General features: G+C 34.5%; 2 protein-coding genes, 1 long non-coding RNA gene and 1 other non-coding gene across 8 annotated transcripts; 2 read left to right on the forward strand and 2 right to left on the reverse strand.

The window, feature by feature from the left end:
* Positions 1–8,729: 8,729 nt before the first annotated feature.
* On the reverse strand, positions 8,730–24,472 carry LOC132280089 (octanoyltransferase LIP2p2, chloroplastic-like). 3 transcript variants are annotated; one of them, XM_059782209.1, is made up of 4 exons: positions 23,893–24,471; positions 19,350–20,997; positions 19,003–19,267; positions 8,730–9,165 (listed from the first exon to the last, which is right to left on the reverse strand). In XM_059782209.1, exons 2-4 carry the CDS (start codon positions 19,370–19,372, stop codon positions 9,115–9,117), a joined length of 339 nt encoding a protein of 112 aa, XP_059638192.1. In that variant the 5' UTR covers positions 19,373–20,997; positions 23,893–24,471; the 3' UTR covers positions 8,730–9,114. The 3 variants fall into 3 exon arrangements, with proteins under 3 accessions (XP_059638192.1, XP_059638191.1, XP_059638190.1); XM_059782208.1 differs by lacking the exon at positions 8,730–9,165 and adding an exon at positions 16,732–17,685 and having other exon boundaries at positions 23,893–24,472; XM_059782207.1 differs by lacking the exon at positions 8,730–9,165 and having other exon boundaries at positions 19,764–20,997; positions 23,893–24,470.
* An 8,649-nt stretch (positions 24,473–33,121) lies between these two features.
* On the reverse strand, positions 33,122–36,135 carry LOC132278953 (octanoyltransferase LIP2p, chloroplastic-like). 2 transcript variants are annotated; one of them, XM_059780863.1, is made up of 4 exons: positions 35,891–36,135; positions 35,552–35,816; positions 34,773–34,923; positions 33,122–33,710 (listed from the first exon to the last, which is right to left on the reverse strand). In XM_059780863.1, the coding sequence occupies exons 1-4, from the start codon at positions 36,037–36,039 to the stop codon at positions 33,361–33,363; spliced, it is 915 nt and encodes a 304-aa protein (XP_059636846.1). In that variant the 5' UTR covers positions 36,040–36,135; the 3' UTR covers positions 33,122–33,360. The 2 variants fall into 2 exon arrangements, with proteins under 2 accessions (XP_059636846.1, XP_059636847.1); XM_059780864.1 differs by having other exon boundaries at positions 33,565–33,702.
* Positions 36,136–36,268: 133 nt separating this feature from the next.
* LOC132278954 (uncharacterized) lies at positions 36,269–40,320 on the forward strand. Of its 2 annotated transcripts, none has more exons than XR_009471178.1 (3): positions 36,269–36,369; positions 39,409–39,474; positions 39,766–40,320. It is a non-coding gene; the product is annotated as an uncharacterized LOC132278954 (long non-coding RNA). The 2 variants fall into 2 exon arrangements; XR_009471179.1 differs by lacking the exon at positions 36,269–36,369 and adding an exon at positions 37,570–38,199.
* On the forward strand, positions 36,493–36,580 carry LOC132280677 (small nucleolar RNA SNOR75). Its single transcript, XR_009471677.1, has one exon. It is a non-coding gene; the product is annotated as a small nucleolar RNA SNOR75 (small nucleolar RNA).
* Positions 40,321–72,089: the final 31,769 nt, after the last annotated feature.

The raw sequence follows: 72,089 nt of genomic DNA on the forward strand, positions 1-72,089 counted from the left end.
TTTATTTGAAATGAATAGTGCCAGTACACTAACATTAGTGAAAACGTTTCTGCGTTACAGTACCGAAAACATATGAAATATCATTTTGATATTTTCTCTTTTCTTCACAAAAATTGAAAACGTTTTTTTTTATTGAAAAATAAAAATATTTTATTAAACGTGATTTTTCTTTTCGTTTTGCCTTTTCAGAAGTTAACAAAAACAATAAACGTTTTTCGTTACTAAACGCAACCTAAGTTTCTAACTCACATACCCAACAAAATGATCCTGGATACCAAATTCCAAGGTATTCAATATTTAGTACAGAAGAGAGAGAGAGAGAGAGAGAAAAACAAAAAAAAAAAAAAAAAATTGTTTCTTCTTACCTTTTTCTTCCATAGTAAATTTGTTTAGTTTATTAAAATAGAAAACATAAATGTATAAAAGAATAAAATATAATGTAATATGTATTGAAATAAAGGATATTCATATTTTTATAGTCAATCAATTCAAAATATAATTCGGAATAATGGACACCGCTCCGATTTCCTTCATTTTTAGCTAATGAAGTCCAATTTTTCTATCTTTCAAAACCAAGCAATTGACTCGATCAAGTACTTCAAGTCCGAGCAACAATTTGCAAAGTTCTCCGGCAAATTTTGGAAGTTTTTGTTGAAAATCGATTGATCAACCGTACTTTTTCAGTGCAACTGCATGAGTGGCGCTTCTGTCTCGTTCTTTACTTGGTCTTCGATTCTTTTTTTATTGTTATGTCTCATGGCACAACATTTATCTTTATCTTTTCTCGTTGAGAAAATCTCCATATATCTTCAAATTATTAGAAAAATGATTTGGGATATACGGTGGAAATAATATATATTTTCAAAAATTCCGGACAATACCTTCTTAAAGATAGTTGAAATCTCTCAATAAATACAAGTCTAGACTCGATCCAATTACATTATATTTGTCCGGTACACTATTAGGTGCAACACTTTTCTTTTCAAAATGGCTTCGAGATTAGAGAACTTAAGCATGAGACGAGATTAAACTTGATCTATATTTGATTCGTAATTGAGTTATACTTGAATGAGGAAGTGTGGTCTTTGTATAGATATCTCAACTAAATCTCCACAAATGTGTTCAAACCTCAAGATATATGAATTACAAAGATTCATGTTCCAACAGGACCAACAAAATGAATTTAAATAAATACATTCATGATCCATATTAATTAAAATGTATATCATAAGTTTGATAAATGAACTTTGGAATGGTTCATTGTAAAATTAGATGAATCAAGTAAATTTATTGAGACTATCAAAAGTCTAGTGTAAAAAAATCTCATTTGTTCATACATTCAACCACCAGATTACATGCATATACATGCAAACATCAATAAGACTTGATTATTTAAGAGGATATGAATCAAAATACTTTACTTTAATTATATATAAATATATTTTGAAACATTTTTCTACACTTACGGATCAACTATTAGTGCAAAACAAGTTGACAGTCCGCATGCTCTTGGCTTGTATATCCAATATTAGTGAGAAGTGAAAACTTTTTAAATTAAATCTTCTGGTTTGTTCATTATTGAACAATTTCATGAATCTACATTGATACCGAGTATGCATTGTTAAATTAATCTTTTTAATATTTATATTCTTACTAATGATCACGACCTATATCACATAATTCGTATCAGTTACCAATTTGGCAATTCAATTTTTGCAATTGGTGAGATCGAGCATCCTAACTAATTCAATATAGAATAGGATCACGAGTGCCCTCGATTGAGCGACATCCCACCTATCCAATGTGAGAAACACACTATCTAACGACCACTTGTGTGCGGTGCATCATAATATCCTATCCCGCACCAGAGTTTACCCAAACCTTCGTATGTAAAGTACACCTGACAACTCTTCTTTCTTTTCTTTTTTTATAAACCATACTATTCCACAACTTAATAAATGTTCACTAAGGAAATCCATAAATAAATAAATGTTCACTACATAACATATATTCACAATTATATTATGACACAGCATTTTATATTAACTAAAAAAATGCATCAAAATAAAATTTAATAAATTGATAAAATCATACTTCTTCTGTCCTAATAAAAGCGTCACATGTGAAACATACATTGTCCCCTTGAAAAGTTACTAACTTGTCCTTTTAAATTTGAAATTTGAAACTTTAAGGACATATATGGAAAGTTATTAAATATATTGTTTGAAAAAGGAAAGTGAATAATTATTTTAGGATGAAATATTTTATATTGTACATAATACAAGTGCATAATGGTTGGACCTGGGCCTAGGCGACCGTCTGACGCCCCAGACGGTCGCCTAGGGCTAGGGGTGCAACTTGAGTTAGGTAACCCTAACCCAATCTGAGCCCAGTCGGATTTTTTACGGGCTTGAGTAATCATTTTTATAATTAGGGTTGGCCTTGGGTTGAAAAACCTCAACCCGAATTTAATTAGAGTTAGGCTTGGGTTAAAGTGCTAGTAATCCGAGCCAACCCGAACTCGAATTTTGATATTATTTTCATATACATTTTTACTTTTAAATACATTTTTAAACTATGATTACTTTTTTTCTTTTCAACTTCTTTTGTTAAATCTTAACTTATTGTATGTTAACATTTAAGAGAATTAATTTTCTAAAAATTTGTTTGGAATTTAATAAAAATCTATAAAAAGTCTTTAAATTTTTTTGTTTAAGAGTAATTTAATCTAAAACTAATTCAAGATCATATTAATTTTTGATATAAGGATTAACCATATAAGTAACCCGATTTAACCCGAAATTTTTACCCGAATTACAAGCCCGAATTAAAAAGTAGAAGGATGGGTTGGACTTGAGTTAAGTAGTTAAGATTGAGGATAGGGTTAGGATTAGACTTGGGTTTAGCATTTCATATAATGGGTTGGACTCAAGTTATACCTCAAACCCGCCCAACCCGCCTGACTTACAGCCCCACCTAGGGCCTCTAATTTTGAAGGACCTCCAAATTTGGGGTGAGCTGTTTAAGGATTGAGTAAGAAAATTTTACTGGGCTAAAGTAAAAAATAAAATAAATTGGGCTGGGGCACTAATAGGCTTCAAAATTGGATGTCAACAAAAATAAAAATTTCGGAACAGTGTTGGTTTGAATTTCTTTTGCTACAGTTGCCTTTTGCTGCACTAACTCAAAACTGCGCCAACAGGGAATGGGCTTAGTGGGTTATAAAAGGAAATTGGGAAAAATAAATAAAAGGAAATTGGGCTGGGCCACTAAATTATAGAACTAAAAGTTGGGATTTTTGAAATCCACCTGCAGAAAGAAGAAAACAATATATATATATATATTGACTCTTTAACTTCTTTGTTTTTTTTTAAAAAATAAAAAAAAAATAAAAAGAACATAAAAAAACAAAAAGACTATTCAAATTTGTCTAATATGATTGATCATTTTCCATTCCAATCAATAAAAGATATTTGTTTTGTCAAACAAAACAAAAACACATTTTATCAAACATGGGGACTTCTTAGAGAGTAGTTGCACACCCAACCATCTCATATTTACTACACTGCTACTTGAGTTAAACCTTGGCTACTTAAAATATATGAACTTTCTTCTCGTAACCACTCCTCTCTTGTTTGTCATTTTCATTCCGGAATTGATCTTTTATTACAAATAACAAAAAAATTAAAAAGATTCATTAATTAATTAAAATAAATATAACAAGGTATTATTAAGTATCCCAGTTACACACTACAACAAATGAATGCATTTGTGATGGAAAAAAAAAAACGTCACTAATATTCGATATTTTGCTTAAAAAAAATTAGTTACAAAAATATGTGTCACCTTATACTGCGTCACGGGTTATATATTGTGACAATAAATTAGCAAACGTCACTAATACTTTTAATTGTAACAGAAATTATACCGTAAAAAATATAATAAATAAATAAAATTATTTTAATAACATCTCTTTTTTCCGTCACAATTGAAATGTCCATTTGTGACATTTCTCTTTAGGTATCATAAATACTTTTATTTGTGACAGCAAATTTTCGTTTTCTATAATGTAGGTTCTTTTAAGTGTCATAAATATTTTTATTTGTGACAACAAAATTTTGTTACCTATATTGTACTTGTGACACAATTTTACGATCACAATTACCCTCTTTTGTCTTTTTTTTCTTTCCTTTTCAATTTTTGTCCCCAATTCTCCATTCCATTTGGCGTCAAAGTTATCGTTGAGAGACTCTCAATTTTGCCCATAGTACTAATTTTCTTCTTAAGAACAGTAGGAAATATAGAATGCCATGGAAAGAAGTGACTTAACTGTAGGCAGTGAGTAGAAACTTGTATAACTCGCCACGGCAGATCGTTGAACGTTTCCTTGCGAATATCAAATTAAAACTTTCTCAATGGGAGTCAGTCATATGTCCCAAAATAGGATGTATCGCATCTGAGTTCTGTTGTTCTCTTTTTCTATATTGTGAACCTAAAGAGGATGAAGATCTTCTAACTCCGCCTTCAACAACACTAGTAGCATCATCATTCAACCCATCATTTTTAGATGATTCCTCCAAATTAATGGATGAAGATCTATGGGAAAATACGATTCTTTTCTTGTATAAGGAAACCGTGTACAGGCCGTTAATAGCTAGGGATTTTTTAGTTATGGTAATCCCTAATTTCTAGGGATCAATTTTGATATGTATATCCAGGATTGGTTAGTTTCCTAGAAAAGCATTATTATGTACATATAACAGTATATGCCCAATTCTTTAATCAATTGATTCGATTACCAATTTCAATAATTTTATCATGGTATCATAGCTCTAGGCTCGTTTTCTGGGTAATCGTCTTCTCTTGGCCTTCTTTGCTAGTTCTTTTCTTCGTGTTCTTGTTCAGTGAAAATCTAGTGTTATCAAACATATGGATTCCACCTCTCTCTCCAAACCATATAAAAAATCAGCGACACTTCAAAGATCCCTGTGACTAGAAGCAACAGCTCTGTCCCAATAGGATAATTGCAGAATATCAAGGCAGTGTATAAGTTGAACGGGAAAAATTATCTGAAGTGGTCTCAAATGGTCCGCACGTTCTTGAAAGGAAGAGGGAAACTGACCCACTTGTTTGGTAATGGTCCAAAGAAGGAGGATCCTAAGTTCGATGCTTGGGATAAACAAGACTCTATAGTTATGTCCTGGTTATGGAACTCTATGTTACCAGAAATCCGCGATACTTGTATGTTTTATAGCACGGCCAAGAGATATGGGAAGCAGTCAAGCAGACATATTCCAAAGTATGTGATGCTGCACAAATTTATGAGATCAAGACCAAAATCTCCACTACCAAACAAGGTAATCGGTCAGTCACCGAATATTCCAACCTCTTGAAGGGTCTATGGCAGGAAATGGATCATTATCAGTGCATTTAGATGAAGTGCAGTGAAAATGCAGTTATCCTTAAGAGGTTTGTTGAAAAGGACAGAATTTATGATTTTCTTGCAGGTTTAAACATCGAATTTGATGTTGTAAGAGTGCAAATACTTGGAAAAGAAGACTTGTCAACCTTAAATGAGGCAATTGCAATTATTCTTGCTGAGGAAGGAAGAAGGGATGTCATGATTGAAACTCACAAAGTAGAGAGTTCGGCCTTGGTGTCAAAAAACACGGTTGTGAAGAATTTTGGCTCCGAACAACATTTTAGAGAAGGCAGTGGGCAAGCAGACATGTCAAGACCATTCAACAAGGATTCTCTGTGGTGTACATACTGCAAACAATCCCGCCATACCAAGGAGAAGTGCTGGAAGCTCCATGGTAAGCCTCAAACTATGAACAAAGCCTGGTCAGAAAAGAGTGGACAGCTAAGAGGACAACGACAGGCACATATGGCAACCGCACAGTCAAACAACGAAGACAATCTTTCAATCCCACCTGTCGAATTCAACAAAGAAGAAATAGAGAAATTAAGGAGCCTATTGTTCCATTTACCTTGATTCACATTGACATTTGGGGACCTTCAAATGTTGCTAATGTTTTTGGGGCAAGGTGGTTTGTCTCATTTATTGATGATTGCACTCGGATGTCTTGGATTTTTTTGTTAAAAAATAAATCGGATGTAAGTTTTGTGTTTCCAACTTTTTTCAATATGCTCAAAACTCAATTTGGTGTTGGGATAAAGAGATTCCGATTTGACAATGCTAAGGACTACTTTAATCAAATTCTTTCTCCATATTTCCAAAAATAGGGCATAATACATTAATCCTCTTGTGTTAGCACACCTCAACAAAATGGGGTGGCCGAACGAAAAAATGGCCACCTTCTCGCTATAACAAGAGCTTTCTTGTTCTAAAAAAATGTTCCAAAACAATACTGGGGGGAGACTGTTTTAACCGCTGCTCATCTCATCAATCGGCTTCCTACAAGATTCCTTGGTTTTAAAAGTCCAATGCAGATCCTTACACAATTCTTTCCCAATTTTAATGCATATAATAATCTTGTTCCAAAGATATTTGGTTGTGTTGTCTTTGTTCATGTGCATTCTCAAAACAGGGGAAAACTTGATCTTCGAGCTCTCAAATGTGTCTTTCTTAGCTATTCCTCCACCCAAAAGGGCTACAAATGCTATCATCCTCCGATAAAGAGATTTTATGTGTCTGCTGATGTTACTTTTGTCGAACACGATCAGTACTTTAACAGTCCTTATTTTCAGGGAGAGACATCTTTCATAGAAGATAAGGACAAGGATCTTTTTCTCCTGAGTTTCCAGCCCCTATCTCTCATCAATCCGAGTCAAACATACTCCCAAACATTTAATCCGAGCCAAACACACAGCCAGAAGCCGAGCCTCATACACACAAATCACAAGGAGTGTTACATGGGAAGCAAACTCAAGACTCTCCTCATCCATTGCAAATTTACTCAAGGAAAAAGAGCATTAATCTCTCAACATGTGCAAGTTCAATCACCTAAATCTGCTCCTGATAATGTCGAGGTAATTACTCAACCCAATGATAACACCAATGAAACCTCTTAACAGAATGATTATGATGTCCCTATTGCAATTAGAAAAGGAACTCGAACTTGTACTAAACACCCTCTTCATATGTTCATGTCATATAAGAATCTTTCTCATAACCACAGGCCCTTCTTAATAGCCTAAATACAGTCCCTATTCCCAAAACTTTATCCGATGCCTTAGGAAATGAGAATTGGGAAAATGCTATGAAGGTTGAGATGGAAGCACTTGAGAAAAACAAGACTTGGGACTTGGTGAGACTGCCTAGAGAGAAGAAGCCGATTAGGTGTAAATGGGTGTTCACAACAAAATATAACTCAGATGGTTCTTTGGAAAGGTATAAAGCAAGATTAGTTGCTAAAGGGTATACAAAAACCTACGGCATAGATTATCTTGAGACTTTTGCTCCAATTGCTAAGATGAATACTGTGAGAATCCTGTTATCAGTGGCTGCAAATTTTAGCTGGAGATTACAACAATTTGATGTCAAGAACGCCTTCTTACATAGCGATCTTGAGGATGAGATCTATATGGAGATTCCGCCTGGGTTTAGCTCAAATAAAAAGGAAGGAATGGTATGTAAGCTTAAAAAGGCTTTGTATGGACTGAAACAATCCCCAAGAGCTTGGTTTGGGGGATTTACCAAAGTGATGGTGAGTATAGGATATAAGCAAAGTCAAGGTGATCATACATTGTTTGTAAAGCACTCGGCATCAGGGGGAGTGACTATATTGTTGGTCTATGTGGATGACATCATAGTAACAGGAGATGACTTGGAAGGAATAGAGAGCTTGAAGAATCAGTTAGTGAAGGAATTAGAGATCAAAAAGCTAGGAAAACTGAAGTACTTTCTTGGTATTGAAGTAGCCCACTCTCAGCAAGGGATTTTTATATCACAGCAAAAATATGTGTTACACTTATTGGCTGCTACACGCAAGTTGGGATGTAAGCCAGTTGAAACACCTACGGAGTCAAACCACAAACTTTGTGATGCTCCAGAAGACGTGGCCACGGATAAAGGCACTTATCAAAGACGTGATGAAGTTAATTTATTTGTCACATACCAGGCCGGATATAGCTTATGCTGCTAGTGTTGTGTGTTAATTCATGCACAATCCAAAAGAATCACATCTCAAAGCTGTTTATAGAATTTTGCAGTACTTAAAGGGTACACCAGAAAGAGGAATTATGTTTAAGAAAGGGGAAAGACCGACTCTTGAAGCCTACACAGATGCAAATTATACAGGATCCATGATTGACAGAAGATCAACCTCGGGCTATTGCACCTTCCTAGGTGGTCGTTACTTGGAGAAGCAAAAAGCAGCATGTGGTTGCAAGGTCCAGCACAAAAGCCGAATTTAGAGCAATAGCACTCAGGATATGTGAACTGTTATGGCTAAGGATAATCTTGGGAGATCTGAGAGTCAGATGGGAAGGTCCAATGAAGCTTTACTGTGACAATAAATCAGCCATCAATATTGCACACAATCCTGTGCAATATGACCGCACAAAACACATTGAAGTGGGCAGGCGTTTTATTAAAGAGAAGTTGGATAGTGGCCCTCATTTGTACTCCTTTTGTTCCTACTGGAGAACAGCTAGCAGACGTGCTTACCAAAGAATTGCCTGGTGCCGTTTTTCAGAGGATAACCAGCAAGCTGGGAATAGATGACATCCATTCACTAGCTCGAGGGGGAGTGTGGGAAAATACGATTCTTTTCTTGTATAAGGAAACCGTGTACAGGCTGTTAATAGTTAAGAATTTTTTAGTTATGGTAATCCCAGATTTCTAGGTATCAGTTTTGATATGTATCACCAGGATTAGTTAGTTTCGTAAAATAGCATTATTCTAATGTGCGTATAACAGTATATTCCCAATTTTTTAATCAATTGATTTGATTACCAATTTCAATAATTCTGTCAAGATCTCCCAACTCGGCCTTCAACAACACTAGTAGCATCATCATTCAACCCATCATTTCCAGCTGATTCCTCCAAATTAATGGACTTCATTAGCCATATTGCATGTCGGCTTCCAAAGCGGTTTGAGCACCTTCTCCAATTGCACTCTTGTGTATGGAGAGTACATATGTCATCCTAGTTTTCCAATGAGATTTTCTTCCAGTACGGTGCAACTTCAGGATGTTTCTACAAATGTATAAGATTAGAGTTTCATCAGTGATCTATCAGTACAAAAGAGAAGAATGAAAAATTTCAAATCGATCCAATTCTGGGAGGGGCTAATGATAAAAACTGGTCAGAAAGACACTGCATTATTTTGGTTGAATTCCCATTTAATTCTGCCATGAAATTCCAAAAGAAAATAAAGTAAGAGAATGGCTGCAAGACTAGAAAGAGAGACAAGATACAGTAGTACTTCAACTTTCTAACATATTTTAAATCTTTGTCATGCTTAAACCGGAAGCATTTAAGTAAATATAGCTGCATGATTAGCTATGAAGTGAATACCATGCTTAGATCACCTTATGCAGCCATAAATTTATATCAATTTATACCATAGTATCAAATACATCAGATGCAAAATATAGACAGATATCTATCCTTTGCACATCAACAGAGGTAGGCATTGATATGTGCCATTTTATATGACATACATAACATGAGAAAATATCAGAAAAGGACAAGTTTACAATATGTCATATAAAATGCTGAATTTGACACTTAAAAATAAAATTCCATGCCAAAACCATAAAGCAAGTCCCAATTTAATTGATGGGAACATTAAAAATACTTCATCCCATATCAGCAATTGTTAGGATGGCCCCAATTTCTGACTTAACATAGATTTTTGAGGAACAATTGGATTTCCTAACCACAAAATGCAACGAAAAGAAACCAAACACTAGTATATTGAAGCTAATCGTTCAACAAGAGCAACATATATGCAATCATCAAACACCAAATAAATACATATTAATGTGGATCACAGTCAATACACCAAACTGGTAACTGCTCATTTGCAGAATTCTTCACCAGAATTTCCCAAAGTAAAGGACTAAAGGGCAAGTGAAACTAGAACAAAATACAAACAACATACACAGTATTCAAAGCAACACCACTAAAAACTACAACCACTGTACTCAGTAAGCTACAGCCTACAATGACCATAACCAAAACCTTACAAAAGATATCCACTTTTATTTATACTACTAATAAATGAAACATTAAAAATATCTAATGCATTTGGCAAGTAGTTCTCACCTTTTACCCAAGCATTCCAAACTGATTCTTCACTAAAAGTATTGATCCTCTCTCTAGTGTATTCCCAACAAAAACCTGATTTGGAGAGCATGTTAACCTATGATTGTATAATGTTTGTCCCAAGTTCTTAGACGGGATTAAATGTTTTGCTTCGTGACATCAATACCGAGCTGCTCTTTCAGAGCACTAATAGCAGCAGTCCAAGCAACCTGTTTCCTTGCCAATTTGCCGTCAAGTCAGTTTCCCAAGTTCAGCTGCTCCATTAACTATACGATCCATCTCAACAGTCCATGTAAAGTATTTTGCTGACTTCCCTTTCTTGCTGCCCTCTCCGATTTCCATGCCAAGCAAATTACTTCAATACGTTAACAATGTAGTATTATTGTACAATAAGCATACGCACTCAACTAAGAAAACTGGTTTTTCTCATGAATGCTAAAAGTAATTAATAATAAGTTACACAACAAGCCAAACATTCCTAGCAGTTGAATAGCTGCCAGGATTTACGAATATTAATTACTGCTAACGGGAGCTGTCCTGATAATCACACTGACAAAGATATAAACCTTAATTGAGTATTGAGACATTTTATCCAGTAAATTATTTTCAAATGCCACAAGGACTGTTGTTACAATTACGAAGGATTAGAAGTGAATATTCAGTGAGAAGAACACAAGGTGATGTTTTCAAATGGTGAGTCCCAGCAAATGTTGAAGGTTCAGACTTCAGAAGTCAGAAAAAGTCAATTGGAGGAAGATGGCTACTAAATATACCACTCTGACACAACCCATCCTCCTATAAATGATAGGAGTTCCCAAAACAGCCCAAGGTTCCTTCACTGGCTAAATCTTCCTCTTAGCATACACTTTGTAATCACAACATCCACAAGAGTGGTTCTCAAACTTCAGTCCCCAATCAAAATGAAATTTTGAACATTCTAGTGTTCCACATCAATGCTTCATGCATATTAAGATTGAACTTCAGAAATATTCAGTTATTTTAATTAGGCGCTAACCATCTTAATGAACAGCACCGCACCAGAAGCAAATTAGTTATGGGAAGTTGGAATAAATTCCTTCACAGATAACCACTTGTTAGAAAAGGTGCTCCACATAGCTTCAACTACAAAGCCTTATAAATTCTAATTATCATGTTGTAGAAACAGATCAGATGCACACTCAAACAAAAAATAGAAGCATACGCAAAATAAATTATCATGTAAATACTTTTTGGATAGCGATCATCAAATACTCTTTCTTTTATTTTATTTTTGTTTTGTTTTATTGATAAGTAATGGAAAACATAACATCCTAACTTTATTATCAATAATCAGGCTTCTCGAAACTGAAGAATGAACCGAAATACTACTTGCCACTACAAATAGCTAAAACTATAACAGAAATGACGACTAAGCATAACAGATTCTGAGCATATGCGTGTGTGCGTGTAATTCAGCCCAGAGTAAAAAAATATGCAGACAATAATTTAAGTTTCAAAGTAAAAGATAAGAGGGTTGAAAAAAAAAATTTCCTGAATATAAGAGGGTCGAAATTTTTTTAAAATATTGTGAAAGTAATTTGTCACAATTTAAAAAGTAAATAAAAAAAATTAAATAACCCATCCTAATAAAGATATAGAAACAAGAACCTTATTAAGAAGGTAGGATAAGAAGTTAGGATAAAAAAAAAGAATTAAATTGAAAAATGAATAATGAACAAAGCAGTATCAATTAATTACTCAACTGAGAGTGATAGATAGATAATTGTTACGACAAACACAGAGAATCACAGCAGAAAATAAACACGCCACACACAAAGAACACAAAGATTTAGCGTGGTTTGGCAAAGCCTATATCTATGATGGAGATCTAGCGAAAGTTTTCACTATGCAAAAAATAGGAGATTACAAGTTTCAGCCCCTCACTCTCTTTCTCGGCGATTTTCAGTGTCTCAATCTATCCCACTCCAAACCCTAAGCACCCTTATATATTAGGCTACAAGAGAGTACTAATTAGGGTCCACGACCACAAGCAAAATCAAGTCAAAATTTTTCCCCGGGGACAAGCCCCCGAACCCATCCAACCAAATTCGGGCCACAACATCACAATAATGACAATGATGATATAAGTGTCAATCTATCTCATCAAGGGGTCCAAGATTAATGCCTACTGGGTTTTAATGGAAGTTTAAAATTAATTAAACTTGTATTAATAATTTATCCTCTTTACCCTCGCAACAGTAAGTGCATTAACAATCCCTTTAATACACTTTGCCCGCTTTAATAATTATTAAAGGATGCTAATCAAAGACCAAGGGCTCACTCCTTTGGCAAGCAAATATCATCACAATTCATATATTCATTTCCAGACACTTCAATGAGGGTTGAAAATAACTCTTCCATTTCAAGACACTTCAACAGTAAGTTGTTGATTGGTTAAACAAAAGTTTTGATCAAGCTTTTTACAATGGTGGACTTATTGTCATGTCTTTGAGATGATTTCAAATCCCTTGTGTCATATTACAAACTTTTTTTTGTTAATTTTCATGAATTATTTATGATGTCAGTATCCCCCATTGTTAGTCAAACAATGAACACAATTAGTTGAATGGCTTGTTTCCTAAAGTTAGGTGAACTGTGCCAGTTTACCCTGTGAAGGTGCATTATAGAACACTCTCCTAGTTAAACTGTTTGCCTAACAAGACAATTTTCAATCTAGTTCGATTGGAAAACTCATTTTGTTCAAATATAGGCTGCCAAAGGGAAGTCCTGGGAGATCTGTTTGAGACATAGTTAAGCATGAACCATGGAAATAATATATATATGTATAATACAATAAGAGATATAGCCATAGAGTTAAGGATGTTAAGTCAAGAATGTAGACCTTAAAATTACCATCAAAAGCTAATTTCAAATAACAGATTAAATCTATCTACTCATGGTGCTAAAAAGATGAAATGTAAAAAGGAAACTATATGCTTTTCCCTCTGAAAAAATATCAATCATGATTCATTTTTTACTTTTCCGTTATGTTCCTTTTCACCTTAAACTTGTACTTTTTGTGGAAAATATTAACTAAACAATATGGAAAATATTTGCTTCAGGTGCTTAACTAAAATTTTCCAAGGTGAAATTAATTCAGTCTGTGCTTTAGCATCTCAGTAAATTTGAATAGTCTTGAATACAAAATCCATGACTATGGTATAGAATCATTCTTAGATTTTCTTCAGATGTGATTCTTCCAATTATTCATCACCTATATTTGTTAAGAATGATTTCATTTAAGATGAAGAATTCTTGTATCAAATGTTAAAAGTGACCCAAATTCATCAAAAGAACAAGGATGTTCATATGTGCTGCTAATGATGTTGTCGGTGTGGAGGTGTGAGCTGCTGTCAGTTTTAAGGTAATATTGCCAAGAAGGGGTAACAGAAAAAATGAGGAAGAAGAAAAGGGGAAGACCTTCAAAAGAATTCACTTATAAAACATAAAACCATATTAAAAGCATCATTTTAATACACAATTATAATCCATATGATTAAAGAGAATAATATCAAAGTTATTGTAGCACAGTAAAAAAGTTCTGGCAGGACATTCAAAAGAAAGGGACAAGTTTATTGTAGATTCTTCTCTCTAACAATAATAATAAATAAATAAAATAAAATAAAAAGTCAGAATAGAAATTGCAATATAAAAAAATTTTAAAAAAAATTTAAAAAAAAAAGGAAAAAAGAAGAAGCTGCAGTTCTTTTAAGGGTGTGAAATTGTGAATTGCAACTAACTTCCTACCAGCCAGCAGAACTAAACCAATTATATAAAGGACAATAGTTTATTAACGCAACCCTGAAAGAGAGGTTCTGGTAGTCACTTTAAGGGTCAAATGTTTTTTTAATATAATCTCATGATAGGCCCTCCCATGTCAATTTTTTTCACTTGGTTAAGGAATCTCCATAAGATCCAAATTTTCCCCATATATTTATAGGAAATGACTAACACGGCTTCTATGACAAATTTTAGTCTAAAATATAGATGTAACAAGCAAATCTACAATGACATTAGTGCAGTGAAATACAAGACAGCGCCTATATGCACCCACTCAAGCCTATCAGAGATTTTGTCATGCATAAAATAATTTTCTCACAACCAGAATTTGAGGTAAAACACAATGAAGTATTTTCTGTGTCCAAAATTAAACCATGTTCCATATTAACATGTCTGCAACTATGCAATTATTAGAGGCAAAAGTCTAGGCACTTCGAGGAAAACACAAGTCCAAGTTCAAATGCACTGAACAACAAAGAAGAAGAACCGAATCACTCTCTCTAAAAAGCACCAAAAACCACAGCATAAAAATCATTGCAAGCAATCAAACCAGCAAAAGCATATAAACAGAAAATCAATCATAATTTCATCATGAAAAATGATAGATACGTAAATACTAACCTCAAAGCAACACTAGAACAGTTTTGGATATACAAAAATGATGAAGGAAGATCTTCACAGTTGAAGAGTAACTGAAGAGCAAAGTTGAGATACAGATGATTCTCTGCAAAGCAACAAATGCATAGTTTGGATTTAAAGAAGAAGACCAAAAGAGGGGCAAAAATCAGTAGACAGAGAAATTGATATACACTTTGCTACTAGTAATGATCTTCGTCTTCAACTGCACGATTGAGCTACGGTTCCAAAATAATGATCAATGAGCTAGGGATTGAAGGCTGATCAAGATAGAAAAGCTAGGGTTAGAGATTGACAGTCTAGGGAGCTGGATTGAGATGGAACGATGGAGTGGAGTGAGCCATCAATAGAGATCGAGAGGTTGGGGTCGAGTGAGCGCTTGGGAGAGAGAGAGACAGAGAGGTGTTGTGTTGGGTTGGTTTTGGGATGTAAAATCCGTGGTTCGATCATGGTATTGAAATTGTTGATTTGGTGTGTTTGAGATTTTAATGTAATCCCAAACCCATGTTAGTTTATACTTTTTAGTATCCAAGCGCAGAATTTGGAATTGAAGCATCCAATTCCAATTCCAAAGGTCCAAAACGGCAAGCCAAACATACCCTTAGGTTTTTTGCTTAAATGAAATGCTTCATTGAACTTAACAGTTTGAGTCTTTTGTCTAAATGAAATGCTGCATGGAACTATTCAGGTATTGAGAGTAAAGTTGAAGAAGTTTGGAACTATAATTAGTATCCAGAAATATTTATCACAGATAAAAAAATTGAATAGAAGATACTTACTGTTAAATATTTCAAGAAACACAAGCCTGGTGCAGGGTTGTTTCATTTAAGTAGATGAGGTCCCAATTTATAGATAGACAGGACCATAAATAATTTCAGTAGTATTCTACAACCGATACATTGACTGGTTGAGATGATTCAGACAAGGTCTTTTTAATCTCTCAGTTAAATTAGGTTTCCAGTAAGCTAGTTTGGCCGTTTTCCCTTTCAAAATTCTGATGTGGGATAGATTTTTGGAGGAGTTCAACTTGGAAAACTTCACAAAACGCTCTGACTAATGATTTGTGAGTAATATCAATTAGTTGGCAATCATCATGACATTGTATTTCCATTCTTCCGCATCCATCAAGTGACACAGATTCCATCAATAATCCCTTTATGCTTCCAACAAGACGATTCCTTATTCCACATGGAACTATTCTTTGAAAAGGAGTTAGATCTGAGGTGACATTCAATGCTAAGCCATGATATGCTACCCACTATGATACTAGTCCCCCAATAGCTGCTAATTTCTGATCTCCTGAAGCAATTCAATCTTTTAGGCTGCTATTGTTTTTCTTAGCAAAATAAAAACAGGAAAAGAAAAAATCAATAATATTGAATGCAGTTCAGGAAAAAGAAAACATTGAATACAAAGTAGTATTAGAGTAATAATGATAATATGCTATCATGATCAAAGATATTCATAACAAAGATTAAGTATGCAGCCCATCTGACTTGTCGAAACAACTTGCATGGAAACAAGAAATTAACATATAAGATCATCTTTAGACATCCTGCGGGATCATTGAATTGTCAAATAAGTACGCACTTAAAGTAATAGGTGTTTGCTGGAGTCATTTCTTAGTTGTACACACTTGTGGTACCAGTCTGGTGCTGACCAAATTTGAAGTAGCTGTATAACCATATATGCAAACAGTGTGTGCATTTTGGCACCAAACTGGGACCCTTAGATCATTGATCCACACAGTTCAAATTGATGAGGCATAACCAAAATTAAACCATGTTCCATATTAACATGCCTGCAACTATGCAATTATTAGAGGCAAAAGTCAAGGCACTTAGAGAATAACACAATTCCAAGTTCAAATGCACTGAACAACAAAAAATAAGAACAGATAACAGTAATCACTCTCTCTAAAAAGCACAAAAAAACCACAACATAAAATCATTGCAAGCAACCAAACCAGCAAAATCATATAACCAGAAAATCAATCAAAATTTCATCATGAAATATGATAGATACATAAATACTAACCTCAAAACAACACTAGAATAGTTTTGGATATACAAAAATGATGAAGGAAGACCTTCACAGTTGAAGAGTAACTCAAGAGAAAAGTTGAGATACAAATGATTCTCTACAAAGCAACAAATGCATAGTTAGGGTTTAAAGAAGATGGAGACCAAGAGAGGGAAAAAATCAGTAGAGAGAGAAATTGACATACATTTTGCTCCAAAACGGTGCTGTCAAACATACCCTTAGGTCTTTTGCTTAAATGAAATGCTTCATTGAACTTAACAGTTGAAGTCTTTTGTCTAAATGAAATGATGCATGGAACTACACAGGTATTGAGAGTAATGTTGAACAAATTTGGAACTACAATTAGTATCCTGAAATATCTATCAGACAGAAAATAGAATACAGGGTAAGTATCTAAATAATTCAAGAAACACAAGCCTGCTGCAACGTTGTTTCATTTAAGTAGATGAGGTCCCAATTTATAGATATAGAAGACCATAAAGAATTTCAATAATATTCTACAACAGATAGTTTGACTGGTTGAGATGATTCAGACAAGCTCTTTTTAATCTGAGTGTTAAATTAGGTTCCCAGTACGCTAGGTTGGCCGTTTCCCCTTTCAAAATTCAGATATGAGATAGATTTTTGGAGGAGTTCAACTTGGAAAACTTCAAAAAACGCTCTGACTAATGATTTCTGAGTAATATCAATTAGTTGGCAATCATTATGATATTATATGTCCGTTCTTCTGCATCCATCAAGTGACAAAGATTCCATCAATAACCCCTTTATGCTTCCAACACGGCGATTCCTTATTCCACATGGAACTATTCTTTGAAAAGGAGTTAGATATGAGGTGACATTCAATGCTAAGCCATGATATGCTACCCACTGTGATACTCGTATCCCAATAGCTGCTAATTTCTGATCTCCGGAAGCAATCCAATCTTTTAGGATGCTATTGTTTTTCTTAGAAAAATAAAAACAGGAAAAGAAGAAATAAATAATGTTGAATACAGTTCAGGAAAAAGAAAATGTTGAATACAAAGTACTATTAGAGTAATAATGATAATATGCTATTATTATCAAAGATATTCATAAGAAAGATGAAGTATGCAGCCCATCTGACTTTCAAAAGAACTTGCATGGAATCAAGAAATTAACATAAAAGATCATCTTTAGATGTCCTGCAGGATCATTGAATTGTTAAATAAGTATGCACTTAAAGTAATAGGTGTTTGCTGGAGTCATTTCTTAGTTGTACATGCTTGTGGTACCAGTCTGGATTTTTTTTTTTTTTTTTTTTTTTTTTTTTTTTTTTTTTGATAATTAATCAATTTATTCAAAAAAGAGAAAGATACAAGCTAAGAGGGGCCTCCCCCAATCAAACCAAACAAGCAAACAACAGGGCTAGAAAGAAGCAAACAAGCTTGGAAAACAAAGAAAGCTTCACCAATTCCAGAAGGGCAGTAAGCCAGCAGAATTGCTACTAACCATATATATGCAAACAATGTGTGCATTTTCGCACCAAACTGGGATGCTTAGATCATTGATCCACACAGTTCAAATTGATGAGGCATAAATCAAAATAATCAAATGTCAAGTTGACAATGTAACTTCTACCATGCATTATTTTTGTCCTACAAGTTACGAAAGGAAAAGAATAAACTAAAATTTATAAAATTGATTAATTATCAAAAAAATACAATAAAGTCGGTTGACCTGATAGTCAATTGCTTCACATACTCAACCAGTTTTTTAGTATAATCCAGCATACCCACGAAATGAGACTATAAATCAACACACTGAAAATGTTAACTTGAATGGATTCTAAGTACCGCTTTCACTTAGACTGGATTCTATGAAGATAAGCTCTTCTAAATTTTGATCTTTGTCATACATTCATATCAGCATTTTGTCTTTTGGGCAAGCTTACATACTAATTTCATTAGCATTCATCACCATTCATATTAAGGCTAGGAATTTTACATCTCATGTAGATAGTACTTTAGGGTGTGAAAATTTCCATCTAAGTCTCTACTCCATTACAATTTCATTCCTTCTATTTGCCACCTATTAATGTGGCTTTGAAGAAGATGCTTCAGGGTATACAAGCAAACGCTAATGTTTCTAAATAATCATCCTTTAAAACCCATTAAACTGATTACATAAAACAAAAAATGATGAGATAAATATCCATATCAACTATTAAAATTCTACAAATCAAAAAGATAATTAATGAAAGGTGTTAAAAAAAAAAAAAAAAAAAAAAAGCATAACAATTACCTGCCCTGGTCCATGATATGTCACTTCCCCGCCACGTTCGGTTCGATGCACATCGAAAGGAACGTCCTTTATGTCAAAATTCAAGAACTCTTCTGAACTACCGGTACCCAATGTATAAACAGGTTGGTGTTGTAGAATGATCAAAGTCTCAGACCAATCTTCGTTCCCTTCAATCAATGCCTTCCTCTCTTTGACAATGGACTTTTGCCAAGACCATGCTTCCCCATATGGAGTGAGCTCTTTATACAGATCAAAACACTCACACCTGTAACAAGAGCTGATCAAGCATTACAGTGCACAGAAGATGTTTGTTAAATTGTTAAAAAGCATGACATAGCGATTTTTACCTTCTTTTTCCTTTGTGGGTCATAGAGGTGGCCTCTGGTGTTTTGATATCAGGCCGAGACCAATTTGATCTCTTTCAATGCTTTTGAAATAGAAATGTTGGGATTGACCCCAAATTGGGACTCGCCACAACAATCATGTGTATAATATTATTTATATATAATACTTATAATTCGAGAGACCAATTATTGAAGAATTAGCAGAGAACGTTGGTCATTGTCTCACAGCAAGATTCTTTATTTCTTCTCAATAATTCTTTCAAATTACTTACTCCTCTTCGTTGTACGATCTTACAGTACATATTGCCGATGAGTTAGAAAATTCTTCCACTATAATTCTTCTATTAAATCACAGACCTCACTGATTCATAAAAGTACCCACTAGGAAAACAAAAAGTCTATCAAACATGATCTTACATTTTAATGTAAATTTGTTCGACCAAAAGACACTCCGGAAATTACTTCTGTACTCAATTTCTCCTAAATGGTTGGCACAATTCAAATTGAGGGCGGCATACGGATCAAGAATGTAATGCATCCCAAAACTTTCGTTCTCTACATTGAAGATACCAATGTCGTGGCGCCCATGTAGGGGATGTAATTTAAAATCAATATAATCATCAGTGTAGTATATGGAATTGGGTTGGCACCCAGGCCATTTAGAAGCTGAAACACATATTGAACGGTTATCTCCCAACAGGGTGTCTCCACCCAAGCTCTTCACTTCAACCTGCTCAGGCCAACTCTTTTCATTAATTTTCTGTAAAAGCACCTTGAAAACCAGAAAATCATCAGTTGTATGCTGGAAATCATCGTCTACGTCATAATCTACAAACCTTTGCACAAGAAATAAATCCCCACTAGATGATTCGACAAGATACATCTGATCAGAGACATCACTCTGCGATATCTGCGGTACTATTCCCTTCACTTGGGGAGCCTACTCTCCCCGACCCTTCTATTAAGATCAACCATTATGATTCCACTCCAATCATTAACTGCAAAAATCTGACCTTTATAAAATATTACATCAAAGATGAGTCTAAATCTCTCTCTATCTATGTAAGTCCAAGCTTTGTCTCTTGGTTGAATGAATGCCAGTCTTTTGTTACCACCATCTATTGCACTGATAATATAGTCATTAGGAGACGAAACAGGGTCTGCAAATAATGTAGCCTTCATAATTTCAAACTCAACCTCAAGACGCTGATGAGGTCCGTATTTTGAGCGGTCTATAATCGAAGGAAGCTCAATGGTGGCGCCAGAGAATGAGTTAATTAGGATTAAGCCGAAGGATTCTTTTACCCTAAAAACCAACCATGTGAGGAACCAAAAAACCTCTTTTTGTAAGGTACTTGTAACTGAAAATCATATAATTTATTATGAGTGATACTGTAGAGGCTACATCTTTCCTCACTATTATCTTCGGTAGGAACCATCAAGAATGGAACTTGTCTGCAACATTTATTTTTAAAAAATTCAACTTGCTTCTCCATTGCCACAGAGTACCATGGTTTGCAAACAGCACCAACGCGAACATAGTCAGAAAGCGAAACCAACTTGTACATAATCATATCCAATAGGTGCTTCGGAAGCCATGCCCAATCTGACTGTGTCACCGATAATGAGACCATATCCAGAACCAACACCACTGCCATGTAAATAAATCAAAGAATCGAAAAAATTTAATCTTAAACTAATGATTAAAAAAAAAACAAAAGAAAACACAAATTGAAAGCTATAGCACTTAAATCTGTTGTTATTTATTTATATAATTAAAAATGCATGAATTTATTCGAGCACATGAAAACATGATAGAATAATCGTAATTAATTCAGTTAATATATACTTGTCTATGAATATGAATAACCACGACAACTCACCTGAAGAGTCTACAATAATGTTTGGCGATGTAAACCAAGAGAGAACAGTGATGAGTAATCAAACCAAAATTGAAGTGAACAAAGTGAGATATTATGATATATAGGTGATAATTCTAACAAGGTCGAGTCGAGGGTTTTATTTCCTCGTCTCGACAGTCACTGAACGTTTTATAGGAATAGATATATACTTGATATATATATAGGAACAAAATTACAAATACATGCACTTTTTAAATTTAATTTACAAACACATGAAAGCTTAAGAAAAACTTTCAATTTTTTTTTATTTTAAAAATGACTCTTTATTTTCTAACTCATTTTCCCAATAAAATTTTTAAAACTCAGAAAAGACTCATGTCTTTTTTGAATTCATCATCACGTAGATTTTTTAAGAATCAAAATTCTAAAATGACCTCTCATCTGTTGGTTAAATTTTTTTATAAATACCTCTCATTTGTTATTAATTTATTTTCATATTATTATTAATGGTTATCCCTTATACACTAAATTTATGACTCTCTCACTCGCATGATAGGGTGAAATCACTCCATGTGAAACGAGGTTGACGTTTTTTGCGAGAATCACAACCGACATGAAATGATATGCTATGCGCAAAACATTTTGTGGCACATGATAAAATCATCTTTCAAGAAATAGACATAGATGCTGTATAGTATTATCTGGTCACAAAAATTAAAATAGAATAAGATGTTTTCCCATATAAATGAAGTCCTATATTCCAAATCTCGAAAATCACAGCCGTCCAACAATTGTCTCAACTCTTTTGTTTATTTTTTTTTCCTGTCCAACAAACAAAAAAATACAATTGGATACAATTGTCTCAACTCACTTATCTCCAAATTTGCTTTGGAGTACCTCCCTTAGTTTTTTGAAAGGATGCACCATGTCATTAAAATTCCCAACTATTATCCACTTATCACCCATTTTAGTCAACCGAGCATGTCTCAAATTATTCCACTATGTCCCAGGTAAATGCAATGCATTGAGTGGAGAAGCAGCTTCGGCTCCTCCATTTCGAACATGTTTTCGAATCCTCCATCGTTATTGGTCTTTTGTCATGCTTAAGAGTCAAATGCCATGACGGTGATAGGGAGTAATTGCATACGACGGCTCTCGCAATATATCTCAACCTAACGCGGATCCTGTTCAAGTCTTAATTAATTATGAGTCCATCCATAATTACCGACTATGAACAATTTATAATTACTATTTATATATCATGCATTGATTGCCATCACATACATATATATAAATATTTCTTGTAATTACATGGACACTATCAATTTCATAGTGAATCGAAATATAATACATTAAATTCACCAATTGTATAAAACATAAATATTTCAGAAACGTCAGGAACATATGTCAATTAATCCAAACAGGAATTTGCTATGCCAGGGCATATAAATCCCAACAGTACCTCCCTTAGGTTTTTTGAAAGGATGCACCATGTCATTAAAATTCCCAACTATTATCCACTTATCACCCATTTTAGTCAACCGAGCATGTCTCAAATTATTCCACTATGTCCCAGGTAAATGCAATGCATTGAGTGGAGAAGCAGCTTCGGCTCCTCCATTTCGAACATGTTTTCGAATCCTCCATCGTCTAGATTCACGAGTTTAATTAATGAACATGGTTGCAAAACGTGGCTCAATTAACTTATGATTGATGAATCTCATGGTAACAAGCCCTCAGTAATTACTTAAAAAAAAAAAAAACCAAGCCCTCCATAAGAAATGCCAAGTGCATACATCTCTTAGCACCATCAAAATAATTTGTGACTTCATCCAAACAAGCATTTAGCAAACAACATTTATTGCATAATAAAACAGAGCTTAACCAATCTTGAATTAGCACGGCACAAAGAGGCCTGCATTAGGCGGTTGGTAACCAATTCATAAAATGAGACCCACGTACAACTTAGTAACAGTAAACCGAATACAAACGCCAATTTTTTTTAAAGTTGATTGTGTTTGGGATTTTATTTATATTTTTCATTAGAAAAAAAAAAAATACTTTTATAAAAATGTTTATGAATACTTCAAAATATGTTTATAAAGACATAACGAAATTCATTAATTATTTTGCATGCATTTTATTATGAGAGAAAAAAAAATTACATAGCCATCGCAACAATATGGAAGGATTATTGACACATCAGTTGAAAGCGAATCACTAAATTTGTAAAATAAAATTTGACTGTAGTTCTCATCTAGTCTATCATATCTAAGTCTGTCACACGAATGACACGTATGAACCATATAGATTATTGGGTAAATTATAATAAACCTCCTTCAACTATACTCAAATGAGAACTAAACCCCCCTAAATTTATAAAGTGGCAGAAAACCCCCAAAACTATTCTGTTTTGTTGCAGATTACCCATTCCAGCAAACTTCCGATCACAATTTACTCACGTGACAAATAATAAATCATCTTATGACCATAATGCCCTTATGAAAATGAAAAGACTCTAATGCCCTCTTCTCACGTCCATAATATATATATATATATATATATATAAATCCATCGATCTTCTCCTCTCTCCCTCCGTGTGTGTGTGTGTGTGTTTTGATTGTGCGTTTATGTAGTTCTTCAATTACTGATTAGAGAACGAAGAATTTTTGGAGGAAGCTTACGCCGGAGAAGAAACAATTGCAGAAGACGGCATGAGATTCGTTGGATACAGCAACAATTGCAGTGGACCATCAGTTTTGATTTCACTCTCTTGAATTTTAAGAAGCAACAATCTTCTTATTTTGCCAACCCAAATGTCAGGTGTTCTCAACATTCTTCCTCTAAATCGAAATTAGAATCCAAATCAGAACTCAAATTGGAATCGAATCACATAAATATGTTTGAAAGGAAAAGCGAAAAAAAAAAATTTGTTTGAAGGTCCACAACACCGTCGTGGATTAAAAAAGAGGTAAACTCCATGAGCAGTAAAATCTTCACAAAAAGCCCAACTCCACAATCACAAACTACGAGGTAGAATTTTTGTTAACTTCCAGGAAACCCCCAAGTTGAAAGGAGAGAAGAGAAGGGCTTTTAAGAAGATGAAGATGATGAAGAAGGAAGAGGCACAGAAGGCTCTGTTGCCTGGAGGATGAGAAGGTATGAATTAGAGTATGAAGTTGTCGGGGAAAGGCGTAAAATCGGCATGGTGTTGACGCCGAGGAATTCAAGAGAGTGGTGAAGGTGATAATTGCCATATGTTTATATTTATCTCATTGGTTTATTGTGATAAGATTGCTTATGTGTCAAAATTTTAGTGGCCCTTTGTATTACACCTCATTGACCTAATTTTATAACTAACTCCTCAATGTTAAACGGCGGTGTATTGTAAGGGGTAAAAAAGTGTTTACAAATTTCATTGTGAACCAGAATAACTTTATCTCTCCTAAAACTAAACAAAAAAACATAGTTGGAGGGGTTATTTGTAATTCGAGAGGGTTAGTTGCACTTAGGTAATAATTAAAGGGGATTTATTGCACTTCACCTTAGATTATACTTCATTTTTTATTGTTCTCCTTTTTGTTTCTAGTTCTATATTCTTTTATTTCTTTTATTTGTCTCACAACTCACTCACACCAAAACTTTGTATACAACTACTCACTCACACTTCTCACAGCAAGTTGATTGCTACTCGTCTCCTATTTATACCAACCTAGGCACCCTTCAACATTCTAAATAAATGTAGAGATAAACAAAAATATTAGAGATCTAGAGAATGAAAACATCTAGTATCTCCTATTTATACCAACTTAGGCCGCTTCAACATTCTAAATAAATGTAGAGATAAATAAAAATACCAGAGATCTCAAGAATGAAAACATTTAGTGGAAGATATTTTTTTAAAAAAAGAGGGAAGAGAATGGTGGGATTGTGGGAACCTTCTACGGAGAGAGATCAGAATAGTGTTGCTGATATGATGTGGAGAGGATGAGCATGTGTTAGTCTTTCGACTCTTTTTTAATTAAATCTTCAAATTCTAGTTTTATTGTTGTGTCTCATTCATTTTTACTTATTTTTGTTTTTTAGTTTCATTTTATTAATTTATTTATTTTGTTAGTTCTTGATTATGTGTCTATTCGAATACAAAATTCAGTGATTATATATATGATAAATATATTTATAAAATCTATAAATTTTATACAATGTTAGATACATAATAAATAATATATATATATTGTTTTTAAAAACGCATAAAGGGCATATGAATGTTTCTCAAAAACTCATAACCGAGGACGGATTTAAAATATAAATCCATCCACGTCCGTGTCTACTTAAACTGTTTTCATATCCGTGCGTTATAGGCAAGGCCCCGACTGACCACAAGTCTTCTTTCCAACCTTTACAATGGCCACAGGTATTCTTTCCAACTGTTAGCCCCAAATGGTTATTTATCATAGGTAAAATAAAAGAAAGTGAGACCTTCCAAATACAAGTGTAAATATGATCAATCAAAATTATCCGGACAATTAACTGTTCTTCAGAGATTTAATTTGGATCAGTTTGTTGTTGGGTTTGACCCAGATGTCCTTTTAACTATTTAGTATTTTTTTATTTTGAGTAAAGTGCAAAAAATCTCTAAATTATATTGAAGTATATTTTGTACATAAACCCCCTAAACTATCATATTTAATTACAAAATGTCTCAATGCCTTGATTATATTTCATTAAATGTCCATAATGTCATTTCTTATTAAATCACACTTAATCTATTTTTCTTATTGAAATAAATTATTACTAATTTGATGACATATTCTTCATTAAATTTACCTTTAATTTTGAAAATTAATTTTTTAAATAAAAATCTAATCTTGTCATAAATTCATTGTCTAAATGTGGTTCACCCGAGTGTGCTTTGAATTTTATTTATTTATTCCATTGAAGTTGGTTCTTCAATAGTGTTTACAAAAATCTACTCATCTCAATGTTGGCAACATTAGAAAATCTACAAGCTTAAAAAAATGATCTAAGCGACGCCATCATGACACGAGTCATCCTTAGTATTTTTTTTATTTAGGGTAAAGTGCAAAATACCCCTTGAACATTTGGCTTCCAAAGCGGTTTGAGCACCCTCTCCAATTGCATGGTCTTGTGTATAGAAAATACACGTCATCCCAGTTTTTCAATGAGATTTTCTTCCTCAGGATGTTCCTACAAATGCTTAATATTACTTCTAAATTACTTTTAAAAGTAATATAACTGCATGATTAGCTATAAAGTGAATCCCATGCTGAGATCACCTTATGCAGCCATAAATCTGTATCAATTTATACCATAATTTCAAAACCATCAGATGCTAAATATATGACATATAATATGAGAAAATATCAGAAAAGGATAAGTTACATAAAATGCTGAATTTGACAGTAAAAAATAAATTTCCTTGCCAAAACCATAAAGTAAGTTCCAATTTAATTGATGGGGACATCAACACTACTATATCTCATATCAGCAATTGTTAGGATGGCCCCAATTTCTGCCTTAGAAATAATTTTGAGTAACAATTGGATTTCCTAACCACAAAATGCAACAAAAAGAAAACCAAAAATATATAGCAAGGCTCATCAGCAACACATCACTAATAAATTGAAGCTAACTGTTCAACAAGAGTAACATATATGCAATCATCAAACACCAAATAAGCAGATATTAGTGCGGATCGCAGTCAATACACCAAACTGGTAACTGCTCATCTGCAAATTTCTTCACCAGAATTCCCAAAGTCAAGGGCAAGTGAAACTAGAACAATTTCCGCACTATAACCAAAACCTTACAAAAGATATCCACATTTATTTATACTACTAATAAATGAAACGTTAAAAATATGTTATGCATTTGGCAAGTAGTTCTCACCTTTTACCGACGCATTCCATACTGATTCTTCACTAAAAGTATTGATCGAAAAACCTGATTTGGAGAGCATGTAACTTATGATTGTATAATGGTTGTCCCAAGTTCTTAGACCGGATTGAATGTTTTGCTTTGTGACATCAATACTGAGCTGCTCTTTCAGAGCAATAGTAGCAGCAGTCCAAGGAACCTGTTTCCATGCCAACTTGCCGTCAAGTCGGTTTCCCAAGTTCAGTGCTCCATTAACACAACAGACAATATACGATCCATCTCAACAGTCCATGTAAAGTATTTTGCTGACTTCCCTTTCTTGCTGCCCTCTCCGATTTCCATGCCAAGCAAATTTATTGTACAATATGCATACACACTCAACGAAGAATACTGGTTTTTCTCATGAATGTTTAAAGTAATTAATAATAAGTTACATGACAAGCCTAACATTCCTAGCATTAGAATAGTTGCCAGGATTCCTGAGAATCACACTGACAAAGATATAAACCTTAATTGAGTATTGAGATATTTTATCCACCAAATTATTTTCAAATGCCACAAGGACTGTTTACGAAGGATTAGAAGTCAATGTTCAGTGAGAAGAACACAAGGTGATGTTTTCAATGGTGAGTCCCAAGAAATGTTGAAGGTTCAGACTTCAGACGTCAGAAAAGTCATTTGGAGGAAGATTGCTACTAAATATACCACTCTGACACAACTCATCCTCCTACAAATAATAGGAGTTCTCAAAACAGCCCAAGATTCCTTCACTGGCTCAATCTTCCTCTTATTAGCATATACTTCTGAAATCACAACATCCTCAAGAGTGGTTCTCAAACTTCAGTCCCCAATCAAAATGAAATTTTGAACATTCTAGTGTTCCACATCAATGCTTCATGCATATTAAGATTGAACTTCAGAAATATTCAGTGATTTTAACTAGGCGCTCTTAATGAACAGCACCGCACCAGAAGCATATTAGTTATGGGAAGTTGGAATAAATCCCTTCACAGATAACCACTTGATAGAAAAGGTGCTCCACAGAGCTTCAACCACCAGCCTTATAAATTCTAATTATCATGTTATAGAAACAGATTCACACAAACAAAAAATAGAAGCATTCGCAAAATAAATTATCATGTAAAAACTTTTTGGATAGCGATCATCAAACACTCATTCTTTTATTTTATTTTTGTTTTGCTTTATTGGTAAGTAATGGAAAACATAGCATCCTAGCTTTACTATCAGTAATCAGGTTTCTCGAAACTGAAGTACGAACAGAAATACTACTTGCCACTACAAATAGCTAAAACTATAACAGAAATGAAGACTAAGCATAACAGATTCTGAGCATATGCGTGTGTGTGTGTAATTCAGCCCAAAGTATAAGATATGCATACAATAATTTAAGTTTCAAAGTAAAAGATAGAGGTCGAAATTTCTGTAAAATATTGTGAAAGTAATTTGTCACAATTAAAAAAGTAAATAAAAAAAAATAACCCATCCTAATAAAGATATAGAAACAAGAACCTTATTAAGAAGGTAGGATAAGAAGTTAGAATACAAAAAAGAATTAAATTGAAAAATGAATAATGAACAAAGCAGTATCAACTAATTACTCAACTGAGAGTGATAGATAGATAATGATGATGATGATATGAGTGTCAATCTATCTTGTCATCAGTACTGTTATAGGGTCACTAATAGGAAAGTCAACTTAATCACTGAGGGGTCCTAGATTAATGCCAACTGTATTTATTAAACTTGTATTATTAATTTATCCTCTTTACCCTCGCAACAGTGAGTAAGTGCATTAACAATCCTTTTTAATACACTTTGCTCACTTCAATAATTATTAAAGGATGCAAATCAAAGACCAAGGGCTCACTCCTTTGGCAAGCAAATATCATCACAATTCATATATACATTTCAAGACACTTCGAGAGGGTTGAAAAAAACTCTTCCATTTTAAGACACTTCAAAAGTGAGTAAGTTGTTGATTGGTTAAAGAAAAGTTTTGATCAAGCTTTTTACAATGGTGGATTTATTTATTGTCATATCTTTGAGATGATTTCAAATCCCTTGTGTCATATTACAAACTTTTTTGTTCATTTTCATATGTAATTTATGATGTCAGTATCCCCATTGTTAGTCAAACAATGAACACAATTACTTGAACGTTTCCTACAGTTAGGTGAACTGTGCCAGTTTACACTGTGAAGGTGCATTATAGAACACGCTCATAGTTAAACTGTTGGCCTAACAAGACAATTTTCAATTTAGTTCAATTTGAAAACTCATTTTGTTCAATTATAGGCTGCACAAGGAAAGTCCTGGGAGATCTGTTTGAGACATAGGTAAGCATGAACCAAGGAAATATATATATATATATGTGTGTGTGTATGTATGTATGTATGTATAATAAGAGATATAGCCAGAGTTAAGGATGTTAAGTCAAGAATGTAGACCTTAAAATAACTTTCAAACCTAATTTGGAATAACAGATTAAAATCTATCCACTCATGATGCTAAAAAGATGAAATGAAAAAAGGAAACTATATGCTTATCCCTCTGAAAATATCAATCTTGATTCATTTTTGACTTTTCCGTTTTGTTCCTTTTCACCTTAAACTTGTACTTTTTGTGGAAAATATTAACAGAACGATGTCTTATAGTTGGGGGAAGGGGGGGGCGGAATGACTGCACTTTACTTCAGGTGCTCAACTAAAAATTTCCAGGTGAAATTAATTCAGTGTGTGCTTGAGCATCTCACTAAATTTGAATAGTCTTATTGTCTTAAAGCATTGAATACAAATTTTATGACTATGCTTCATTAATTTCTATCATGGGAGACAATTTTTTTTAGTACGGAATCCTTGTGTAATCAATCTGTTTTGTATTCCCCTCTCACCCACCACCGCCACTACCCATACACCACCACACCCACACCCACACCCACACCCACACCCACACCCACACCCCGCTGCAACCCACGTTGCAATCGCCGCACACCGCCGCAACAAACACAACACACCACCCACCGCCGACCGCCGCCGCAACAAACACAACCCCCGCACACTGCCACATCAAACATGTCACAACCACCACACACCGCCACAACCACACAACACCGCCACATCAAACACAACACACCTACCGCCACAACCACCACACGCCACAACCACCGCAGCTGCCGCCACACACACACTGCCTCTAGGTCAAACCCACACACACCCCACCACAACCACCACCATACCCACACACCCATACACTGCCCGAGCAAGTTGTTGGACCACCGAGCCCGATCTTAACCCTACCCACGGCGAAATTACCGGCGGCAAAGAGAAGATCTGTGTTCGCCGTTGCAATTGTCGAAACTGTAGGCATCATCCAGCAGATCTTTGTTCGCCACTGCAATCATCGACCATGCCTCTAATTCGCAGAGGGCTTTTGCCTCTAATTCGGTGGTGGTGGTTCTAATTGTTGGTGGTGACGAAGGTGGTGGGTTTTCTCTGATTCGCGAGTGGTGGTAACTTTTGCCTCTGATCTCGTCGCTTCTGATTCGAGAGCGGTGGTGGTTGCTTCTAATTGTTGGTGGCGACAACGGTGGTATGGTGGGTTTCTCATGAAGGGGGCAGCAATGGTGGTGGGTGGTGTTGGGACAGAGAGTGTATGAGAGGATAGAGATAGAGACAGAGAGGGTATGTTGTGGGTATCGGGTGGTACGTAAGAGACAGAGAGGGTATGGTGGGTTAGAGAGAGAATGTAAAATGAAGGGTTTTTTGGTCCTTTAAAATTTAGTTTACAGGGTTATATTAGTAATTTACATTTTTTTATGCATTTGTTGACCAAGTCAAAGGTTAAAATATTCATTTTCTCGAGTAGAGGGGGTGTGTATGTAAACTTTTGAAACCTCAGGGGATGTCAATGTAAACTAGTGCGTTGACCGTCTGTTGAGTGACATTGACCCAAACCTCAGGGAGTGTGAGTGCAAATTACCCTAAAATGAAGGAAAGAAGACAAAAAAATTAATATTAGGAGTTATCAGCACAACTGATGGTATAGAATCATTCTTACATTTTCTTCAGATGTGACTTTCAATTATTCATCACCTATAAATGTTAAGAATGATTTCATTTAAGATGAAGAATTCTTGTATCAAATGTTAAAAGTGACCCAAATTCATCAAAAGAACAAGGATGTTCATTTGTGCAATTAATGATGTTGTCAGTGTGGAGGTGTGACCTGGTGTCAGTTTGAAGGTAATATTGCCGAGAAGGGATAACAGAAAAAATGAGGAAGAAGAAAAGGGAAAGACCTTCAAAGAATTCACTTCTAATACATAAAACCATCATCATCAAAGCATCATTTTAATACACAAATATAATCAATATGATTAAAGAGAATAATATCAAAGTTATTGTAGCATGGTAAAAAGGTTCTGGCAGGACATTCAAAAGAAAGGGACAAGGTTATGGTAGATTCTTCTCTCTAATGATAATAATATATAAATGAAATAAAATAAAAAGTCAGAATAAAAATTGCAATATAAACAAAATGAAAAAAGAAGAAGCTGCAGTTCTTTTAAGGGTGTGAAATTGTGAATTGCAACTAACTTCCTACCAGCCACGAGAACCAAACCAATTATTTAAAGGACAATAGTTTATTAAAGCAGCCCTGAAAGAGAGGTTCTGGTTGTCATGAGGGTCAATTGGTTATTTACTATAATCTCATGAGGGTCAATAGGCCCTCCCATGTCAAAAAATTTCACTTGGTTAAGAAATCTCTATAGGATCCAAAATTTCCCCATTTTTATAGCAAATGCCTAACACAGCTTCTATGACAAATTTTATTTTAAAACATAGATGTAACAAGCAAAACTACGACGACATTAGTGCAGTAACATACAAGACAATGCCTATATGCACCCACTCAAGCCTATCAGAGATTTTGTCATGCACAAAATTATATTCTCATAACCAGAATTTGAAGCAAAACACAATGAAGTATTTTCTGTGTCCAAAATTAAACCATGTTCCATATTAACATGTCTGCAACTATGCAATTATTAGAGGCAAAAGCCTAGGCAATTAGAGAGTAACACAAGTCCAAGTTCAAATGCACTGAACAACAAAGAAAAAGAACAGAAATCACTCCCTCTAAAAGCACAAAAAACCAAAACATAAAAATCATTGCAAGCAATCAAACCAGCAAAAGTATATAAACAGAAAATCAATTATAATTTCATCATGAAAAATGAAAGATACGTAAATACTAACCTCAAAACAACACTAGGACAGTTTTGGATATACAAAATGATGAAGGGGACCTTCACAGTTGAAGAGTAACTGAAGAGAAAAGTTGAGCTACGGATGATTCTCTGCAAAGCAACAAATGCATAGTTAGGGTGTTTAAAGAAGAAGACGAGCAAGGAAGGGAAAAAATCAGTAGAGAGAGAAATTGACATACACTTTGCTACTAGTCATGATCTTCATCTTCACCTGCACGATTGAACTAGGGTTCTAAAATAATGATCAATGAGCTAGGCTTTGAAGGCTGATCGAGATGGAAAAGCCAGGGTTTGAGATGGACAATCTAGGGAGCTGGATTGAGATGGAATGATGGAGTGGAGCGAGCCATAGAGAGATATTGAGAGGTTGGGGGTTGAGAGAGATCGAGACGTTGGGGTCGAGTGAGCGCCAGGGAGAGAGAGACAGAGAGGTGTTGTGTTGGGTTGGTTTTGGGATTTCAAATCCGTGGTTCGATCGTGGTATTGAAATTGTTGATTCGGGGTGTTTGGGATTGTAATGTAATCCCAAACCCATGTTAGTTATAGTATCCAAGCACAGAATTTGGAATTGGAGCATCCAATCCAATTCCAAAGCTCCAAAACGGTCCTGCCAAGCAATACCCTTAGGTAATTTACTTAAATGAAAAGCTTCATTGAACTTAACTGTTTAAGTCTTTTGTTTAAATGAAATGCTGCAAGGAACTATATAGGTATAGAGAGTAATGTTGAAGAAATTTGGAACCATAATTAGTATCCAGAAATATTCATCACAGATAAAAAAATAAAATACAAGGTATCTAAATATTTCAAGAACGCAAGCCTGCTGCAGAGTTGTTTCATTTAAGTAAATGAGGTCCCAATTTATAGATAGAGAAGACCATAAAGATTTTCAATAGTATTCTACAACAGATACATTGACTGGTTGAGATGATTCAGACAAGCTCTTTTTAATCTATCAGTTAGATTAGGTTCCCAGTAAGGTACGTTGGCAGTTTCCCCTTTCAAAATTCTGATGCGGGATAGATTTTTGGAGGAGTTCAACTTGGAAAACTTCACAAAACGCTCTGACTAATGATTTGTGAGTAATATCAATTAGTTGGTAATCATCATGACATTGTATGTTCATTCTTCCGCATCCATCAAGTGACAAAGATTCCATCAATAAACCCTTTATGCTTCCAACACGACGATTCCTTATTCCACATGGAACTATTCTTTCAAAAGGAGTTAGATCTGCGGTGATATTCAATGCTAAGCCATGATATGCTACCCACTGTGATACTCGTATCCCAATAGCAGCTAATTTCTGATCTCCTGAAGCAATTCAATCTTTTAGGCTGCTATTGTTTTTCTTAGCAAAATAAAAACAGGAAAAGAAGAAATCAATTATGTTGAATACGGTTCAGGAAAAAGAAAATGTTTAATAAAAAGTACTATTAGAGTAATAATGATAATATGCTATTATTATCAAAGATATTCATAACAAAGATGAAATATGCAGCCCATCTGACTTGTCGAAAAACTTGCATGGAAAAAAGAACTTAACATATAAGATCATCTTTAGACATCCTGCAGGATCATTGATTGTTAAATAAGTATGCACTAAAAGTAATAGGTGTTTGCTGGAGTCATTTCTTAGATGTACATGCTTGTGGCACCAGTCTGGTGCTGACCAAATTTCAAGTAGCTGTATAACCATATATGCAAACAGTGTGTGCATTTTGGCACCAAACTGGGACCATTAGATCATTGATCCACACAATTCAAATTCATGAGGCATAAATCAAAATAATCAAATGTCAAGTTGACAATGTAACTTCTACTATGCATTATTTTTGTCCTCCAAGTTATGAAAAGAAAAGAATAAACTATAATTTATAAAATTTTACATATCATCATTTACATTTCTTGTTAATATAGAAGAAGATTCCACTCTTATAGAATGAATGAGAATTTTGGATCCACAGGCTTCAAAAAGGCCTAAAAGGAGTGCAAGTACAGAGAACCATTCAAGTTCTGAGTTAGTATTCATTCATGATCAGTGGAAGTGTGTAACCTAGAAACTGTTCCATTTCACATGCATTTACTCAAGAGAAGAGCAAATAGTATAATGCTTGCTACATTAATCTTATCTTTGACCAATTCACAGAAAATAGTGAATGATAAAGATGAGCCAATAAATATTTATGGTGTTAAAAAACATAGATGTACAAAAAGACAAAAAGTTTCAATGGTATTACGATTCTTAGATACTATACATTCCTTTAGAAGTCAATTAATATCACTTTTGAAGCTCATGTAAACCTAGCATAACAAGCAATAAGATAAATTATACAAAATGGAAAAACCATAGATACAAGGATTTATAAAACATACCAACCCAAACACCAGTTAAACCTTCAAGCCGGGAAGCTTTGATAGAAAATGCTGAGGAGAGAGCAAGAATGACCACATCCTCAAGCGCCCTGAGGTACCAATGGAGATCCATCTTGTGATAACGCAGATTGATAATAGGGTACATAACTAGCTACAGAGCAATACATGTGCATGAGAAGTTAGAAAATACAATAAAGTCGGTTGACCTCATAGTCAATTGCTTCACATACTCGACCAATCTTTTAGTATAATCCAGCATACCCACGAAATAAGACTATAAATCAACACATAGAAAATGTTAACTTAGACTGGATTCTAAGTACCGCGTTCTTATCCCAAATGAGAGACTGGAGACTTGAAAAGGATGCTTTGAAGATAAGCTCTTCTAAATTTTGATCTTTGTCATGCATTCATATCACATTTTTCTTTTGGGAAAGCTTACATACTAATTTCATTAGCATTAATGACCATTCGTGTTAAGGCTATGAATTTTACATCTCATATAGATAGTGCTTTAGGGTGTGCAAAATTCCATTTAACTCTCTACTCCAAAACAATTTCATTCCTTCTATTTGCCACCTATTAATGTGGCTTTGAAGAAGATGCTTTAGAGTATACAAGCAAACGCTAATGTTTCTAAATCATCATCCTTTAAAACCCATTAAACTGATTACAAGGTAAAACAAAAAAATGATGAGATTAATATCCATATCAACTATTGAAATTCTACAAATCAAAAGAAAATTAATGAAATGTGTTCAAAAAAGCAGAACAATTACCTGCCCTGGTCCATGATATGTCACTTCCCCGCCCCGTTCGGTTCGATAAACATCGAAAGGAGCATCCTTTATGTCAAAATTCAAGAACTCTTCTGAACTACCAGTACCCAATGTATAAACAGGTTGGTGTTGTAGAATGATCAAAGTGTCAGACCAGTCTTCGTTCCTTTCAATCAATGCTTTCCTCTCTTTGACAATGGACTTTTGCCAAGACCACGCTTCCTCATATGCAATTAGCTCATTATACAGATCAAACCACTCACACCTGTAACAAGAGCTGATCAAGCATTACAGTGCACAGAAGATGTTGGTTAAAAAGCATTACATAGCGAGTTTTACCTTCTTTTTCCTTTGTGGGTTATGGAGTTGGCCTCTGGAATCAATTTCGACAAGACAGAGTTTGACGGAGAACAATTTGATCTCTTTGAACGCTTTTGATATAGACATGTTGGGATTGGCCCCAATTTGAGACTCGCCACAACAATCATATCATGTATATTTATGATTTATAATTTATCTATAGTTCGAGAAGCCAATTATCGCAGAATTGAAGGAGGAACGAGTCGATTTCAATGGAGATTGAACCAGGGTTACAAAAGTAGGAGAGAGGAAATTACCGAGCAAGGTAATATCATAACGGTGAAAGGGGTAATTCAGACATTTTGATTTTATCGTCATTTTCTAGGAAAATTATAAGGCCACTTTTGGTATTCACCTTTCCAGCTCCGCGACGCAATAAACCCTAGAAAGAGAGAGTGTTTCGGCTATAAAACGAGGAAATAGCAGAGTCGCCTTCATCGCATTGCTCTTTGTCTGAGGTAAGTTTCACATCCAGATTTGTGGTATGAAGATCTCTCTCTGTGTTGCTCACTTGGTTGGTAATTTTTTCCGAGCTCCATTTTTTCATTTTCTTCGGAAAAATGTAGAATACTAATGGGGTTTCTCAGTGATGATTCAAAATGATGACGAGTCCGATCTATATCCATTCCATTAAATCTGACGACAAATCGAGGCATTTGTCTGAGAGAAACCCTAATATGGTTTATTTAACTTCTTTTTTTTTTTTTTTTTTTTTTTTTTTTTTCCCTTGGTTACATACATCTATGTGCACATATAAACACACACATGCATGTAATTCCATATGAACACATTTTATCTGTTTTTTTTTTTTTTTTTTTTTTTTTAAGGACATTTGATCTGTTTTGCTATGGATGTGATGTTGATTTTCTTTTCGCTTGATACTTGATAGATGTTTTTTTAATATGCTAGTACAATTTATTAAATTAAGTTTTGTTTTTGAAAAATCATTCACACACATGCATGTAATTCCATATGAACACATTTTATCTGTTTTTTTTTTTTTTTTTGTTTTTTTTTAAGGACATTTGATCTGTTTTGCTATGGATGTGATGTTGATTTTCTTTTCGCTTGATACTTGATAGATGTTTTTTTAATATGCTAGTACAATTTATTAAATTAAGTTTTGTTTTTGAAAAATCATTCACACACATGCATGTAATTCCATATGAACACATTTTATCTGTTTTTTTTTTTTTTTTTTTTTTTTAAGGACATTTGATCTGTTTTGCTATGGATGTGATGTTGATTTTCTTTTCGCTTGATACTTGATAGATGTTTTTTTAATATGCTAGTACAATTTATTAAATTAAGTTTTGTTTTTGAAAAATCATTTCAAAAGTGAACCAAGCAGTTTACTTTGGGTTGATACTAATGCATCAAACGGTCCACAGACAATCCCTTGGTTCACTTTACATCGAACCACTCATTTGTATAATGTGGTTGAGATAGAGTAATGCTACAAGATATATCAGCTTTCCATATTTTAGCCCAGTCTAAAAAATTATTAATAGAATGAGTTCACCGAATCAAGTCCAAATAAACTCAGCCCATACTATAATAAAGGCCCAAGTCAAGTAAGCCCAGGGCCGGCCCTTACCCAAGGCGACAAAAGGGGTCACCAATGGCCTCAAAATTTATGGACCTCAAAATTTATGGACCTCAAATTTTATAGGCCCATGGATGGGTCACCAAAAAAACAAAATATTTTTTAGGGCAAATCATGTCAACGTACCAATAAAATGGTCAAAACTCTAAAAACGGAATATCATTATCATTGTATCGTATCAGAATCAAATCAGCTTTTTAAAAACATGCAATTCTGCAATTTCAGTACTAAATCTACTTTTTTGACAGGTGAATTTCACCATTTGACTGGTTCGTTATTTTGCCCATATATATATATATATATATATATATATATATATATCAATATTTTTAGGGCAAATCATTTCAGCCTACCCAATCGCCTCCATCTCTATTCTCGTTCTCAACTTTGAACTTACCCCCTCTCTCTCTCTCTCTCTCTCTCTCTCTGTGTGCAACTGCAAACTACAAAATCTACAAGAATCAGAAGTTCAAAACCCATATATTTCAGTTTATCTGTCTGCAATAATCAAAAGTTCAAAACCCAGATCGGCATATCAATTCAGATTGTTCAAAAAATCAAAACCCATATCTTTCAGTTTCCGTCGCCCGCGGTTCCAGTTCGGGGTTCGCCGTTCGCAAGCTTCAGCCGCTGTCTCTCAACTCTCAAGCTTGCCCCCCTCTCTCTCTGCAACTTGTAACTTGTATGTATGGGTTTTGTTTCTATTTTTTTTTTTTCTAAATCAACTAATCAACGTCTGTCATCCTTGTTTTGCAAACTAAATCCTATTTGGTGAAATTTTTTATGATCTTTTTTATATAACTTTTTTTTTTTTTTTTTTTTTTTTTTTTTTTTTAACAATATAAAGTAACAAAATTTGCACTGCATTTTGAGGTAATCACGTCTGTTATATATTTTTATTTCTTTAACTTCTATTTTTTTTTTTTTTTTTTGGTCAATTACGTCTACAACAAAATTTGAAGCTGGGCATGAAAAAAAAAAAAAAAAACGAATCTGAATTGGATTAGAAATCTGCAGAGATTGAATCTGAAACAATTTTTTATCAACATGCCAAGCTTTTTGAAGATGGAAACCTTCTCAGAACCAAAAAAAAAAAAAATCATAACAAGAATTTAGTTAATATAGGGTAAAGCTCTACAGTTGCTTCTTGAAAATTAAAATACTTACAGAAAGCACGCTTTTGAGTGAATTCCATAGTGTTGGAAGGGGCTTGCCATGACTACCTCACACTGTGCTTCCACTAGTAGATTCTCAAATAGGATTAGTAAATTGGTCAAAAGAACAGATAGGGTACTGAGTGGTGAATTGTTCAGAAATAAATTGGTAATTTTTTTTTTATTAATTACCCAAATAGGATTTTCTATGCCTTAATCAGTCAATTGTCTAAAGAAACATTGTTAGTTAACTAAAATTGAATTAAACAACAGTTGATTTTGGTTGATATATTTTGATTTAGCTCACCCCATTGAGAAATCCTAGATGATTTGTTTCACATAGAAGGATAGAAATACAATCTGTGTAATGCGCAAGGGATATAGTCAATCTTTCTGCATATTTTTATTTTTAAATTTTGGTTTTTGATTTTCTTTTTTATTAGAATGCAGAATATGAGGATATTGATTTGTTAATTTTGAAGATTATTCCTAAACTGATGCATTGTACTTTGTTATTGGATTAATTCAACATAAGAGCTGAGTATAATATGTGTGCTAATCCCACCTATCCGTAATCACACCTCTTTCTACGGATAGGTGTCCAACATTTTGACTGAAAACATAGTTGGGTTGGATTGATACATGATACAAATAGTACTTAGATGGTGGTGTTTTAATTGTTATGAGTGAGGTTGTAAAATCTCTTCCTGACAACTTGAGTGTTCTCTTATTTTTAGGGTTAGCATTGGGCCTTAACATTTAGCAAGAACAAGGTTCAAGAAGCATGCCTCCTCAGTCATCAGGTGACAAACTCTTACTTTTTCTAAAATTTTAATTGGCATTTTTAGCTATTGGTTACGTAACTTACGTTTATTTATTCATTACGTTTATTTATTCATGTTTTACATATTAATTTTTTATTTTTGTTTTTGTTTCTACATACATATATATAATATTGTTATGATGTGATGCCCGAACAATTTATCAATGTGAATTAAATACTTGGAAGTTTAGTTTTCAATTTCAGAATATATGTTTTACAAGTTTTTTAATGCTTTTAAAACATTTCTTCTTTTGTCTTATTATTAATATAGGTCTATTTTCTAAAAGAACAGAGTTGATGGAAATGGGTGGAATAGGGAAAAAGAAAATGTTCAATTTCTTGTGAGAATCCTCTTGATGATTCAAGGGTGCTTTCAAGTTGAAGAACGATGCGGTAGAGAAATTACAGAAGAGATCCATACGTCTATTTCTATTTCTTCTTCTTGCCATTTCTTGCCATTTTTTATAAGATCAGAAGTTTATTTTTAACCAAATGAATATTCTTCAACCTAAATAGGCATTGGACATAAGTTCATAGACACCGGGAGCAGCTCAATTAGACCTCTCAATGGGTTAGATTCGGATTGGACCGGGCATGATCCGATCTGATCCGAATTTGATTAACATTTTAGTCGATCCGATAATTTGATGGATTTTTTTGTAAGTGAATTCTTTGTTAATAAATAGATATTTGATCTTATAGTTAGATCCGATAAAAGTGTATTTTTATTAATATATATATATATATGTGTGTGTGTGGGTAAGAACAATACATTATTATACATAAAACACTATGATTATTATTATTATTTTTATTTTTTAATACATCTAATATAAATCGGAAAAGCCTATTATATTTATATATATAAAATATATATATATATATATATATATATAATAAAAAAAATAATATATATATATATATATATATATATATATATGATTGGATCAGTATAAATTCATATTCAATTTGTTAAGGAATCAAATTCGGATCATAATCGGACTTTTTGATCAATTCATATCCGAACCTAATTATTCCAATCAAAATTCCATCCGTTAAGCCTCTGGTAATGCAATACTTACTATAGAGTCGCGCTAGAATACTATCAGCTGGTCTCTAAATTTGTTTCAGAAAATAGGTCGTTCAAAGCATGGACACGAACGGATTCAAACTCTTTGATTTTGTGGACATTACTTAGAATCTCAATTTACAACTCTAGATTTGTAATTTCTATATGTTATGATCTTATTGTGGGTAGCAATTTTTGATGGTCTGATTTTCAACAGAAACTTCAAAAATTTGCCAAATAGAAAATTGTGTCAATCAAATTACTAGTATTTGGTCAGTCAAATACTTGGTTTTCAAAGACATAAAATAGGACTTCATCTGCCGAAAATGGAGGAAATCGGAGCCGAGTCCATTATTTGCTCATGTTATGTTTCGCTGCAATGAATCGGCACATTGAATTTGAAATTAAAAAAAATTAAGTACAAATTTTAAATTAAATTTTTTCCAATTCAAAATTCAAGATACCGAATCGGTGTTCTCAAACAAAATATCAGTCTATTTTGTAATTTGTACCGAAAATGTTTAGTGACAGAAAGTTGAAGTTTTTAAAATGACTGAGAACTTGAAATATTATGAAACATTATCGATTTAAAAGACTTTGACTAAAGGACTTTCCATTTATATAGCATCTATTTTTGGGAGGAGAACTTTATAACATCTCAGAAGACGTCTTGTGCACTGGTTGAGTCACCAATTTGGAATAACCATTAATAATGATATGATAAGAAATTTAAATCAAAATAAATAAATATCAAAGGAGAAGTCTTTTTAGAATTTTCGAAGGAGAAAAGACTAAAATTTTGAAAATTGTATTGGTTAAATTAGTTTCAAAATTCATTTTCTAAGTTTTTCTTTTTTAGGAGATTAGTCGGGGGAATTTTTATAATTCTTAAAATTTGTTCATGAAAAATTCAAAATTACAGAATAGTTAATAGCAAAGGAGGGGCCTTTTTAAAATTCATTTTTTTTTTTTTTTTTTTTGACAAATGAGTTTAAAAAAAAAATTGAAAGATCTTTTTGAATTTTGAAAGTTTTTTTTTTTTTAAAACATATTTGAATATGTTCGGAGTTTAGTCGGGGCACTTTTATAATCATAAATAAATTGTGAATGAAAAGGAAGGGTCTATTTTGAATTTCAAAAATTTTGTTAGGCAAATGAATTATAAAATGAGGGTTTTTTTTTTTCCCCAAAATTTGAAGGTTTTATTTAGGTATTTTGTGAATATTTTAGGAGTTTAGTGAGGGCATTTTTATAATTATAAAAAATAAATAAAAAATTTGTATGCAAAATACTAATAATAAATTCCTCCCCAACATTTTGTAAATCCTTTCGAGTTGTAACGACCCGGTCATTTTCCTTCCTTTCCTTTTTCCTAAATTTTACGGATAAATTTTTTTTTTTTCGTTTAGTTTTCTTTTCCAAGTTCTGTTTCTTGTCACATAGTGTTGTCTCGAGTGCCCGGAAATGGTTTCCAAAACTTTTTCAATTGGATTGACAACTTTCTTTGAGGACCGAATCATTTCCACATTTTCACTTTTCGGACACTATTCACTTTTTGTTCTTTTCCCTATTTCATTTTTTTCCCTATTCTATCTTTTCTCCGTTTGTCAATTTTTGGCACAACCTCACTTTTCATACTCGGAGTTGGTTTTTGACTTCATGTGTCTTCATCCTAAGTGGTTTTCACAAAATACGTATCTTTACTTTTGCAAGAAAATACTCTGGTTACTCCCGGTGTCCATAGGGGCATGAATGCACAATTCTTCAGAATCTTTTTCTTTTCTTGGGTGTTTTTCATAAATATCTTTTGAAGATATTTTATTTCAAGGGCATCTAAGAAAATATTTTTACAGTCTGGATCATTAGTGCAGTTTTAATTTTTTGGAGGGGCCATTGTGCAATTAATGAAAGTTATTGCAAAAATGTCTCATTTTGAGCCTGGATCCTCGTACGGGATTCATTTTCACATTTCGTCGAGTTGTATACTCTTAAAATTCCGTTCTGGTCGTTTTCCCCAGTTTTAGGGATTTCTGGCCCCGGTTGCTGCCGAACTTGTTCGGAGCATGTCTCTCTGCTCGGGACTTGATTTTTGATGCTATTTCTTCCGTTGTTCATATTTTCTCATTTTGAATCTTTTTCGTTCACAGAGTTTTGCCGTTTGAGCGCGTCTGCTCAAATTCCACTTTTCTGGACCCCGACGGGGCCCTTTCGGGGCACTTTTTGAGATTTCTATAAATAGGTTGCCCTAATTTTTAAAATCAGATTTTCTCTCATCTTCCCCACTCCTTGGCCGGCAGCCATGGCAGCCCCTTGGGCTGCCACCTTCTCCCTCCTCCTTTAAACCATCATTGGTGAAAAGTTATCGGCCTTAACGTTTATTGTTCTCCTTGAAGCCACACATCTTTCCCCTTATTAGAATCCATTTCTAACCATTTCTTGAGTTTGGGTTTGAAGTCAAGTTGTGATTTTCATGGGGCTTCCTTAGGATTCTTGTTCATCATGTTATCTCCGACAAAACCCTTCGGTATCGTCGGATTCGGAGCACTTTCTGTCGGTGGGGATTTGAGATTTCCATCTCAAATTGAGGTAGGGGGTGTTATAGGTTATTATTCTTGTTATATTGCATGCTAGTGATATTTATGCAACTTATTTACATGCTTTGGTAACAAATCTAGAGATTTTATTATTTATTTTTCTTGTGAAGGATTTGATTTTCCAGGTTGATTATAGTTTTGTTTAAACATGTGGCATGAAATTATATTACCCCTTGGTATGGTCATTGACATATATTAAATTGAAAATTTTTGAACAAGTAATGAAGATTTTGTTTATTATTTTTCTTGAGTAAATATTTAATTCATGTGGCCTTATTTAGCTTGAAATCAATATGTGTTAGCATATTAGTTAAGCTTTAATACATTCTTCAACATATGTGAAATTGAAAGTAATCAGAGATGTTTTGAAATTTAGTAATTATTAATTAATTTGAGGGCAAATTTCTCAAAACCCCCAAAACTATTAAAAAGTGATCATAAAACCTCACCTAGTTTTTAAAACCCCCAACAATATAGAAACGTTATCATATTACCCCAACTCTGGCAATTGGCTCCGTTAACCCAGCGCGTGGCTAACAAATGCTTTGACAAATTGACTTTTGTGACGAAAATACCCCTGTTGTCACATGTGCCAAAGAAGTGACGTGTATTTAAATGTGATATACCGAAAATACCCCCAAGCGTGTAATGGTAAAAACCCACAAAAGTAAATCACGTTTTACTCATCTTCTCTTCCTCCTCCATGCGCATTGCAGGAAGCCCTAGAAGTTGCCCGAGCCACCGTGTTTCCTCCATTATAGGAACCAGTGGAAGTGATCTTGAAGCGTGAAGGTTAATTGTTACTTTAATTTAAGGTAATTTCGTACCCTAATTTAATCTAATAAGTAGCCGTACCCAAAGACTCACGTAATACTAATTTATTTGAGGATTTCTGAAAATGTAATTGCTTTGAGGTTTAAAATCATACATTAGCTATTGTTTAAACCCATTTTCTGAATTTTGTTTTCAAACTCATACATACAATACAATCCCTACCTTAGTGTCCAGCTATAACCACCGTCGAAATTAGATGTTGTTTTCAGTTGATTTTTAGTGTTTTTATTAAAATTAGATGTTGATTTGAGTTGATTTTTGATTTGTAGATTCGAATCCCAGAATATCTTCTTCAAGCACACAGTATGGGAGTCTTGATTTAAGGTATACTAATGTTCAATGTGATTGTGGCAAAATAGCTCTAATTCTGGTAACAGGGTCTGATGAGTATGACAATTTGGGAAAGCTATACTACAGATGTCCAAAACGAAGATGTGGATTTTGGGAATGGTGTAAACCAATTTCGACAAGAACTTCAAATGAAAATGGGAAGAAGATTGAGGTTGGTCAAGGTGTTGATAGAAAAGATATTGCAGAGTTGAAGACAAAGTTGTATACCATCGAAGGAAGGCTTCAGTTGATGAAGAAACTTATTGTAGCATGTATCATCATTTCTATTGCTGCTTTTGTGAGAACTATGGGAGAGAAGTAAAGTGCTTGTTGGTGACTACTTCTGGTTTTGTGTTTATGTCAACTTTGGGAGGGAATTGAAGTAGGTGCAACTTAGTTTTTTTGGTATTTAACTTGTTTAGGAGTTGGATGTTTTTGTCTTTGATTTAGGGATGATGTACAACATTGATAATATTAAACTTGTTGCAGCATTTATGATGTTAAAGTAATCTGTTTATCTTAAATTAAAGTTCACAATATTGATACCAAATTGGCAAATGCAACATTCGTACCATAACCTGTCCAAAAGTAGTACAACATGTTCATACCATAACCTGTCCATATAAGTTGTTCATGCAATAAAGTAATACAACCTGTACTTGAGAAATGAAATCCATCCACATGTAACATATTCACAAAACCATATCATAACCTGTCCATACAACAAAATGATACCCTAATACAACATATAGATTATAAAATAATAGTAATGCATTAAGTGATCAAGTTTGGTTGTGATTACAAAACTCATAGAACTGTCATCCACCATTAAGGGTTACAAAATAAATAGTTAAGTCTCATACACTGTCATAGCACTGTCATCCACCATTAAGGGTTACAATAAAGTAAAAGCACTGTTATAGCACTTGTCCAACACAAGCTTTACAAAAATCAATGCATAGTATTATCAATGCATTATCCATCAAATGTCCAAAAATTAATGAAATTTACTGTCACCAATCATCCATCAACCAACCTCCAAAAATAATAAAAGCATTTCATGAATTTATATTCCTTATTATTGAAATCATGAATTAGTCTTATGGCATTGAACTTACTTGAATCACAAAAATTAGTAAGAGGTTCTTCAATCTTGTTTGCCTTGTGTGGATGGAAAATTCATATAAAACACTTGATGTTGGTTGGATGATGATGCCTACAGAAACATATAAAATATTAATGTTAGTGCATTTATAATAAGGAAATGAATTTATTCCAACAAAATGCATTTATACCTGTTAATGACCTAAGACATCTCCTACACCAACACCATGACCTCTATTAGTTCCCCTATCTCCAGCCTAAACAATCATATAAAATATTAATGTCAGTGCATTGATATGAAGAAAATGAATTTATAACAACAAACAGGTATCTATATCAAGAAATGTCAGTTCATTTATATCAAGAAATGTCAGTACATTTATATCAAGAAATGTCAGTACATTTATATCAAAAAACTAGCATTGATACCTGTGAATGACCTGCATCCCCAAATCCACCTCTTACAACACCTGCAACCCTAGCAGCAGCAACAGCAGGTCTTCCAACACCTCTTCCATCCCTAGCAGCAACAACAGGTCTTCCAACACCTCTTCCACCACCTCTTCCATCCCTAGCAGCAAGAAAAGGTCTTCCAACACCTCTTCCACCCCTAGCAGCAACACCACCACCACCTGTAGGTCTTCCACCACCCCTACCAATAACATTCTCATCCCTGCCACCACCTAATCCACCTGTACCCCTCTGAAGTGGTGGTCATCCAACTCTACCTTTAGGTGGTCTTGTACAGGTTCAGCTGCTTGCAAGTTCTGATATTGTGGCCCTTTTGAAGACATTTTTTGCACCTCAATTTCATCTTCTTCTTGGGCACAGCAGTAGTTGAAGAGCCCTCATCTGGACCTCTCTTCCTAATTTTTTTAGGCCTTCCTGGTTGAGGCCTATGAGGTGGTGGCAAAATAGGAGTAGTTCCTACTTCTCTTATCAAATTTCTCAATGAAACTGGAGTTATCACATGGGCATAACACCTGAAAAAAGTGTCCATGTAGTACCAAGGACTCACATATGTTTTTGGATCCTCCCTTCTGAACATTGCCACAGCATATGAATGCTTGCATGGTATTCCACTTATGTCCCAATACTTACATGAACAAGTTCTCTCTGCCACATTGACATAATCACTAACTCCTGCATCTTGTTATGAGATGTTATCCACTTCATACTTATCATTCCCAGCAAGCTCCATATGTAACCTTCTTACCTTTTCTGAAATCTTTTGTAACTTATCCATAATTCTTGAGCACAACAATCCATTTACCCTTGCCATGTCAACCCTATTCTTTTCAAACCTAATCATTAGCTGTTTTCTGATGCTCTCAAACATATACACTAAAGGTTTTTCCCTTGCTTTCCCAATGAAATTGTTGAAAGACTCACACATGTTGTTAACACATAGGCTACTCTTACTCTTGCCACTATATGATGACCTTACCCACACCTTCCTAGGAATCTTCATTAACCACTCATATGCATTTTTGTCTACATTCCTCATTTCTTGCATGTAAAGCTCAAACTCAGATGTAGTATATGTAGTGGCTGCATCCCAATATAAGTTCTTTAGTCTTGTACCTTTGTATTTTAGCTTGAAATTGTCATATAAGTGCTTCAAACAGAATCTTATGTCTGCTCCAGGGTACATGTTTTCAAATGTCTCAACTAGGCCCTGCAAATTATATATAAGTGCAAATTAATGTAAATAATTGGATAAAGCTTTATAAAATGTGATAAATATAAACTTTTAAAAGTTTCTTACCTTCTGTCTATCTGAGATAAATGTGAAGTCAAGGTAGTTACCAACCAATCCCATCAATTCATTCAAGAACCATTCCTAAGAGTCCCTACATTCTGACTCAACACAAGCAATTGCAATAGGAAATAAGCCATTGTTGGCATCCCTACCAACTACAGCCAGCATGTGGCCCCCATAGGGTCCCTTTAAGAATGTTCCATCTAGACCAATAAATGGTCTACATCCTTCTTTGAATCCTTTCCACATTGCTTCTAACGAAAAAAAACATCCTGTAGAATGCACGACCTTCATCACTATATGCCATTGTACTTACATGAGCAACACTTCCAGGATTACTTTGAAGAACCAACTGACAATAATCTCTTGCTCTTCCAAATTGTTGTTTATGATTACCCTCAATAAGTTGTACAGCCAAACTCCTTGCCTTTCTAACCTTCTGCTTAGTTACAACAAAATGAAGATCTTTCTCAACTATATCTGCTATTCCACCCACTGTGCAACCAGAATCAGCCCTAACTGTCCCAATATAATGCTTAGCAATATAACTGTATGTCACCTGTCCATTCACCCTTACACCTGTACAATTATGTTTATCATTGAATTTTCTTACTTGAAATAAGTCATCATTAGTGTTGGAAGATCCATGAATCTTCCATCCACATTCTTGTTTGCATATGATAGTCACTCTATCTCCATCATTCCTTACAAAAGTGAGGTCAAACTTCCCTTTGATTGCTGTATCCCTCACTGCTTCTCTAAATTCAGCTGCTGAACCAAACTTCTGTCCAACTTGTAGTTTCTTGATTCCCAAGTCCCTCCTCACATTAAAGTTCAAGTTTGTAGAAGTTACACAATTCCCATCATCATCATCACTTTCATTGGCTAAACTTATCAACTCCTCACTTGGATCATACTTAGTTTGTCTGTCAACTTCATCATTTTCATCTTCAAGACCTGCATATTTAGGTGCATCATCAGCACATGCATGTTCATTCTCAACATTATAATCTTCAATCAATTCAGCTGCATAGTCAGTATGATCATCACATGCATTTACATTCAACTCCTCACTTGGCTCATACTCAGTATCACTATCAACTTCATCATTTTCATATTCAAGACCTGCATCTTCAACATCATCACCTACATCTGCATCATCAAAATTGAAGTCTTCATCATTATCAGCTGCATATGCTGGATCTTCATCATCATTTTCATCATTTGGTTCATCCTCAATTTGAAAACTATCATCACTCAAGTCTATGAAAACTTCAGCTGTAGCATTAGGTTGTCCTCCATTAGCATTCCTATCATCCCCAGCATTAGGTTGTCCTCCATTAGCATTCCTATCATCTCCAGCATTAGGTTCTACTCTATTAGCATTCTTTTCACTAGTGTTTATACTCCCCTCAACTATAGTCTCATGTACTGGAGTTACATCAACTGTCCCATCATAATTTTCATTCCTATCATCTCCAGTTGGTGGCACCACAAAAATTCTCATGAATGAGAACTTTTGATGCTTACCAACCATCTCAATATAATCATTTTCAGTAACCAATTTTGATAAACTCCCATCAATCAAATCTCTGTAGTACAAAACACTATTTGTAGGACAACCAACTATTTGTGAAATTGCTTTGAAATCAATCATTGACATACGGTCAATATCTACACCATCAATCTCAGTAATAGATCCACCAATATATTCCATTTGCTCTGTCTTAACAAATTCACCACCATGATGGATTCGAAGACAATATAATTTGTTGAAAATAGGTGTATAACCTATCAAAACACAAATTGTAATAAACACAAATTCATGCTTGCAACTAATTAATTATAATGCTAAAAACCAAACACAAAACTGTAAGTACAAGTAACCCTAATACAAAATACAACATATAAAATTCAAAACACTAATTTAATCAATGGGAACCACAACCCTAATATAAAATTACATTACCCTAATATAAAATTTAAAATTACATTAACCCTAATATAAAATTACAATACATTAACATTAACCTTAATATAAAATTACAATAACCCTAATAAACAATAACCCTAATTTAATCAATGGTCCCAACCTATTGGAATCATACCCAACACGACAAAGACCCACATGAATAAAGTTGTTCAACTAAAAGTCATAAATTATCAAATAAAGACATACTTGTCGACATATTGTCCACCAAAGTTAAAGACAATAGCCTTGAATAGACCACTCTTTAGCTTCTTCACTGACCCACGAATGAGACCCACAGATGAGACCCACGGATGAAAAGCACAACACAGATTCTACTGCAACGCACCCAAGAGTTTGAACAATGACACGCCTCAACACATATCCTAGCCGTCTGAGTGTATTCAGTGTTTTAGGGTTCTAAGCAAAACGATTCTTCTTCAACTCACCCAAGAGACCTTAGCCGTCTGAGTGTATTAGGGTTCTAAGCAAAAATATACAAGTGTAACAATATATATATATATATACGACTGCTGCAATGAATCAAACGACAGCGTTTTAAGTAAAATACAACTGCTGCCTTGAATAAAACGACGGGGTTTTGATGTCCAACTATATTGGCACTAAACACGGTCGTTTTGTGCTAAAGGATAATATTGTAATTTCTAAAATATGATTTTTTGGTTTTTTAAATAAAAGGGAATATAATAAAGGTAATTTAGTCATTTCACCTACCCTTAACGGCCAATTGCCAGAGTTGGGGTAATATGATAACGTTTCTATATTGTTGGGGGTTTTAAAAACTGGGTGGGGTTTTATGATCACTTTTTAATAGTTTTGGAGGTTTTGAGAAATTTGCCCTTAATTTGATTAATTAATTTGCTCCAAGTGCACTATTCATTTCTTTGAAATTCTGACTTAATATTCTTGATGTGCATGCTATATACTTTCACATATATTAAATCTAGAATATTTGATTAAGTTTTAAAACCTTTCATTTAATTAATTTCTTTGTTTGAGATTTAATCCTCATGATGATATACAACTTGGAATTAAAGTATGGCATGCTAGTAATTTAGGCCTTGGTATACTTGTTAACATATATTAAATTGGAATCATTTGAATGAGAATTGTAACTTTTATTTAATATTTATCTTTGGTGAAAGTTAAATTTACATAAATATAACTTACATGAAATAAGCTTATAATATGATATTACAATAGGCCTTGGCATGTTCCCTAACATATGTTAATTTGAGAACATTTAGATGAGTTTGAAAATCTAGAGATTTTAATTAAAATGATTAATTAAAATCTATTCAATGGTTCCCTTGGCTTAATTAAGTTTTTAACTTGATATTTGTAATGACCATGACTTGTTTACTAGTATATAATAATTTGGGACCATTTGAAATTGTTTTAGAACCTTGAGATTTAAATTAGCATGATTTAATTAAAATTCTACCTTATTGCTCCAACAACCTAATTGAGTTTTAGAATGGATATAGGTGATGACCATGCTATGTCCTTTAATATGTATTAATTTAAGGTTATTTGGAATTGAATTGGAATATAGAGAATTTAATTGTGTTTATTTAATTAAATTCGATCTAATTGCTCCATGGATTTAATTGCGTCTTGGAAGTTGTTTCTATGTTTAAATCATGGACTTGGACTTGTTGTGTATTCACTTGGTTACATTTGAGCATTTGATAACATTGTTTTTATATTTAAATTCATGAGCTTATGTTTTCAATGTTGAAAGATATTGTTATAGCATGTAATGAATCACATACTGAATATTCGACATTTGTCATGCCATAGTAGTTGTGGACTTAGTACATGTATTATATGTGTTTCCAAATTTGGTTATACTTGGTAGATAGTTGATATCTTGTATATACATGTTGATATATACGTTGTTGCACAACTTGTTGATTTTAGAAACTTGGGGATGTCGTTGTTTAGCTACTTTGGTTAATTTCGCATATCTTTTCAAGTTGATAACTAGATGATATCGTAACTTGTTATTCTTTGTTTGATTTACCATTTTAAGTTGCAAGATGTTAACTTTGAAAAATCATGCTTTATGTGTTGTATTGGAAGTTTTAATATTGGTTAAATTATATCTATATCATGGTTTGTGTTATTTTGAGCATAGACGTTAGGTGGCATGACCCACTCTTATTGTTTTCGTATTTTAGGTTTCAAGTTGATGACTTTGAGAATCTATATCTTGTTACTTTGTATAACATGTTTCTATGTTGTTGAAATGCATGAAAGATGTGATTTATGCTAGAAACACTCTAAGGTAGCTTAGGATGCTTCCTGAGTCTCATTTTGAAATAGACGTTAGGTGGCATGAACCCCTTTAACATGTTTCACTATAAGGTGATAAAATTGTAAAATGCTAGGTCGATGCATGCTTATCTTCTACGAGTAACTTTATGTTACTCACCCGCGTAGTGGGGACATTTTTCAGGTACCGGAATCAATGTTGAGATTCTCATTATGCTTGGATAATTTGTGGACTTAAAGATTTCCATTCTTGTGAAGGTTGGCTTGAAATGTCATTTGTAGCCATTTTGTCAAATATGTATATTTGATTCCAAACTTGTATTATGTGCTTAAGCACACTTTTTGATATTCATTCTATGTATATAATTTGTGGCCAAGGGCCAAACTTTATTTGAAATCCATGAATGTTCATGAATGTTGAATTTTGCCTTTAATGAGAAAAGTATGAAAATTAGGGTTTTGATATGTCATTCTCGCACCGGTGTGTGCATTTTGTGTGAAATTCATCCTTTAACATTCATTTGTCATATGTGAGGTGTGGCCAAGGGCGAAACACCATTTAGTTTTCATTTTTGCATTTTAGTTCACATATTGCATTTTTGAGCTAAAATAGTAGAAACCGAGCCTTTAAGGGTTCATTTTCAAATCGTGTGGTGCAAAGTGTGTTCCGGCACCTCTACTAGGTCTCATTAAACTTGTATGAAGTGTGGCTAAGGGCCAAACGGTAATTTGAAATCATTTGTCAATTTTAAATTTCAAATTTTGTCATTTCATGTGTATTTTCGTCCTTTTGGCCGTTGGGGGGTCAAATTTTGCATCGGTGGTATTTTTAAGCCATGGACCATTGTAGCGCGTCCTAATAGGTAAGTTACATTTGCATGCATGATCGTTTTCAAGAAAAACCTTATTCTTGATTTGAGCTTCCAATTGACTCACTTCGCATTTTTTTTGCATAATCTGATTTTAGGGCATTCTGGGATTTTTCTTCAGGAAATAAATTCCGGTCTTCACATGGTCACTTAGAAAACGTGATTTTAGGGGGGGTTTCTTTTTTGTGTTTTTCCAGAAAATGTCGTCTTGGTACTGGAAATCCATCGCAAAGTTCAGGTTTCTGATTTTTATTTAGCAGCTTTTGGAACCTTTTGTTCAGGTTTCTTGGAGGGGCATTTTGGCCACTTCACAATGCATTTTATTTGTTTCCGTCCATGTTACGGGGTAGAAAATTTGATTTCGGGAAGGGTTTCTTCTTTGTATTTTTTCAGAAAAATTCGTTTGGTAGCCCATTTCCGATCTCAGATCCTACAGCAGCTTTTGGCCCTCTTGTCCAGTTCTGATTTAGGGGCATTTCGGGAATTTTTTTTGAAAAATAAATTCAGGTCTTGGCATGGTCACATAGAAAACATGATTTTAGGGGGAGTTTCTTCACAACATTTTTCCAGAAAATGTCATCTCGGACCCGAAAACCCCGCATCAAATTTGATTTCCTGTACGCACCTACACTATTTGAAAAAGTTTGTTGTAAGGGCATTTTGGGGATTTCACGTCAAAAATAAAATTTTCTTTTGACATGGTCAGCTTGGGAAAATTATTTTAAGGGGGGTTTTTTCTTCGTATTTTCCAGAAAACATTGTTTAGTACCTCAAAACAGCACACGTATTTCAGCATTTTTCCCAGGTTACTATTCACGGCCACGGCGACGTCAAAACTTTGTGTTGACTTTTCTCTTCCGTCCGGATTCCGAATCATGTGACTCTTGAGTTCATCTTAATTAGTTTTTCGTTGTCTTTCCAGCGGTGTGCTCGGTGGCACCCGAATCCATATTTTCAAAAAAAACCATTTTGCCCCTGGGGGCTAATTCGTCATATTTTCGATCTGCTGCTTCCGCATCAGTTCTCATTGAGTTCCACGACCTCATGGAAGGTCACTTTGGCTTCTTAGAGTCTTATTTTCTGTTTTCGCTTCTGCATTCGGATCCGTTATCGGGTAAATCTTCGGTTCATCAAAGGACGCGTTGGCCTAAAAACTAGGGTCGTCACACGAGTTATATACAATCACACTTAATTTTTAAAAATAAAAAATCAGAGAAGCAACTGGCTCCGTTATTGGACTGGCACACGGGAGGATTCAGTACGCAATTTTTTTGTTTTTTTTTTCTTCAAAGTTTTCGGAATTGTTAAAATGAGAAAGATAATGAAATCCCTTAAAACAAATTTTTTTTTTTTTTTCTACGTTTTTGTCAATTTTAATCTGGATTAAAATTATGATTAATTAAAAATTATAAAGTAAATAAGTCGGAAACAAATACTATGAGAATCTTATGTATTTGGACACTAACAAATGCATTTAGGTCATTGATGTATTTTTTTATATTTTTCGGGAAAGATGTATACTTTTATGTATTGAATCTATGGATACATTCTCTGCCTGTTTCTATGCATAGTTGTTACGCGGGTATTGTAGACTTTCTCTTACACATGCTCATTAAGTTCAAAGAAATGTTACAAGTTTTGGATCACCTACTTATAGCTTATATCAATGATTAATCTTGCAATAATTTCAGGTTAGACTTTGTATGTGTTACCTTAATTAGTCATCACCCGTGTTTGGTTTAGGAGAAAAAGAAATAGATTTGTTTTGTAGTTTGGTTAGATAGGGTAGGTAAAGTTTTGAAAAATCAGGATTAAAAAATATTTTCTGTTCAAAACAAACAAAAATAAACGTGAAACTTATTTTAACCAATTTCATTGATATTATTTTACTCCACAATTTGTCAATATTTGAGATCAACAATACTTTTTCTTTTTTACTTGTTTCAAAGAATTGCAATTGAGCAATAACTTTATTATCGATAGAATTTGAATTAACTTAACTTCAATTACTAGTTGTTTTCTCTCATATATGAAAATGAAATAAATAGTAGTTTGCAAGGTCTAAATTAATTGAAATTTTCATTATTAATTGTATATACATCACTAGCAGCTAGCTACTAATTAATTCTTTTATTTTATTATTTTTATAAAAATAAGGGCAATTTAGGTATCTAAACTATAATATGATATTTTTCTACAATTTTTTTTTGAATAAATTTTTATCCTAACAAAATATATGCTAAAAAATCAATTTTCTTTTCCTTCAATTTACTTTTTTTTTTTTCATTTCTTTTCTTTTATTGCTACTTCAATCTAACCAAATGGAAAAAATGCTAATGATAACTGTCAAAATGGTTTGTCAATTTCTGATGTCATAATGTGGAAAAATAAGATGTTTCACATAAAATTTAGTATCTTTATTAACTAGATCTTATGTACTACATTGAATCCAATTTGATAATCCTCTTGACTATAATCATATGTTAAGTAGGGCTATAACATGTGCTCATTGAAGAGTCAATTCGGGCTCAACTCGAGGTATAAAATTATCAATCCGAGCTCTGACCGAACTCGAATTAATGAACCGCGGTTAATCTATTCTTAATTTTTTAAACTCGAGCTTGCAATTCCTCGAGTTATAATTCGGGTTAATGTGCTAAACAATGAAATAATCTTAATAATTAAAGATTGTAGGCTCTTTACATTAGAATCTCTGTGCCAATTACATCCCAAGTGAGTGGATCTCTTCCATATTGTTATTTATAACAAAACTAGCGGAAACCCTTTTTTTTTTTTTTTTTTTCTTTTTTATCACATTCTTCAGCAATAATTATTTCACCACTGAATTTTTCTATTATCAATATGGATATATATAACAAAACTATATAATTCTTGGAGAATCATAAGTCTCATGCCAAATACTATTCTCAATTTAACAAAGGCATTAACTTTATTTTTAGACTCTTTAATTTCTTCAATTCATCATCAATCCTATTGGAGGTTTTGTAATTTTTTAGTACATAGATTTCAAATTTAGTTCATTATCCTTAGATGTACTTGTATTTTCTAGATAAAATTGTATTACGGGAACAATCAACATTATCAATAGTGATAAAATTGTATTATAGGAATAACCAAACTATTTCATATATATATATATATATATATATATATATCGGTTTTATTCTTGGTTTAGTCGGGTTTTGCAATTCAAGTCGGTCATGGGTTGAGCTTCAGTCTGACTAACACATAAACCGATCCCGAACCGAAATGAATTCGGGCTATGAAATTCCAACCTAAGCCGGACCCATTTTTTACACACATTGCCCAAGCATGAAAATTGAGCTTATTTTTTGGGTTCATACATCCGGTTGATCGGCTTTTGCCATTCGATCTGGCCTCGGGTTGGGTTTCGAGTTGACCAACACATAAACCCAAGCCAGACCCGAAATCAATTGAGGCTATGAAATTCCAACCTAAGCCTGGACCCATTTTCTTTACATACATTGCCCAAGCTCGAAAAATTTTGTGTTAGGCTCGGGTTAGTTCGGGTTGGGTTATTGCTAAGTAAGTGTTTTATTTCATCTTATATAAGAATTATGTTTTCTAAACTATAGAATTTGGCTATAAGGTCAAATGGACTCCTTCTTCTAGCAATCTAAACTGGTTATATAAAGATCTCAACAAATAGTTTTATACCAAAACTTCTTTTTACTAAAATTCCTTCATTAAATCACATAGGCTCACTAATTCATAAAGAAACCTCTCCAGTATATATTTCGCACAATACTGATAGGTTGATTCCATCTATCTCTAGTGTCACTGAAGGAGAAAATATACAATGTGCCCGGTGCACTGGGCAAATAGTAATCGTTCATATTGTACATGTACAGGTGCGTGTACAACACACACTCATCATATAGACGATTATGATGTGCTTAGTGCACCACATTATATATATATTTTTTCCACGGGAGAGATTTTAGATTAGGCAAAACAGGCTAAACCTGTCCATATGCCAAATAGTAGCCTACCTTACTTTGCCTAATTCACTTCTATTATTATATTAACAAGTTACTGCTGTTGTGCACACACGCCTGCATTAGGCAGTTGGTCACCCAATTCATAAAATAGGACCCACATATATCTTTATTTAACTAAATAATTAAGTGGGTCCCATTTTATGAATTATGTGACCTTTTCTATCCGTTATGGCTTAGCGATACAAATGAGTCTCAAACTCTCGAGCCTTGACAAGCCAAGCATTACAATGTTAATGCGCAATCAGCCTTGATGAGCCAAGTCACACAAAGCGGGTGTAAGGGAGTGCCAAAATATTAAAAATTAAATCAGACAGAATGAGAACGGGAATGAGAGCACATGCAGAGGGCAAGGAGGAGAACGGAGTGTGAGAGCAATACATTTTAGAAGAATTGTGTTACCTAACTCAAAAATAAATGAAAAGGTACCAAAAAATAAAATAAAAAATAAATAAAAATCAAAGAAACACGGATGTTTCCTTCCTTCATGAATGCTATCAAACTCTTTAGTAAATGAAAAGGAGTCCATAATATAGGCAACACCTCAAGAAACCTTAAGTATTATTCCCACTTCATTTCCTCTAACTTTTAAGCATATAGCAGAACCTTTAAGATCATCATATGAATCGAATCCTCAATGTCATCATATGGATTTAATCCTCAAGACCATCATATGTGGATGCAACCCTCTAGATCTTTATCTATATCATTTTCTGAATTGAACCCTAAAGACCCTTGTGCATCAAACCCTCAAGATTCTTATCTGGATGAAACCCTCAAAATCATCATCTGAATCGAAAGACCCTTGTCTACCATCGTCTGAATGAACCCTTAAGACCCTTAATATGACACGAAACCCTTAAGAAGAATAATTTGGACAATAAGAAGAAACACTAATTTTTATATAATTTCTGTTAAAGCTTGCAACTCACTTACGCATCCTCATTTATATTCAATTTTCCTTTTTTTTTTTATTCAAATATCTTAATGGGGGACTAGGATTGGGTCCTACTTGTAACGACCCGAACCCGAGGGTCCGAATCACTAATCAGGTCCTTACCTGAACCCGAGGTCGTTTAAAGGCATTAAAGTCCTATCTAATATCAATACATAATATATATATATATATATACACACACACACACGTCATCCCAAGACTCATAGTACATCATATCTCTAACATTACAAAAGACTCACAAATGTAGGTGGATAAGGCTACGTCGGCCGCCACTTCCTTCCCGTAACCTAAAAATAGTAATGTAAGGGATGAGCACAACTGCGTAGTAGGAGGTGCCTAAAACACACATCTTAATGACCTAGTGAATCCACATAAAGCATAAGAGTAAAGATATACGGGATCGCGCCATTCGAGGGAAACACAACAACAACAACGATAATAAATATACGAGTCATCCCACCATATATGCACAATGTTTGCCAATGGAGTGCAATAATATACCAATGTCACTCCCTATTTCAAAACATTTTCGTTTCACCGTTCCAAACCGTTAATGCAACCCGACCCATAGCAGTTTTATGGCGTCACGAGTAGGGCTGCAACTCGAGCTGGGCCAAGCCCGAATTTACCAGAGCCCAGCCCGAAATTTTCAGGGCTTGGGCAGTGTTTTTCTGTTTTAGGTCTGGGCTTGGGCTAGATATTCTGAGCCCGAATTAAATTAGGGCTGGGCTTGAGTTGATATTAAATAAAGCCCGAAGCCCAGCCCGAGCCTAGAAAGGGTATATTTATTTTAAAACTATGTTATTTCACAAGTGTATAATAGCTTAGTTGGTAGTGTGTTTGAGATTTTTTTTGGAGGAATGCTGTTCGAGTCTTTGTAACTGTTACAAATTTCTTATTTTTTACATTCTGAATACAGAGGCGTGGGCTCATGGGCGGGCTTGGGTGGCTGGGATTGGGCTTTAGGTGGGCTCGGGCTAGGCTTGGGCAAAAGATTTTGTACATGGGCTGAGCCCGAATTAAGTCTCTAACTCGCCCGACCCGCCCGAGTTGCAGCCTTAATTACGAGAGAAGGGTTAACTAGCTATCCCTGACCACATGGCAACTCCAAGGCGTTGTTTCGGGCCTAGGTAGTCCAACCACACTAGGGTCTCTCCCTAGTTCCCTCTAGATCACATTAACGCCATGGACTACTAGGCAACTCCTAGGTGCCCGAGTTTTGCAAACGTTTTTTAAATTCTTTCCCCCAAAACAATTTTTATTCTTTTCAAAGTAATTTTTTTCCATTTTCTTGCCCAATGGTAATGCATGAATGCCTCATGCCTTTACAATGCCATGGCAATACAAAATTATACACATTACTTCAACATCACACTAGCATGCTTGGAAAATAAATTCATACACCCCTTAGATTCTCATTCTTAGCTATCATGGTATTATATTCAATTAAAACATGTAGATAAACAAATTATACACATATCATCCTCACACATTCATTTGAACATGAAATTAAGACATAATTAACACTTAGGGTACCTTAGCATACTTTACATACATATCATTTCTAACAATCATAAATAATACTTACAATTTAGCATGTAAAATTACAAAATTTATGGAGACAACTCATAAGAGTCAAAGAATTTGTAGCTTAGGAACCCCTACCTCAATTTTTGAAGAAAACCCCTAAATTAAGCTCAAGAACCAAAATCCTAAAGTGGTCCAAACGGGACTTTGCTCCGATCAAAACAAAGCCCTCGTCGTGCTCGTAGACTTTACCTTTAGTGGCCAAGTCAAAATCCCAATAATGTAGCATAGATCTAAGCTCAAAGTGGTGGAAAAAAAAAAAAAAAAAAAAAAAAAAAAAAAAAAAAAAAGAAAAAAAAAGGGGATAAGGTGCCTAAGAGAAGAGAATGAGGAGCCTGTGATGATCATAAGGTTATAGGAAAAATTTGAGGCAGCCTTTGAGGAAATATAGGAGGTAGCTGACCATTCTGTTGAATAGTATTGGGTGAAAAGTATTGCTAATTTCCTAACTGACCAGCCTGAGCCGTACTCTGACAAGACCCAAATTGATGCAAATTATTAGTAAAAACATCATGACAAACCTGTTGAGGTATAATCACAGGAGCTAAATTCTATATATGCTATGTCACCGGAATAGGCATCGATTGTGTAGATGGCATTTGCAGTATAGTATGCATAGGTTGATAAGAAGGACTCCCCTCAACAAACGTACTTTGCCTGTTGACCAAGCTTTGAGAGAAACTTGCAAAATACCGGCTAAACATAGTTAACTGGTCCAGTTGAAGTTTCATCTTCCGCTCTAGAGACAAAGCGACTTCTTCGTGATTACGAGTACTCTTCTCTTGATTATAAGTCATCAAACGTATAACATCCATAATAGGTCTGCTTGACATCCCTTCAACGAACTTTGTAACCATATTTTCTTCTTTTTCAAGAACGGCACATGAACTATCAACTGGAAGTTCACTAACCTGCTCCCCTTTAATCTCGGCAATATCTTGCACAGATTTGCAGTGTATTTTTCCTCCCGCTATGGAAATACTCCGTTCAGAAGGTCCCGCCGGGCGTGCCAATATGTTTATCCTGTAAAAATAATCTATTCCGATGGAACCGGATGGGAGTGCCAAGAACTGCTGTAGTCCTAAAGAAAGATCCAAACAATATTCCAGATGGAAGATTGCAAGACCAAACGCTTGTAAAGAGGTCTAGAATGAACACCTCTGGGCTCTTTTTGCCTTTGAAAAAGAACTTCGAGACTGCTACTTGACTAAGGAGGAATGAACTACTTATGAAAGTAATCGACTTGAATGTAAAATAATCTAATGTAAAGCAATAAAGTGCAGGACTTAAGCTAAACGTATTAAAATTGCATTGCAATGAAAAAAGAATTTGTATTGAAATACTTTATTTGTTGTGTATGTTGAACAGGCCTTTTATTTTATAATATAATGACCTATTTTATAGAATTATGAAATGGCAGTTAACAGAACAGTTCCATGCAGTTCCATTGTTGTCTTCAAATGCTTCCAAGTGGATTGGATAGATTAGTGCCATGTGTCCAATTGTTTTTGTTCAATTTCTCTGAAGCTTGCACGTGTCTATAATTATGCAGTCATGCCTTTGATTAGAAGTCGTGTTTTCAAATTAGCTACACCATTTGGTCTGAATAATGGTCACTACTCCTTTTTTTATTGGATGGTGGTGGTAGTAGCCCAAAACATGTGATTGGTAATGGTTATATCGTAGCTTTTGGAAGAAACGACTTTGCATGTTTTTAGAAACTCCAATTTGTTCGCTAAAATTCCTATAGTTGACACATTCCTTTGACTGGGTCAATCTCCTTGTGCATACGTGGCTTTTCCCTTTGGCCTTTGTGATGGAATCTCAGTTCTCTTTTACTTCTCAAAGTCCCCACCATCATGGACTTCCTTTAATTAGTTATTGATTTTTTTGCATAAAACAAACTTTTATAACAATTGCCACATGTCTCCATCTAACTTGATTAGTTACTTTTAATATAACCAAAAGTCCTTTCTGATCGAAATTCCTTGAAATTGGCCTTGACCCAAATTCCATCAATGTGCCTGAAATTGGCTTGATCCAAACTCCTTCCACGTGTCAATTTTTCATTGGGAGAAAATGAGGGTGTAAACACATGCATGAATCATATTAATCAAAATGTATCTCATAAGTTTGATAAATGAACTTTGGAATGGTTCATCGTAAAATTAGATGAATCAAGTAAATTCAAAAGTCTAGTGTAAGAACATTTTATTTGCTCATACATTGAACCACCAAATTACATGCATATACATGTAAATATCTTTAAAACTTGATTATTTAAGAGGATATGAATCAAAATATTTTACTTTAATTATATATAGATATATTTTGAAACAATTTTCAAAACAATTCAACAATCTACATGCTCTTGGTTTTTATATCCAATATTAGTGAGAAGTGAAAACTGATGAATTTTAAATACAATCTTCTGGTTAGTTCATTATTGAACAATTTATTAATTCGTTCAGGTTCTGCAATTAAATCTCATCCGTGTCTTTCATGAATCTGCATTGATACAAAGTATGCATTGTTAAATGAATCTTTTTAATATTTATATTATTACTAATGATTATGACCTAAGTCACATAATTTGTATCTGTCACCAATTCGGGAATTCAATTTTTACAATTGGTGAGTTTAAGCACCCTAACGAATTCAATATAGAGTAGGATCACGTGTGCCCTGGATTGAGGGAGATCCCACCTATCCAAAGTGAGAAACACATTATCTAACGAATTCAATATTTATGGCAATTAAGGTTAACCTTAAGAAGGCTTATGATTCAGTGAATTTGAGGTTTCGTCAACAAATGATGCAGATTTATGGATTTTCTAGAGAAATGGATTAACTGGGTAATGCAGTGTGTCTTAACTTTAAAATTTTCTGTATTGTGTAATGGGGTACTTGCTGCGTATTTTACAACTATGAGAGGTATTAGACAAGGGTGTCCATTATCCCCTTTCCTCTTTATCCTTATTACTTAACATTTTTCTTCTCTTATGCATGACAAAATCACTGAGGGGCATTTGAAGTTATGTAACATGGTGCAAAGAACTGGTGTCTTGGTGTCACATGCCTTTTATGCAGATGATTTGTTCATCATTACTAAGGTTGACTTCTCCACTGCCAAGGCTATAATAGAGGTTTTTAAAAGGTTTCAATAGGTTTTAAGTCTGGCTATGAACAAAGATAAAAGTGCTGTCATTTTTTCTAACGCTATCATAAGTAAAAGAAGATTGTTCCAGGTTCTTCAAGTGAAAGTTGAGAATTTTCCTGTAAAATATCTTGGCATCCCATTGGTTAATAGATTTTTGAAGAGTGCAGATTGCAAGGGTTTGTTCTGCTAAGTTGGATCATTGGAATACCCTTAATCTATCTTTAGCTGGAAGGTTAAAGTTGCTCAGATCAATGTTATATTCATTTTTGTATCATTGGGTTTTTGGTTTCAAAATCCCATGGGGATGTATTACTAATATTGTGAGGAATTTTAAACAGTTTTTGTGGAGTGGTAAGTTGGATACTACGAAGATGTCCCAAATCAAATGGAGTCAAGTTATTCTTCCTATTGTTGAAGGGGGTTTTAATCTTCATTATATTATTAATATTGATTTTGCAGCTAAGGTAGCTATTTGTTGGGATTTTGTGAAGAAAAAGGAGGCCTTGTGGGTAAAGTGGATACATGCTAGATATTTGTAACATGTTAAATGCTATATGATCCTTGATGTGTAGGGATATCCTTAATTCAGAGATATAGGGCAACTATGTTCAGAAATTATGATAAGGTAGCCAAGCTTAATACAATTATTGTGAATGAAGAGTGGTCTTTCCTTCCTTTTTTCCCGACTGTGGTTATTGATTTTATAGTAAACATTGTCATTAAGGCTGGTCAAGATGAAGTTTTGTGGGCTCATGGGAGGTTTAGCTTGAAAAATGCTTGGAGAGCTTGTAAGGCTAGAGGGCAAATAGTTAGATAGAAGGGGATTTGTTAGAAATACTGCAGACCAATGATTTCTCTTTTGGTTGTCATTGTTTTGCATAACAGGAGTTTGTCTTGTGTTAATTTACAAAGGAGATGGTTTGCTGGGCGGCCATATGTCACAACTATTTTAAAGAGGAAAACACTAATGACCATTTGTTTTGTACTTGTTTATATGCTGTTCAGGTTTGGCAACTGGTGCTACTTAGATTGAACAGTCCTCTGGTGCAATTTCAAAGGTTAAATCAGTTGGTGGATTGGTTATTGCAGATGGTACAGACTAATTGTCTTCAGACCAAAATGTTAAAAGGAGTATTTTGTGTGTTTATTTAGAAAATTTGGATGGAAAGAAATGTTGTATTGTATGGTGGAACCAAGAGTCAGCTTCAGTGGTTGTTAATGGTATTGTATGGGAGGTGCTGAATTTCTTTTCTCTTGGTATTGTTGATATGATGGTTGTTTTTTGAGATGGTGTAGGCTGAGTTTGATTGTTAGTGCAGGTTCAGATACCAGGTCTTCAGAAGATGGACCCAAGTTGTGGTGAGGTTTGGAAGGAATTTGTTTTAAGTTCCAAGATTTGTTACCTTTGAATAACCAGAGAACAGCTGAAGGTTATTTTGGTGGGATGTTTTAATTTTCTTACGTAATAGTCAAACAATCTAGTTGAAATTACTAATGTAATAGTTTGAGAATAGGTTGCTTACTCGAAGTGGTTTTTGCCATTTCATGATTTGTATTAGAGATCTATCACCTTCTATAATTGCAATATTTTGATTTTAAATTTATAAAATACCCCATTTAGGGTATAAATAATAATAAATAAATAAAAGCGACCACATGTGTGTAGTGCATCCTAATCTCTTATCCCGCACAAGAGTATACCCAAACCTTCGTATGTAAAGTACACCTGACAACTGTTCCTTTTCTATAAACCATACTATTCCAGCAACTTAATAAATGTTCACTACATTAGATATATTCACAATTATATTATGACAAAGCATTTTATATTAACTAAAAAAAATGCAAAAAATAAAATTTAATAAATTGATAAAATCATACTCCCTCCTTCTGTCCCAATAAAAGCGTCACTTTTGAAGAGTAAAATTTTTTAAGAGAACATGTAGAACATGCATTGACCCCTTAAAAAGTTACTAACTTGTCTCTTAAAATTTAAAAATTCAAACTTGAAACTTTAAAGAACATATATGAAATGATGTGAAATATATTGTTTGAACAAGAAAAGTAGACAACTATTTTGGGACAGCCCAAAAAGAAAAGATAGACATTCTTTTTGGGGACAAATTATTGGCAGCAACAGAGGTTCCACGTCACTTTGCTAACATGGCATCATAAGCCAAATATAATTGAGTTTTTTTGCACAGCTGTATTCCTCGCAATGTTCACTTTCTCTCACTACATCTAAGTCGACCCAAAATTCCCCTTCTTCCTTTTCACTCTTTAGCGCCAGCAATTGTGGAGAGAACGTGGAGAGCTGAGCCGGCAAGGAGAGGAATCCTCGGCTGAACCCGACGACGCCAATGGGCTCAACGAGGGCGGAGTGAGCGCAGCCGAAGGTGAAGTTCCGGAGAACCAGCGCCGATAACGACATGGGTATCGATAAAGGATCCGAAAATTACAGGGATGGGTCTCGTCTTTGTCTTCGACAACGATCTCGACACTACGACCAGATCAGACAGTTAAAGGCGACGGCTTTCTTAGGTGGTTATGGTAGCAACAATGGGTTTGGTGGGAGTGGGCGTGGCTTTTTGGTAAGAGAAATGTGCAGGGCATGGAACAGAACACGTATGAGAGAGATTCGGCAGAAAGATAGACAGGTCACCGAAGAAGAACTGAGCTGAAAGAAAATCAGGTCACCGATGATGACAAAACTGAGGGTCAAACAGGGGCCGAACAACAGAACGGTAGGCAAGGTCGGAGGTGAAGCGGCGGGACTGAACAGCGGCCGGTGAACTCTGCGACACGGATGATGGCGGTTGTGGATGGCTCTGATGAGGGCGACGGTGGAAATGGACGGCGGCCAAGAATTGTCGTCCAACACAAGCAAGCTGCTTTTGATTTTCAGTGCAAATCTGAAGAGGAAGGCCACGACGGTAAGGAGAGACCCGACGGCGAAAATTGACGCCGGCACTGGTTTTGGGTCTACGACTTGGAGGTAGTGACTTGGATGGAGTGAGAGAAAGCGAACATTACGAGGAATATAGCTGTGCAAAAAGACTAAATTCTATTGGCTTGTGATGCCATGTCAGCAAAGTGACGTGGAACCTCCGTTGCTGCCAATAATTTCTTCTTTTTGGAATGGATGAAATATTTTATACATGATATAAGTACAGAATGGCCGAACCTGGGCCTAGACAGCCCAGACGGTTGCTTAGGGCCCCCAATTTTGAAGGACCTCCAAATTTGGGCTGGGTTGTTTAAGGAATGAGTAAGAAATTTTTAAATGGGCTAAAGTAAAAAAATAAAAGAAATTGGGCTGGGCCACTAAGCGGCTTCAACAATGGATTTCAACAAAAAAAAAAAAAAAAAATTTGGTAACAGTGTGGACTGAGAATATTTTTTGCTACAGATGCCTTTTGCTGCATTAACTCAAAACTGGGCCAACAGGGAATGGGCTTAGTGGGTTATAAAAGGAAGTTGGGCGAAATAAATAAAAGGAAGTTGGGCTGGGCCACTAAATTATAGAACTAAAGTTGGGATTTTTGAAATCCACCTGCAGAAAGAAGAAAACAATATATATATTTATGAATGAGGATTTCTTGATAAGAAAGATTCTAATTGCAGCTGCATTTTTGTATTTCATGATAAAAGCTATCAAGTGTAAAGGAAGTCTTCTTCCAACTGACATGTCCATTTGTGACAATTCTCTTCAGTTATCATAAATACTTTTATTTGTGACAGCAAATTTTCGTCATCTATAATGTACTACACACTATTTTATCGTCACAATTGAAGTATTCATTTATAACGGTTCTTATAAGTGTCATAAATATTTTTATTTGTGACAGCAAAATTTTGTTACCTACATTGTACTTGTGACACAATTTTACAGTCACAATTACCCTCTTTGTCTTTTTTCTTTCCTTTTCAATTTAGATCTCAAATAATGTTATTTTCTAATTGTTATTTCTTTTTTGATCTCAACTGTAATATATCATCACTATTCCACACCCACATATATTTTTATGAATGAGAATATCTTGATAAGAAAGATTCTAATTGCAGCTGCATTTTTGTATTTCATGATAAAAGCTATCAAGTGTAAAGGAAGTTTTCTTCCAACTGTTACGACAAGCATTTATAAAGAAAAAATTAGAGTGTTTATCCAATTTTTTGAGCAATAAAAATGGAAGTTTTGCCATTACATATAAACAATACTTTCAACATAAAGGAGTCAAATATCATTAAATACAACTACTCGATCGGCTCATGTTATGGTTTTGGAATAACTTTGTCCCCAATTCTCCATTCCATTCGGCGTCAAAGTTATTGTTGAGAGACTCTCAATTATGCCCACAGTACTAATTTTCTTCTTAAGAACAGTAGGAAATATAGAATGCGATGGAAATATGTTACTTAACTGTAGGCAGTGAGTAGTGTACATACAAATTTTGTAAGTCTGCAATAGAAACAAAATATGGAGCAAAATAGAATTTTATTAATTTATGAATGTGGAGTACAGTCCTTTGTAATATCTTTTACAAAAAAAAGAATGGTCCTCTGATTCGATCTCCTTGTTTTTGGTTGGTTGGATCCAAGGGCTGCACGAGCTTGTTCTTGAATCACTATGGAATTTGATGAAGAATGGCACGTTGTTGGATGTGCTTGATGTTCTTCGCTTTTGGGTTTCGATTCTGAATTTGTATCTGAATTCTGAGTCTCTGGATTTCTGAGTCTCTGAACCTCTGAATTCTAAATTTGTGTCTGAATTTGTAGACTTCTGAATTCTGAATCCTCTCCCCCTTTTTTCTTCCTCCAAGCCTCTATTTATAGGCTTCTTGGATTAATAAGATGATGACACGTGTCATCTCCCGATAAGGATAAAATTATAACTGGGCCGGGCCGGTTATATTGTGATAATTATCCTTAAAAATAATTATTCCAAATATATTTTATTAGGAATAATTATTCTTTTTATTTGACCATCTAGACTCTAGACTGGGCTTAATTAAATAATTTAAGTGGACCATACTTGGGCCAATTAAATAACTTAATTAAACATTAGGCCCATATTTAATGGGTCTATTTGTCCAAATTAAAGTCCACTAAAATTTTAGTGTCTACAAATTGCCCCCACTTCGAGTTCTACGCTTAATAGGACTTGTCTCCTTTTTCAAGTGGGACTTGAAATATCCAACTTTTTTTTTTTTTTTTTACTGGATTTTTACTTTCCAATTTATACAAATCCCTTACCTATATATACCACCCAAGTCATAGGGTTTGACATCAATTTCAATCAGTTCTGAAGAACTTGTAAGATTGCGGCATCTGAAAATTGTGTTGGATTGCGGCATCTGCTTGAACACATAGGTATGAATGTTCTTTTTTTTTTTCTTTTTTTTTTCTTTTTTTTTTTTCCTCCATGCCTGTTGTTGTTGGAGGGAACACATTTTTTTTTTCTCCACGTTTCCTGGAGGATTGAGATTTGAAATTTATTTATTTATTATTATTTTTTTTTTCACACTTGTTGGAGAAACACAAATTTTTTTCCTTTCTTCTTTTTCTTCTTTTTTTTTTTTTTTCACGCCATGGAGGAATCAAAATTTTTTTTTTCCTCGCACTATTTTTTCCTTTTTTTATTTTATTTTTTTTTCCTTCCTTTTTTTTTTTTTTTTTCCTTTTCTTTTCATTCCTTTTTTTTTTTCTTTCCTCCTTTTTTTTTCACGGTTTTTTTTTTCCTTTTTTTCTATTTTCCTTTTCTTTCCTCCTTTTCTTTTTCACGCTATATTTTTTTTCTTTCCTTTTTTTTTTTCTTTCTTTTTTTTTTGTTTTTTTTTTTTCACGCTGTTTTTTTTTTATTTTTTTTATTTTCCTTTTCTTTTCTTTCCTTTTTTTTTTTTTTTTTTTTTCTTTCCTCCTTTTTTTACACCGTTTTTTTTTTTTTTTTTTTTTTCCCTTTTTTTCTATTTTCCTTTTCTTTCCTCCTTTTCTTTTTCACACTATATATTTTTTTCTTTCCTTTTTTTTTTTCTCTTCTTTTTTTTTTTTACGACTTTTTTTTCCTTTCCCTTTTTTTTTCACGCTAGATTTCTTTTCTTTTTTTTTTTTTTTTTCACACTTCATTATAGGAATTTTTTTTTTCACGCTTTTTCACTATAGATTTTTTTTTTTTTCCTCCTTTTTTTTTTTCACTGTTTTTTTTATTTTTTTTTAGCAATCACAGTTTTAACTCATGTAGGCCAGGAGCATAGTGCAGTTTAAGCTCGTACGATCAGGAGCATTGCCTTCATGGGTAGTAGCGCTTCAGGAATTTGCCATTAATGGGCCCCACTCTTACTCCGTCTTCATCAATAATGAGATATGCGCCGTTAGTATAAATTTCGCGAACAACATACGGTCCATCCCATTTGGATACAAATTTATTTCCCTTGTGATTTATGGCAATCGGTCTACGAACAGCTAATACTAAGTCTCGAACTTGAAATGACCGAGGTCGAACTCTCTTATTGAACGCTTTAGAAAGTCGAGCTTGATAACACTCTAGCTGTTGTTGAGCTTCTAATCTCTTTCCATCCAATGCTTCCAGTTCTTGAAGACGTAAGATGGCATTTTCTTCACTTGTAAGACCTTCTTGTATGGCTATCCTTAATGAAGGGATTTGTTGTTCCAATAGAAGAACTGCTTCTACGCCATAGACCAGAGAATATGGAGTTGCTTGAGTAGGTGTCCGATGCGTAGTGCGGTATGCCCATAATGCTTCTTCCATTCGCTCATGCCAATCTCGCTTTGTTTGGTTGACTACTTTCTTCAATAGCTCACATAGAGTCTTATTGAATGCTTCTGCGAGACCATTTGCAGGGGCATTGTACATGGAGGATTTACGTTGTTTGAATCCAAATTTCTCACAAAGGTCAGTTACCCAACTGTTTTTAAAATTCGTCCCGTTATCAGTGATGATGTATCGAGGGACACCATATCGATAAATAATGTTGGATGAAGTCAACCACTATTTCCTTTTTCACATGTTTATAGGGTGCAGCTTCCGCCCATTTTGAAAAATAATCAGTTGCAGCCAAGATATACAAGTGGCCTTTTGAAGACTTTTCTAAAGGACCAACTACATCTAATCCCTATGTATCGAACGGCCATGACGTCACAGTAGGGTATAATGGTTCCGGTGGTTGGTGTATGAAATTGGCATAAAATTGACAGGCTTAACACCTTTTTGCATACTCCAAGCAATCTTTGACCATAGTGGGCCAATAATAACCCATTCTTTTGACGCGAAAGTGCAGCTTTGGACCAGATTGATGAGCTCCACAAATCCCAGAATGTGCCTCCTTTATTGCATGCATTGCTTCATCATTTCCAAGGCAGGGAAGGAAAAGGCCCTCATAGGAACGCCTATACAATGTATCGTCGTAATAAATGAAACGAGGTGCTCGCCTTCGTATTTTAGTCTTATGGCGTAAGTCTTCGGGAAGCTTTCCATGTTCCAGATAATCAATGATAGGGATTTTCCAGTCTTCTTCCTCTTGTGTCCAACAAGAAACCACATTACTTTCTTCAAATTTATCCTCCAAGACTTGTGGCAAGACCCATCTTTGACATACAGGAACATCAACCAGGTCTTCATCAGTTAACGCCAATGTTGTAGCCAAATTTGCCAAAGCATCAGCTATCCGATTTTCTTTTATTGGAATGTGCTCTAGTATGACGCTATCGAACCATTCCAACAAATGAGAGGCATAACGATGGTACGGTATTAGATCATCTTTCTTAACCTCATATTCTTTAAGAAGTTGGTTGATCACCAACTTAGAGTCTCCATATATTTCGAGGTCCGTGATGTTCATCTCATTCGCCATTTGAAGGCCGATAATCAAGGCTTGATACTCAGCTACATTATTTGAGCAGTTTTCAGCAAGTGCAAAAGAGTATGGAATGACATGTCTCTTTGGAGAAACAAAAACTACACCTGCTCCAGCCCCATCTGATCGTGCTGCCCCATCGAAAAACATCATCCATGGAGGGAGGATGTCCACAAGGAAGACTTCTTCATCAGGAAAATCTTCAGAAATTTCCCAATAGGCTGGAATAGGATGGTCAGCTAAGAAATCAGCTAAGACTTGTCATTTTACTGCTTTTCGTGGCACATAAATAATTTCAAATTCGTTGAACAAAATTGACCACCTCGTTAATCGTCCGGAAAGGACCGGCTTAGACATGATATATTTGTGAGGATCTGTCCTTGCAACAAGATGTATCGTATGAGCCAAGAAATAATGCCTCAATTTCTTAGAAGCGAAGACAAATGCGAGGCATGTTTTTTCAATTGGAGGATAATTTTGCTCCGTCGGGGTGAGTCTGCGACTTAAATAATACAATGCCTTCTCTTTATGTTCTTCATTATTCTGAGCAAGTAAGGCACCCAGCGATTCTTCTTGCGCAGCAATGTAAAGTATGAGTGGTTTTCCAGGTACCGGTGCTCCCAATACCGGAGTATTGAGAAGGTACTTTTTGATGCTATCAAAAGCATTTTGGCATAATTGGTCCCAATTAAATGGAACATCTTTTTATAGGAGTCGGTTAAAAGGCTGACAACGACCCGCTAAATTTGAGATGAATCGACGAATGAACGCAAGTTGACCTTGTAAACTTGTAAGTTCACGTAAATTCTTTGGTGGCGGCATCTTTTGAATGGCCTCAATTTTATCAGGATCAATCTCAATACCACGATGACGTACGACGTATCCCAGGAATTTCCTTGAAGTCACACCAAATGCACATTTAAGGGGATTCATCTTAAGTTGATATTTTCGAAGGCGATTAAAGACAGTACGTAAATCCTGTAAATGATTTCTTCGTTCTTTTGTCTTAACCATCAAGTCATCAACATAACATTCAATAATCTTGTGGAGTATGTCGTCAAAGATCCTTTGCATAGCTCGCTGGTATGTTGCTCCGGCATTTTTTAGTCCAAAGGGCATAACTTTGTAACAATATATGCCTTTAGGAGTGCGAAAGGCAGTTAACTCCTCGTCCCTCGGAGTTATTCTTATCTGATTGTACCCAGAGTAACAATCCATAAAAGAGAGAGCTTCATGTCCAGTGGTTGCATCTACAGTGAGCTCAGGGATGGGAAGAGGAAAATCATCTTTTGGGCATGCCTCATTCAAATCACGAAAGTCCTCACAGATTCAAATCTGTCCATTTTTCTTCTTCACTAGAACAATGCTCGAAATCCATGTTGGATATTTGACCTCACGGACAAACCCTACTTCAATCAATTTGTTGAGTTCTTCCTCTATCCTTGGAACTAGCTCTGGACGGAAAAAACGTTGAGACTGCTTAATCGGACGTGTCCCACGTTTGACAGCGAGATTGTGCACTGCAATTTTAAGATCAAGACCGGGCATCTCTTTGTATGTCCAAGTAAAGACATCCTTGTACTCAGACAATAATTGAAAGTAATCATTTTCTTCTGAGGGGTTTAGGAATGCACTAACAAAAACTGGTTTGGGTTGATCGTCAGTTCCTAAGTTGATTTCTTTGAGTTGATCAACAGTAGCCTGCCCCCCGTCTTCTAGTGTTGGTGGAGCTTTCTCGATATCATCTGGTTGTTCACAGTCAGGTTCCTCTTCAACAGTGATGTGGTATGAAGTAACACAAGACGATTCGCCAGTGCCTTTTATTCTATCCACTTCTGCTGATTGATTAGTAAATACAATGGTTCGCCTTCGAGCTTTCAATGTAACATCATTGGTGACATCTATCTCTGTCTTACGTTTCATTCACGAAGGCACTAGGCTTTGAACCTCACTATTATTCACCACGTCGATGTTAGCTTCTTCTGACTTCACAATCTTGCTGTTTTTAGTGGTGCATCATGGATAGTACCAATTCGAGAAAATACTGACTTTCGAGATTGAGGTTGTACAGAGTTACGAGACAAATTGCTGATATGAGAACTTGAAACATTTGATTCTCGGCTTGACAACCTGTTGAATACAGATGTTCG

The sequence above is a fragment of the Cornus florida genome, unplaced genomic scaffold (genome assembly GCF_030987335.1).
Source record: "Cornus florida cultivar Cherokee Brave unplaced genomic scaffold, ASM3098733v1 CherokeeBrave_3.0.0_Hap2_Chr10, whole genome shotgun sequence".
NCBI lineage: Eukaryota > Viridiplantae > Streptophyta > Magnoliopsida > Cornales > Cornaceae > Cornus > Cornus florida.

What these genes read in the sequence shown, in the direction of transcription:
- LOC132280089 (XM_059782207.1), bottom strand. Translation starts at nt 20,229, where the DNA reads ATGTATCTTGTCGAATCATCTAGTGGGGATTTATTTCTTGTGCAAAGG. An exon ending in GAACAAATTTACATTAAAAT is followed by an intron (nt 19,268 to 19,763) that starts GTAAGATCATGT and finishes CTCTTGTTACAG; the next exon opens with GTGTGAGTGTTTTGATCTGT.
- LOC132278953 (XM_059780863.1), bottom strand. Translation starts at nt 36,039, where the DNA reads ATGATTGTTGTGGCGAGTCTCAAATTGGGGCCAATCCCAACATGTCTA. An exon ending in ACCCACAAAGGAAAAAGAAG is followed by an intron (nt 35,817 to 35,890) that starts GTAAAACTCGCT and finishes CTCTTGTTACAG; the next exon opens with GTGTGAGTGGTTTGATCTGT. An exon ending in CATATCATGGACCAGGGCAG is followed by an intron (nt 34,924 to 35,551) that starts GTAATTGTTCTG and finishes ATTGCTCTGTAG; the next exon opens with CTAGTTATGTACCCTATTAT.